At 49.2% G+C, this 60,511-nt stretch overlaps 4 protein-coding genes across 7 annotated transcripts; 1 reads left to right on the forward strand and 3 right to left on the reverse strand.

Annotated features, from left to right (window-relative positions):
- The first annotated feature begins 11,484 nt into the window (after positions 1–11,484).
- On the forward strand, positions 11,485–22,011 carry LOC136318393 (low affinity immunoglobulin epsilon Fc receptor-like). Of its 4 annotated transcripts, XM_066250716.1 has the most exons (11): positions 11,485–11,617; positions 13,269–13,382; positions 14,716–14,835; positions 15,116–15,169; positions 16,030–16,092; positions 16,295–16,357; positions 16,460–16,522; positions 16,605–16,694; positions 19,084–19,235; positions 19,355–19,461; positions 19,792–22,011. In XM_066250716.1, the coding sequence occupies exons 2-11, from the start codon at positions 13,361–13,363 to the stop codon at positions 19,928–19,930; spliced, it is 873 nt and encodes a 290-aa protein (XP_066106813.1). In that variant the 5' UTR covers positions 11,485–11,617; positions 13,269–13,360; the 3' UTR covers positions 19,931–22,011. The 4 variants fall into 4 exon arrangements, with proteins under 4 accessions (XP_066106813.1, XP_066106814.1, XP_066106811.1 ...); XM_066250717.1 differs by lacking the exon at positions 13,269–13,382 and having other exon boundaries at positions 11,503–11,617; XM_066250714.1 differs by lacking the exons at positions 11,485–11,617; positions 13,269–13,382 and adding an exon at positions 13,669–13,755.
- Positions 22,012–24,378: 2,367 nt separating this feature from the next.
- Positions 24,379–26,468, reverse strand: LOC136318392 (trafficking protein particle complex subunit 5). The gene is made up of 2 exons (XM_066250713.1): positions 26,181–26,468; positions 24,379–24,994 (listed from the first exon to the last, which is right to left on the reverse strand). The coding sequence occupies exon 2, from the start codon at positions 24,977–24,979 to the stop codon at positions 24,413–24,415; it is 567 nt and encodes a 188-aa protein (XP_066106810.1). The 5' UTR covers positions 24,980–24,994; positions 26,181–26,468; the 3' UTR covers positions 24,379–24,412.
- A 570-nt stretch (positions 26,469–27,038) lies between these two features.
- LOC136318394 (mast cell-expressed membrane protein 1-like) lies at positions 27,039–29,834 on the reverse strand. Its single transcript, XM_066250718.1, has 6 exons — positions 29,711–29,834; positions 29,320–29,409; positions 28,610–28,732; positions 28,159–28,284; positions 27,827–27,892; positions 27,039–27,727 (listed from the first exon to the last, which is right to left on the reverse strand). Exons 1-6 carry the CDS (start codon positions 29,832–29,834, stop codon positions 27,711–27,713), a joined length of 546 nt encoding a protein of 181 aa, XP_066106815.1. The 3' UTR covers positions 27,039–27,710.
- Positions 29,835–34,915: 5,081 nt separating this feature from the next.
- Positions 34,916–37,752, reverse strand: RETN (resistin). Its single transcript, XM_066250712.1, has 2 exons — positions 37,668–37,752; positions 34,916–35,052 (listed from the first exon to the last, which is right to left on the reverse strand). The coding sequence occupies exons 1-2, from the start codon at positions 37,750–37,752 to the stop codon at positions 34,916–34,918; spliced, it is 222 nt and encodes a 73-aa protein (XP_066106809.1).
- Positions 37,753–60,511: the final 22,759 nt, after the last annotated feature.

Raw genomic sequence — 60,511 nt, forward strand, 5'->3', positions numbered from 1 at the left:
AGGTAAGAAGCCTCCAGAAAGTTAGTTTCACTGAGGCAAAATGAAGGTGTCCCCAGGGCCAGGCTCTCTGGATGCTCCATGAGAGTATCTGTTTCCTTGTCTTCAGCTTTGATAGCTGTGTCCCTCACATTTTCTGACTCGTAGCTGCTTCTTCCATCTCAAAGCCAGTAGGGTAGCATCCTGCTTCAGTGGTCACATTGCTTTTTCCTCTGGGTCAATTTCCGTCTGCTCCCCTCTTATGAGGACACTCGGGATTGCACTTTAAGGCCCACCCAGATAATCCAGAATGACTTCCTGTAATCCTGCGGTGCCATTGTGGCAGTAATCACCCCAGTTAGTGCAGATACCACCCACAGATTAAGGGCACAGTTTCTCACAAGACTGCCCCAACTGCAAGTTTGAGGTTCCCTAGGCCACCCACACTTCTGGCCAGTTGAATCTGAGCAACTAATACAAATTCAGAAGATCCCACAATCCTCTCTGGTTCCATAATTTGCTAGAATGACTCATAACTCAGGAAAGCTCTCTACTTACAGTTTTGTTATAAAGAACACAAACTCAGACTAGCCAAATAAAGAGACCCTAGGGTGAGACCTGGGAGGGTCTCCAACACAGAGCTCCCATGTTATCTTCCCATAGATTCAGGACAGGTCACTCTTCTGGCACTTCACGTGTTCGCCAGCAGTGAAGCTCCTCTGATCATTGGTGTCCAGAGTTTTTATTGGGGTTTCATTATGAAGGTGTGCTTGAGTGAATTATTGGTCATGTGACTGCACTTCCTTTCCAGCCACGCTCTCCTCCTGGAGGTGGGGTGGCTGAAAGCCCCACCCCTCATGGTTGGCCTTCCTGGCATGACCAGCACCCACCCACATTGGTATAGACTCAGGTATGAGCCAAGAGGTACCCATGAAGATCAAAGACACTCCTATCACTTGGGGATACCCAAGGGTTTGGATGCTCCCTGCCAAGAACCATGGACAAAGACCAATCAAATTATTTATTACATAACACCTCCCATCTCTAAATTCTTTATCACATCTGCCAAGTCCTTGTTGCTATATGAAATAAACCAGTCACAAAAGGATAAGCACTGTGGGTTTCACTTATTTGAAGTACCTAGAGTACTCAAACTCACAGAAACAAGAAGTAGAATGGTGGGTGCCAGGATCTGGGGGGACAGAGATATGGGGAGTTGTTTAATGAGTACAGAGTTTCAGTTTTGCAAGAGAAAAACCTGGCGATTGGTTGCTCAACAATGTGAATATACTTAACCCTATGGACCTTGTCCACTTAAAAATGGTTAACATATTACGTGCATTCTATACCACAATAAAAATTTTAAACATTTTGAAGCACCCATTTCAAGCTCCAAGTGAGAGTTTTGAGAAACGTATGCGGCTGTGTAGCCACCATTATGTTGCAGATCTAAAGCTTTTCCATCGTCCCCTCCAGTCCCTTCCCCACGCCTGCCCAGGCCACTTTGATCCGCTTTCATCACTGTTGGCTACACTTGTCTTTTCTCAGATGTCGTATAAATTGAATCACACCGCATGCTGAGTCTCATGTCTAGATCCTTACTCTAGGATTAATATCTTTGAGATTCATCCATACCGTTTTGTGTATCTATAGTTTCTTCCTTTCCATTGCTGACTCATCTTCATTGTGTCTGGATCACAATCTGTGTATCCATTCCCCTGTAGACTGATGTTTGCACTGTTTCCAATGTGAGTTACTATGAGTTAAACTGCAGGAACATTCTAGTACACATCTTTTTATGGCTTTAAGTTTTCACATCTCTTGGGTAAATAATTGGCAGTGGGTCAGAGAGTAGATGTGTGTTTAATTTTTGTAAGAAACTGCCAAACTCTTTTCCTAAGTGGTTGCACCATTTTGCACCCCCGTCAGCAAAGTCTCCGGGCTCCGTTTGCTCAGAAAGGGCATTTTTGACCCAGGAGAGATTCTAGCACGTCTAGAGCCCAGTGGAGAAGAGCAGGAGAGGAGGAAGTAAAGCTGGAAGTTGAAGCAGGTAATGGGGAAGGCGCAAAGCTGGCGATAACGTGCCTGCTAACATGTGTTTTCAGGGAAGACTGGGAGACTTGGGAAGCAAGAGGTGTGTGTGGAGGTGGTGCCTCTGCTATTTGGAACTACAGTCCCCTGGAACAAGACCAAGGAAGAGGCTGATGAGAGAAGCTGGAGAGGAGTAAGAATAATTCTCCTAGGAACAAGGAGCAATTTCATTCATTTATTCATGCGATGCAATCATCTGCATTCATTCAATGCAATCATTTTCTCATGCACATTTTCTCGAGCACCAATTAGCTTATTATACATTGGGCACTGGCATTCGATGGGGAATAGAAGGTCAGCATCTCTGGATGTGGAGGATTCTGAAAATCGTTAGGCTGAGTGGAAGCAGGTATTCACAAAATAGTATAGACTCTAGGAACCCACTTATGTGAAGTTCTAGAAAGCGTGAAACTATTCTGGATAGGAAAAAATGTGGGCACAGTGGTCGTCTGAGAGGAGAGGCAGGGATTTCCCCGGAAGGGTGTGAGAGAACTTTCTGGAGTGATGGAAACATTCTGCAATCTTGATAGACATTTGAATTACAAGGTGAATGCATTTGTCAAAGCTCAGAGCAAACACGTTTGAGATTTGTGCGTTTCATTCTATGTCATTTTACTCAAAAGGAAAAGTGTAAGGAGAGCGGCATACAAATATTGGACTCTAGTTCACGTTCTGCAGGCTGGAGCGCTTCGGGGGAGGTGAGCTGGGAACCTGCAATTAAAGTTGAAATGCATAAATAATAAAATGGATCGAAGGGTGAATAGATATATAAATTTGTAACAAAGCGTGTATAGAAAATATTGATTGCAGAATCTAAGGATGAGCTTCTCACTTTAAAATTTCACTTTTCTGGCCCTGGCTGGTTGGCTCAGCCTTAGAGCATCCTCCTGGTGTGTGGAAGTCCCAGGTTCGATTCCTAGCCAGGCACAGGATGTTCGGTGTCCCCAACATCTGCCTGAGTGACCACATGACCAGAGATTCCGGGGGTGAATCAGCAGGTCAATGGTGACTTTGGAGTCCAGCCAGGGTTCCTGGACTAACTGGCCACACTCATCATCCCACTTTCCTAGGAAATGGCCTTGAGACGAGTAGCCTGTCCTTTTCAACCTCTCACCTCCCCCTCCCAATTCCAGGAAAACCCCTGGGATCCCGAGGCGCCTTACCAGGTTGGCTGAGGTGTCCGGGGAAGCCCCCAGCCTGGGACAGAACACACTCTCCTCCAAGCCTGGGCAGCCCCTGCCCCATCTTCTTCGCTGCCTCCTCAAGCCCCTCAGAGTCTCACCTCTCCCGTGTTCCCAGATCTACTCCGAGGTGGTTCAAATGGTTGGATTTGGCAGATGCTGACAGAAAGCCCAGAGCCTAGATCTTAGACTTGTGCTTGCCACTTACTATCTGAGGGAGCCTGGGCACATGACTTTGCCTCTCTGAACCTCAGTTTTTGCATCTCTCAAGTGGGGATAATAATACAACAGCATCTACCTCCTAGGACTCTGCTCCCAAAAGACACCTGCGTCCTTAACCCCCAGTACCTGTGAATATGTGGCTTTCCATGGTAAAAGAGATGTGACCGATGGAGTTAAGGTAAGGACCTGGAGATGGGAGGTGATCCTGGGTTATGAGGGTGGGGGCAATGTTGTCGCAGGGTCCTTATGAGAGGGGGGCAGTGAGGGGTCAGAGTCAGAGAAGAAGATGTGACAACAGAAGCAGAGTCACCGAGAGATGGGAAGATGTCACACTGCTGACTTTGAACATGGAACTAGGGGCACAAGCCGAGAAATGTGACTGCCCCTGGAAGCTAGGTCCTCCCCTGGAGCTTCTGGAAGGAACGAATCCTGTCCGCACCCTGACTCTACCCCAGTGAGATGGTGCTGGACTTATGACCTCCAGGTGCAGGATAATAAGCTTGTGTTGTTTAGACCGGTGGACACTCAGGTCTCTGGTAATTTCTTACAACAGTCACAGGAAACTAACTCAGATGCGATGCCCGGGAAGCACCTGCTGCGTGCCAAGCCCTGAGCCTTGAGCTGACAGCTCGGTGACGCCCATAGGCAAACCAGACTCATTCGCACATGGGGCAGGCGTCACAGAGACAGACCATCGAAGGGATGACTGAGCGGCTGGGGGCCACGTTAGCCGGGGTCACTTCCTTCAGAGAGCAGAGTCCTGAAGTTGGGGAAGGACCAGCGAAAGGGCTTACAAGTCGGACAGGCCGAGGGTGCGGCTGTAGCGTAGGGCCGACCTTGCGGGCATGAGGGTGCCAGCCAGCCACACAGCACCTTGCCGCCTGCAAGGGGCTCCGGTTTTCTTCCAGGAGCCTTGGCAGAGGGTGGGCGTTAATGAAGGGAGGGACAGCACAGCCATGTGTTTTGGGAAGTAGCATTAACAACCAGGGGCAGACTAAGGTCGGTTGAGGCCCTGGGCACAGAAGACAATATAGGACCCCTTAAAAAGAGAGAGAGAGAGACAGGTAAAATAAAAATAAATGTTAACCATATTTTTAAATAATATAAACATATTATGTACTATAAAATAGCACAGATGAGAACAAACTTGGTGTCATTAGAAAAAGTGTAAAGTTGGGGTTCTGCGGGGCCCTTCAAAAGTCGGGGCCCAGGGCGCGCCCACAATTAAATCTGCCTCTGCTAACAACCCTCCCACGCGCTGAGCACTTCTCTCCATCCATCGTGGTGCAGAAGGCTCTGTGAGAGACAACCTCTGCGGGAGAACTGTGCTTATTCCACTGAACAGCTGAGGAAACAGGCCTGTACAGGATAAAGTCACCCTGCAGGGAAGGGGGGAGAGCTGAGACTGCAACCTGCCCTTACACCCAGTGGGGGGACAGGGACTAGGTTTTTCCACCAGAGGGCAGCACCTCTATTGTCCTGGCCCACCGAATGCCCAGCTGGCAAAACAGCCCACTGGGATGGAGTGGAAGAACCAACACACAATCCTAGACAGAAGTCCCTAGGGGTTGAGGGTCTGGGTTCCTGAGGGCCTGACTGGAGTCCCGGCTTCTTGGGTCCCTGAGGAGCTGGGGGCCCTGAGATCCTGGACTTCTGGAGCCCTGAGGAATTTCTGGATGTCTGATGGGCTGAGAGCCATCCTCCAACCTGGTCCCCACACAATGCCCCATCCTCTCACTGAACCATGGGCATTATCAGAGAGAGAGATATCCAAATCTACCAGTGCATGCCTAGAGAGCTCTCGGGATTCCTGGACGAACTGCTCAGCCCTCTGGTGCCTGCGGGTGAACGGGGTCCTGGGAGCCAGAGGGAGTGGGCAGTGGCCCTTAGAGGCCACCGGAAGGAAAGCTGTGGGTAAGCCAACTTCTGAGTCCCCCTCGTCCTGAGCACCCCCGCCTCCCCTCACCCCCAACAATACAAAAACTAAACCAGCCTAGCTCCAGATTCCAAAGCTCCTGAAGGCCAAAAATGCAGAACCAGCCTCTTCCAGATGCCACCCCCTTCCCCTACTCTTTGCACGGTGAGGGTCAGGACGGAGAGCAAAGGGGGGGTCCACCTGCTGTGAACTCAAGGCCCCTCCAAGAAGGGGACCCATGTTCTGCTTTGGGGAGCACCCAGTCCTCGGAAAGGCCCATCCAGCACAGGAGCTCAGTGCTGGGGGGGGGGTACAGAGGACTGCGGAGGCTCAGAGGAGGCCTCTGACTCAGAAAGGCCTCTGTGCACACTGGTGCTGCAGACTGGCCCAGATTCCCAGCATGGGAGCCTACCCATGGTGTAAAGTCCCACGGATGCGAGAGAACACGGCATGGCAGAGTCTGTGACGTTCAGGCACTCGGGGAGTCTTGTAGGAAGTGTATGTGTGTGTGTGTGTGGGGGGGGGGACAATGTGACTAGAGAGACAGCAGTCAGCCTCTTGAACACCAGATGCGGGAGCTGGAACACTGGGCGTGTAGAGAGGGGAGCCATAGGTTGTCGGCATGTGGAAGATGTGATCAAGCAGGTGCTGTGCAGGGACGGGGCTGAAACGGTGGTGGCAGAAAGATGAGATAGGGGCTGACATCATCGTCCAAGAGAAGGACAGTGACTGAGGGTCAGGTTGTGGCAGAGGAGAGACAGGGCCAATCAAAGGAGAAATGGGGAAGGCGGGGGCCCGCAGCCGGCTGGTGGTGGCGGGCAATACTGCAACCTGCTGGGGGCAGTGGTCCCATCTGGGCTCACTCCACTCCAGGCACACTGGCCTCCTCAGAGTTCCTCCAACACACCAGCAAAGAAGAATCTACCACGCGGCAGTGGCAGCCACGCTGGGCCTGCAGGCTATTGCCCTCTGTACTTGCTGCTCCCTCTGTCGGGGATACTTCCCTCTGGTCCTTGAAGCTTGCTTCTTTCAGTTCCTTCAGGGGTTCCAGCTCAAGCATCACCCACTCAGAGAGCCATCCCTGATCACTCTTGTTAACAGCACCTGTCTCCCCATCCTACCTGCTTACTGTCTCTTCACAGCACTCGCCACCATCTGCTATTTGTCTCTCTCCCTGGATGGAGTGGCAGGTGGGAAAGGGATTTCTTTCTGGCTCATTCACTACAGTAGCCCAAATGCCTCGTACAGTGCCCAGTGTCCCACTGAATAAATGAGTGAGTGAATGAGTGAGTGACTCGAAGCGCTAACAAATGAAGCTGAGGAGCAGATGGGCAGGGCTGAACACAGAGACATGGGGAGTCAGCGAGGACCGGGGCGATGGAAGGCAAGGGGTCGTGAAGAGGCAAAGCAAGAGGTCGGAGGGAGGGAGGGAGAGCGAGGCCTGCAGTGCAGAGAGGCAGCAGAGTCGAGCAGGAGGGCCACAATTCGGAGGGCACTGCTTCTGTCCAGGCCCCTCCTTCAGCTCTGCACAAGACCAGCAGTGGGTGATGTGTCTGTCATGTGCTCGTATCCATGTTGTGTTTCTGTATGTGTGTGTACGTTTCTGGCAATCTGTATGTGTGTGTGTTTATGTGTTTGTGCATGAGATTGTGTTGTGTGAGTGTGTGCGCATTGGTTGTGTCTCTCTTGTAGTTCAATTGTGTCATGTCCACACCTGTGTGTTTATGATGTGTGTGTGCTTCTGTAGGTGACTGTGTAATTGTCTGTATCTATATTTCTATTTTTTTTAATTTTTTAATTTATTCATTTTTAGAGAGGAGAGAGAGAGAGAGAGAGAGAGAGAGAGAGAGAGGAGGAGGGAGGAGCAGGAAGCATCAACTCCCATATATGCCTTGACCAGGCAAGTACAGGGTTTTGAACCAGCGACCTCAGTGTTCCCAGGTCGACGCTTTATCCACTGCGCCACCAGAGGTCAGGCTGTATCTATATTTCTATGTGTACGTGTGAGGTGTGTGTCTGTGGTCTTACTGTGTTGTGTCTCTGTGTGTGTGGACATTCAACTGTCGTTTGGATGTGTCGTGTGGTCCGCATCCTGTGTCTGCATTGTATAGATGTCCATGAGTTGTATCTGTGGTCTTATTATTTTGTGTGTGGGGTTGATTGTGTTGTGTCTGGGTTTCTATACATTTGCCTATATCTCTGTGTGTATCTGTGTGTATGCATCATGTATATCATGTGTATGTCTTATGTAATGTGTGTGTGTGTGTGTGTGTGTGGTTTGGTTGTGTCCTATTGTCTGTATCTTTGTGTATGTTGTGTAGACATCTCTGAGTTGTGTCTTGTGTCTGTGTGTGCGGTTTTATGTCGTGTCTGTCTCTGACTGGATTGTGTTTCGTTTGTCTATATGACTGAATCTTTGCATGTGTATGGTGTGTGTGTCTGCTTGTGCTTTTCTTGTATTATACCTAAATGTACATGTTGTGTGTTTGTTGTGCATGTGTCCGTGGTTCAGTTGTGTAGTGCTTGTCAGTCTCTATGTGTGTGACTCTGAGTACTGGCGTTGCGTCACTCTGTGTATGTACCTGTGTGTCTACGTGTTGACAGCCCCCACACCCTGCATCCCTCACACTACTGAGTCATAGAAGCTGTCATTTGGGCCCAACCCCAGTTCTCCAGAATTCCCAGTTCCCCACAGCACTGGGGTTCTGCAAGAGATGATCAGATTTCCAGTCTTGCCCAGGCCAAGAATCCAGTGCCCTTCTCTGTGAGGGAAAGAGAGGCCTGAGAAGTGCAGACACTGTGTAAGCCACATGGTCAAGGTTAGGGGAGGCCAAAAGTCCACTGGCCCTGCTCCAGGACCTGGTGCCTCTGGGAGACGGCAGTGCGGATTTCCCCTGGCTGGGAGGGAGAGTGGCACCAACTCATGACTTTGAGGTTGCAAAGTCCAGGGGTGGCCTGTAACTGCATGGGACATTAAGGGTGAAAATCTAGCCACAGCTGCAGCTTCTCCCAGAGTGGCCTGCTCAGAGGTTACCTCCCGTGCCCCCGGTTTCTGCATCCCCAGTCTAAAGTAGCTCTCCCCCAAGGTACTTCCAGTCCTGCTTCCCACCACCTAAAATTGTCCTGTGGACTTATGAATTTTAGTGTTTGCTCTTATGCTACAATGTGAATGAACCCTGAGGACATTGTGCTCAGTCACAAAATGACAGGTGCTGTGTGATTCACTCACAGGAGGTCCCTAGAGGGGTCAGATCTTAGAGACAGAGAGTGGGTTGTGAGAGCTGAGGGCTGAGAGAGAGGTGTGGGAGTTAGTGTTTAACGGAGACTGTTTCAGTTTGGGAAGATGAGAAAGTTCTGGAGGTAGACGGTGGTGATGGTTGCACAACGGTGTACTCAATGCCACTGAAATTATTAAAATGCTAAATTTTATGTTATGTATATTTTACCACAATTGAAAACAAAACTCTTCCTCCCTCCCTCATGAGAGCTGGGACTTTACCTTGTTCCCAGAGCCTGGCACGTAGTAGGGGATCAATGAATGGTTGAGTGAATGAAAGGAAAGAGGTGGTCTGTTGACAGCAGATGGAGAGACAGATGAAAACAGAGACACAGTGAAAGCTGAAGCCTGAAGCCAGTACTTTCTCCTCCTCCTTAAATCATGCCTTCCAGCGGTGGTTCTCAACTGGAGTGATTCGCCCCTCTTAGGAGGCATTTGGCAATATCCGGAGACATTTTAGGTTGTCACTACTAGGTGAAAGGGAGGAGGGGAGGTGCTACTGGCAACTGATAAGTAAGGGCCAGGGATGCTGCTAAACAGCCTCCAAAGCACAGCCAGGAACCATCCAGCGCCAATATCAACAGTGCCGAGAAAGGGGAACTCAGCTTTACAGACTCCTCCTCCTGGTAGCCCTCCTGGATTCCACACACCTGTTGCCTCACACACCCTCCTCCTTTTTCCCCTGGCAACACCAGGGGAGGTTAAGCAGGTAGAGTGAGCCCAGGGCTGTGCCAGGATGGTGTTAGAGTCAGGGTGGCGAGGTTCCTGCATCACGCTTGCAGTTGGTACCATGCCTGTGCCGGGTTCTGAATTTAGCGCGGTGTTGCTCCGCGCCGCTCAGAGTGCAGGTTAGTGTCGGGGATCAGAGCATCGATGGGGGCGAGCTAGGGTTGTGCCGGTCGGGGCTGGGTTGGGGTAGGATCCATCTGGGGTCCGTGCATGGTCGTTGCAGGACCCCTGACCCGTTCCTATTGAGTCAGGATGCAGGACTGGCAATGAGCTAGGCGCAGCACCAGGCTCAAGGATCCCAAACCTAAAAGAAGAACCGAAACCCTCAGATCAGGGTCCAAATCCTCACGATTTCCTGTTTTTCCCCGTAAGTGGGTGGGAGGCTTGGGTTGGTTACCGCAGAAGAAAAGACGAGGGTTCGTCGCGTGACAGGAACCCCAGTTGAGATTTCGCTCCCAAAGCACCCTGTTGTATGAACTGAGTGTTGGCCGGGACCCAGCACAGACCAAGCCGTGGAGGCTGGAAGGACACCACAGGTCCAAGTGTGGAGTGGGGCGAGAGCACCTGGACGGAGCAGAGACCTGGAAACACCAAGATCCCATCCAGCCATCCTCCTCTACCCGGACCCCGTGCTGTGTCCTCACTGCGGCCCAACAAGACTCGTTCCTGATCTTTGTCCTCTCTTCTGTGTCCTCATCGCTAGGACAGCCTCACTGTCCACCCAGACACTGGGCTGAGACCAGCCGTTTGTAACAGCGTCTTCCCAGTACCCACTGCCCTCACGTCACCCATTACCAAGGGACAGCTCTTCAAATCAATCTGCTTCTCTCCATCCTCACAACTGCTGCTCCAGCCTCCCTCCTCTGGCGCCTGGACCAGGTGACAGCCCCTCCAGTGTGTCTCCATGCCCCGCCAGGCCCTCCCAAAACAGCCCTTCCAGGGTTCCCCCTCCTGCCTGGCCCCTAGGACAGCTCCCCAGGTCCCTGCAGGCCTCGTGCTGTCCTTTGTCCACCCAGCAGCCCCCAGTGAACTCTCTCTGACACACTCCTGACAACTCTCTCCTCCTTAAAATGGCCATCCTCTGCACTTGGCAAACCATGCAATGCGTTCAAGCCCCACAATTAGCTCAGGTCACGGTTGAGAGGGACACTTAGGAGGGCAGAATGAGTAGCCCCAGCCCCCCAGAGTCATTCATCGGTAGACATGCGCAGAGGGCTCCGCATCCCCATGCTGGGGTCACAGTGTGACGGAAAAGGCAGCACTGTCCCTACTGTCCTGGAGTGCACGACCCAGGGGGCATTCCGGCCAGGCCCCTTTCCATGTGGTGGAAGGCCAGGCTCAGTCCTGTTTGGGACAAGTGGCACCTGTGGGTGTCTTCCAGAGTGAGATCCAGGGCCTCAAGTCTGCAGTAGGGCGGAGGCCTGCCCTGCACTGAGGGGTTTGGCATTAGGCATTCCCCTATTGAGAATGGAGAGAGGGTTAAGGATCAGGGGACACGGTATCTAGAGAGAGGGCAAGTGGGTAGAGTGCCTAGGAGTCCCTGTATATACAAGGCTAGGTGGCATGATGGTTAGGGCTGTAGACTTGGGACTCACATTGCCTGAGTTCAGTCCTGCCTGTGCTGCTTATGGGCTCTGTGACCTTGGGCAAGTTACTTAACATCTCTGTGCTCCACATCCTTCCTCCATAAGGCAGCATGGCTAACAAAAGCAGCTACCAGTTAGGGTGATTATGAACATTAAACATGTTAGTGCATGTAAGGTGTTAAGTGTTAACGGTGCATGTTGCTACTAAGTTAAATTTACAACAAAGTTGCCAATATCTGACCCCAATTTTATCACGTTAATTCATGTGTCTTTCGTTTTCTTTTCTCCCTCCCTCTCCCCTCTTCCTGGCCATTCACTTTTGTTCAATTCCTGACTCTACCACTTACCTCCTTCAGCAATCTGGGAATGTGGGTTGGTGTCTCTGAACCTCAGTTCGCTCACCTGAGACATGGAGATAATAATAGTATGGGCTTTTCTCGGTTGTGGGCACACCCCATGAGACCATGCGTGTAAGGCAGCTATCAGGACGAGCCCATAGTTAGGTCTGTGAGAACAGGGCTGGTGTGGCTCTGCTTCCAGAAGAAACGGTACCTCCAGGTTCCCTTCTCACCACAACTGTGGCCTCTGCGGCCTCTCCCACTGGCCCCAACGGACCAGGACAGCGACACGCAAAACTCACGTGAGTGTGAATGTGTGCTGCTTGCGATTGTGCAAATGAGTGTCTGTGTGAGTGCTTCTGAGTGTGTGCCTGTGTGAGTATGAATGTCTGTGCACATATGTGACTCTGTGTGTGTGTGTGTGTGTGTGTGTGTGTGTATGTGAGTCAGGTCTGGGGGTGGGAAATGAGCATTGGTTTACTGGAAGAAACAATCTCTGGGCTGAGTCCTGAGGGATGACCAGAAGGAGTCTGTATTGGAAGAGCACAGTGGGCAGTGGGCAATGGGTCTTATGGACAGAATCTCCAGGTGTATGGGGACCCGGTTGGGCACAGTGAAAGTCAGCCGAAAAGATGAGTTTGGTGTGTGCACTGGGGGCTGATGGTGGAAGGCCGTGGGGAGCCATGGAAGGTCGTAAGCAGAGGCAGGAGCTCTCGTGTTAGAAAAATGGCCTGGCTGCTCTCCAGGGAACATCCACCAGGAGGCCAAGTCCCCGGGTGGTTGAGCAAACAAGCTCTGGTCACAGGTCTTGGATTCGAGCACTGGGAAGTAGGCAAATTACTTAATCTCTCAGCTCCTCAGTTTGCCCAGCACCTGACCAGTAGGTTTGCTGAGCACCTACTGCATGTGAGCACCTCACACGCCCCATTGTACTTCATCCAGTAGAGTCAGCACTGTCACTTACACCCACTCTATAGATGAGCATACTGAGTCGCTCATCCAAGGAGAAGCCAGGGGTCAGCCCCAGGGCTGGCTGACTTGACCTCAGGCATGTCCAGCCACAGAATGGTGACACTCTGGCCTTCTCCAAGGTGGCCAACTATTTGGTGTTAGCTGCCAGTAATCAGAGCCTGCCATCCCACATCTCCATTTCCCCAAGGCTCAGAGAGGGAAAGCCATTTGTCCACAGTCACACAGCAAGAGGGGTAGCCAATGACTCCCAGACTTGTCTGACCCAAAGTCCATGCTGTTCAGCATATAGTAGGTGCTTTATAGCCAAGCGACTTCAAAGATTTCTTCAGAAGGTTGACAGAATAGTTTGCTGAGAACTGGTGAGGGGGGTTCTGCATTTTCCATCAGGCACAGAGTATATGCCTGATGAAGGTTAAGTATCTAATGACCCACTGTGTTCAGCACTGTGCTACAAGCCTCACATACATTGTTATCACTTGATCCGACTATGGCCTCATGAGTTGGGTAGTATCATAGCTCCCATTTTAGTGAGGGAAAAACTTAGGCTCAGAATGGTTGAGTTCTGGGCCAGTGTTGCACAGGCAGCAAGACTAACAAGAGCTGAGGCTGTTTGGGCACTCACTAGGTGCCAGGCCTTATTCAGAGCATGTTACATGGAGCCCACCACCACCGTACAGTAGGTATTATTATCACCATTTTATAACGAGGAAATTGGTTTCAAGGTTTAGCCACTTGCAAGATCACATGGGTGCACATTTATTGAGCATCTGCTGTGCACCTTGCACATGATAGTTCTGGGCACTCACGTCTGGTCTGGATCCTGTGACCCTTCACACCAGCTGCATCTCCTAGCTGACTGCAACACTTACTCCCTCCTGGCTGTGAACTAAAGAAAATCAGCCCATGGTCACTGAGCTCCTCAACCTTCAAATGCCATCCTGCACCAGCAACTAGAGCCTGGTACCCCCCAACCCTCGTTAGAACACAGATCCCAGCCTGAGCTGTGACCTGTCCAGCGGAACGCCTTGACAGGCAGCGAACACCTGTCACTGGGAGGACCCGCTGGGACTGCCATGGAGGAAAGTGTATACGCAGGTGAGAGGGCTCTGCTGCTGACACAGCACAGGCAGGAACCCTGATATGCCTTCCACCCAGGAGAGGAGGGAGCGCCTGTGTCCCTCTCTGGGAAGCAAAGTTCTAGGAAAGGCCCACTGTGGGGGGAGCGGGTAAGCCCCGAGTGGCCTTCATAGCACAGAGCCACACAAAAAGGGAATCTGAGGGCACCTCTCTTCTCTGACTCAACACCCTGCCAACAGCCACAACAAAAACAGTTCCAGCTAGGGCACTGGGAGCCCAAAAGGGTGGGAGACCAAATTGAACAGGGACTCAGAGTAAGTGAGACTCAGCATGATGAACCCTCACAGCCAGGAAGAGGGGAGGGAGCCTGGGCCTGAAGTGGAGCAACAAGGTAGAGTTTTGAGGGGTACAGGAGGTGGGGTGAGGCCTGGGGGTAGTCTGACATCCGGGGAAAGGGCTGGGGGGAAATGGGGAAGAACTGAGACCCTATAACCTGTGTTGAAGGAGTGGCCACAATGGGAGACAGGCATGAGGGCAAGGGCTGTGGTCAGAAGGAAAGGAGGACCCAGTCTCCTAGAGGTGAGGCAGGGGGCACAACTTAGTGGTAGGGAGTAGTTGAACCTATAAAAGGGAGGAGGGCCTAACCAGGCAGTGGCACAGTGGATAGAGCGTCGGACTGGGATGCAGAGGACCCAGGTTCGAGACCCCGAGGTCGCCAGCTTGAGCACGGGCTCATCTGGTTTGAGCAAAGCTCACTAGCTTGAACCCAAGGTCGCTGGCTCGAGCAAGGGGTTACTCGGTCTGCTGAAGGCCCACGGTCAAGGCATGTATGAGAAAGCAGTCAATGAACAACTAAGGTGTCACAACAAAAAACTGATGACTGATGCTTCTCATCTCTCTCTGTTCCTGTCTGTCTGTCCCTGTCTATCCCTCTCTCTGACTCTCTCTCTGTCTCTGAAAAAAAAAAAGAAAAAAAAAGGGAGGAGGGGCACAGGTGAGAGCTCGTTGAGGGTCAGCCACCTAAGGAGGGGTTTCATCTCCTAATCCCAGGCATGTCACTCTGTACAGTGACCTGGCCCTGAGTCAGGATCATTGACAGCTGGAGTTTGGACAGGGACAGCAGATATTGGGCTGGATGGGCAGAAGGACAGACTCAGAGATGCACAGATGCAGAGATGGACATGAAAGATAGAGTAAGGAGGGAAAGGTGTACAAAGAGGGCTGGGGGTCCACTAAGACCCTATGTTTCAGTGTGGGCTCTGGACAGGCTCCCAGGACTTTGAGGCTCTGAGCAATGGGCAAAAGGGCGGAGCTGAAGCCCAGCTTCACCCTGTGCCCCCATCCTTGGCAGATGTGATGATGCTTCACAGAAGGCAGCGGCAGTGCAGCAGGCAGGCGGTGCAGATTGCTGTGTCGGCGCTGGTGACAGCCGCACTGTGGGCTGGGCTGCTGACCCTGATACTCCTATGGCGTGAGGACATCCCCAGCCCCATCTGGTCCACCTCTTATGTTCCCTCCCAGACCCCCACTCTAAGGTCCTGGGGAGTCCATCCCCCATCATGTCTCCCATCTTGTCCCTACCAGCCCTGTCTCACGTCTCTTCCTCCACTCTTGCTCAGCACTCCGCCCCGCCCTTTGGGCACCTCCCATGTAATGTACCCAAGGCCTCCATCTTCAGCTGGCAGGTGGGGGATGGGTGGGTGGGGGCACCTAAAAAGCTCTTCATCTCCTCTCCTCTTTTCTCCTGCCAGACTGGGAGACTATGCAGGACCTGAAACAACTGGGAGACACTGCTGTCCTGAACAGTATGGAGGGCCGGGGGGGGGCTAGGACACCAGGCTCTGGTCCTGAGACTGGGAGACTATGCAGGACCTGAAACAACTGGGAGACACTGCTGTCCTGAACAGTATGGAGGGCCGGGGGGGGGCTAGGACACCAGGCTCTGGTCCTGAGACTGGGAGACTATGCAGGACCTGAAACAACTGGGAGACACTGCTGTCCTGAACAGTATGGAGGGCCGGGGGGGGGCTAGGACACCAGGCTCTGGTCCTGAGACTGGGAGACTATGCAGGACCTGAAACAACTGGGAGACACTGCTGTCCTGAACAGTATGGAGGGCCGGGGGGGGGCTAGGACACCAGGCTCTGGTCCTGCTTCTGCCACCAACCACTGTGGGATGTGGGAGAAGGACAGGGATCCACTGTCCCCTCCAGGAAACTGAGGGTCAGCTTGTGTTCCTACCTCCCCCTGTGGAGGGTAAACCCAATGACTCCCGCAGGGAAGGGCTCTGAGAAGTGACTGATGAAATGTTATGTAATAGCTCCTTGCCTCAGCCTAGTCACCTGTATAATTGGCATCATTTCAGTGTTATGAGGTGGACATAAGCTAAGACTTGCAAAGCACTTAGAAGGCACCTGGCATCCAGTGAGTTTCAGTAAATGCCTGCTGCTTTTGTATTAAATTCTGGGTGAGGAAGGTACACAAATTCATTCTATTGCCTGAACTTTCCTGAGTACGTTTGCCACCAAAATAAAAAACAAAAAGCTGCAGCCATTGTGACTATGTGAGGGGAGGTCCCTGCACTTGGGGCTGGGGGAAGAAGTGGGGGTTTTAAGGACCTGCCTGTCTGGCTCCTGAGGACGTGTCTTGCCTCCCCCTCCCCCAGTCTCTCAGGTTTCCAAGGACTTGGAAAGACATAAAGCTGACCAGATGGCCCAGAAATCTCAGGGTGAGTGACTTCAGCTGGGGCTCTGGGAGGAGAGAATGGGTACTTGGATGAATATGTGGATACACTTCTCCAGACCACCTGTGAACTGAAGAATGAGCAGGTGGCCCCACAGCCCCAGGATAAGAGCCAAGGGGGCTGGTGTGAGGAATGGGGGTGAGCCTGACAGACTTGCTTACAACTGAGGCCCCTCCCCTATAACCAGCTTCCCAGATGTTGCAGAACATGGAGAAAATCCAAGCAGAACAGAAGAGAATGAAAACTCAGGGTGAGAGACTGGGGTGGATGGGTGGGGTCCTAGAGCCATGGGGATCTCAAGATCCACAGGCATCGCCTTGACACTCGTCCTGTACTCTCCCCCCTCCATCAGACTCTGAGCTCTCCCGGAACCTGGATGGACTTCAAGAGGACCTGAGCAACCTCAAGTCCCAGGGTGAGGCTGGGGAGGGTCTGCAGGTGGGGAGGGACCAAGAGAAGCCAAGTTTGTGATCACTGCCCCCATTCAACCACCCAAGGCTTAAATGAAAGACGCACAGCCTTGGATTCACTGGAAAGACTCCAGGAGGAGGTGGCAAAGCTGTGGATAGAGCTTCGAATATCCAATGGTGAGTGTGTGTGTCTGTGCCCCCAGGTGTGTTAGTGTATGCCTGTGACAATACAGGTGTGTGGTGGTATGTGTTCAAATGTGAAGGATAGGTGTGTGTGTATGAGTGTGCAGGGTCAATGAGGGCACATGAGAAAGCCATTCCTGAGTGCTGCTGTTCCCTCCACCGTCTTAGGGGCCTGGGCTCCCACATGTACCCTCCAAGTAAAAGCAACCCTGGGTTTACTGTCACTGGGTCCTCTTTCCTGATGGCTCAGCAGGGGCTCAGCAGATGCGCTCAGCTACAGCCCCCAACAGACGACTGTTTGACCCAGCCAGAGGGTTGTAGGGGGACCACCTCTTCAGTGATGGGGATGACAGGCATCATGGCATTCTTCCCAGAGGTGGCAGTGAGGGAGGCAATGCTGAAAGTTATAAGGGTCATGAGGGTGGCCCCAGCAGGCCACAGGCTGCAGAGAGAGAAGACATTCAATTGGTGTGCCTTTAATCTGAAGTCCCACTCCACTTGCCACCCACCCTTGGCTTTTGGTCTTCCACCCCTGGGAAGCCCCAGCTGCCCCCATCAGGTGCAAGAAGAGGAAGGATCTGTGCTTGGTGGAAAGGAGTGCTGTCCCCTGGGACGTGGTGTTGCTGTGGAAATTCCAACAGAAAACCCCATGTGTCCCCCTAGGGAGACTGAAAGGAAGGACAGACCACGCTCACTCTGAAGGGTCACCTCTGAGAGATCACCAGCTCCAGGGCTCTCTCTCGATAACCATGTGACACATAGTCACACTTTCCCCAGATTCTTCTTGAAGGGACCAGAGAGGTTCTCTTCCTGCTTTAGGGCAACACCCCCAGAGGGCTGCATACTGGCTGCCATTGCATGAGTGAGAAGCACACCCAGTTCTGTCTTGGCCTGGGGCCTCACAGACTTCTGTGAACTCCTCCCAAATGGCACTCTAGGAAAATATTGATTGATTGATTGATTTTAGATTTTACCATTTATATTTGCATCACACACTACAACTGTTGAAGAGCTTTATGCCACCCTGGAAAAGTCTCCCTTAAGAAAAGCTTTTATTTTTATTATTTTATTTTATTTTGTTTTGTTTTAAGTGAGAGGAGGGGAGATAGTGAGACAGACTCCTGCATGTGCCCAGACCGGGATCCACCTGGCAACCCCTGTAGAGACCAATGCTCAAATCAACCAAGCTGTCCTCAGAGCCCAGCGCCAATGCTTGAACCAATCAAGCCACTAGCTGTGGAAGGGAAAGAGGGAGTGAAGGGAGAGGGGGAAGCAGATGGTCATTTCTCTTGTGTGCCCTGACCAGGAATCGAACCCATGATGTCCATACACTGGGCCAACACTCTATCCACTGAGCAAATAAGCCAGAACCAGAAAATCTACTTTAAATCACAAGTGAGTGGACTCAGTAACAGTGGGTTCAACCCCCTACCTGGGAATACTGGTGGCAGTGACAGTGTCTGAGACTTTCCCTGAGGTGGGAGCAAGGGGAAGGAGAGACCAAGGCGGCCCTAGGTCAAGGCCATGGGGACTCAGCCCTTCAGCTCCCTACCCTTCCCGCAGCCTCTCCTGGCCAATGAGAAGAAAATCAATTCAACAGCTCAGAAAGTGGCCAAGAGTGCCAGTTTGGAGGGTGCTGGTAGCAAATGTGGCCAGGGCTGTTACTAGAGTAGTTGGTGGGTACAGTGCAGGGGAAAGTAACGCTGGCAGTCCTGGTCTCAGCATTGCTGTCAGCATTCGTGATTGACATGGCTGCTAAGGTGTTGGTGAAGGTGATGTTGGCCATAGTGTTGGTGTTGGATAGATGTTGCTGGCAATTGTGGATGATGATATTGGTGATTAAAATGTTGCTGACAGCATTGGTGTTTAGGATCATGGTGTTGGCAGTTAAGATACTGTTGACTATAGAGGCATTTGTGGTAATGGTGTTGGCAGCGATCAAGCACTTCTGACTGAAAATGCTTGTGGTGAGGACATTGGTGATTGAAATGTTGCTGACCATAGATATCGTTATGGTGTCATTGATGGTTGACGTGCTGGTAGCCGAGAGCTGTATGGCAATGGAGTCAGTGGCTGACATTCTGCTCACAGTGAAGGCCGTTTATGGCTATGGCATTGGCCCTGACATGCGTAGGAGGGCTTGTCTTGGATGTCAGCATCAGAGCTCCAGGAAAGGGGACATTTAAGACTCTGTTAGGCTCTGGGGTGGGTCTGCTTTCAGCCTAGACTCCAAGAGTGACTCCAGGAGAGATGCTGCCATCCACTCTGCCCACTGGATCCATGGTGCCCATGGTGCCTGCCACAGTGCCCACCACAGCACCAGCCAAGGCGCCCACTATGGTGTCTACCACAGCTGCCCCCCTGAGCCTCTCCTCCATCCCAGGCTCCATGTGTAACACGTGCCCTGAGAAGTGGGTCAATTTTCAATGGAAGTGCTACTACTTTGGTGAGAGTGCCAAGAAGTGGATCCAGGCACGGTATACCTGCAGCAGTCTCCAGGGGCGGCTGGTCAGCATTCATAACCAGGAGGAGCAGGTGGGCTGGGCTCTGCAGAGGGTGCGGCAGTATGGTGGTTGGGGGGGGGCAACACAGTCTCGGATGGTGGAGGCACCCGAGCACATCTCCCCAGCCCTCCAGCCCTGTCCTGCTCTCAGGACTTCCTGGCCAAACACATCAATGAGAAGGGTTCCTGGATTGGCCTTCGGGACCTGAACATAGAGGGTGAATTTGTCTGGATGGATGAGAACCCCCTTGACTATAGGTGAGAAGGGGGGATGTAGAGGAGATGACTCCAGGCCTGGACTAGGAGAGGGGACCGTCTCTGTGATGAGAGGGGAGGGTATCTGGAGGAACGTGCCCCAGGCTCAAACTTGGAGAAGCTTCTGAATTGTAATGGCAGGAGACAGTTAAGGTTTGGAAGGAGGCCTAGACTGGGAGGAGGGAAGGCAAGGCATGTCTCCGGGCTGCACTGAGATGGCGTGGGGATCCAGGGATAGAGTGAGGAGGACCCAGGCTCAGAGGGGTGTGTCTAGGTTGAAGGCAGTGGGGCCCCTTCCCACTACCCATCCTGACCTAAAGCCTTCCACTCCAGCAACTGGCAGACAGGGGAACCCAACAATGGGGGCGAGGGTGAAGACTGTGTGATGATGCTGGGCTCCGGGAAGTGGAATGATGCCTTCTGCAACAGCTATCTCGATGGCTGGATATGTGACCAGCTGGCTACATGCTGACTGCTTGCCTGCTGCCTTGGCCCCCAGCCATGGACCCCGAAAGCCCCCTGTCCCCCCCGGTGTACCTCTCTTTGTGACTCTCCCACCTCAAATATGGAAACAGCGAGGCCCAGAGTGGGATCCTGAGGACCCCCAACCAAGGCCTAGGTGCCTCTTTTATGGCTGAAGAGTCCTGGTGACATTTCCTTCTGCTCAAAAGAGGGAAGCTGACCCATCCCTGGCTCCTCCCAACTCCCAGAGGGCCTGTCCCTTGCCCCTCAGCCCAACTGGCTGTCACCACCTCCCTGCCGTCAAGTGCTCAGAGCTGCCACATCAAGAAGCCCTACACACCAGCCTGAATGCTGGGAATTCCCTCCCTGATGGGACACAAGGCCTAGCAGCCCAGCTTTCCAGGGAGCAGGGGAGGCCACCCCAGACCCCGAAGTGATCCCTCCATCCTCCCACCTCACCATCCACTGTAGTCAGGAGTAGACTCCACCCCTGACCTCCCCAGATGCAGCCCGTGCCTGGCACAGGACAGAATCGCAGCTCAGGCAGCCAAGCCTCTCACCCTGCCTACATCAATAAAATGGGGTGACAACAGCCCCTCACACATGCCCCTCCTTGGGGCCTCATTAGCTCTGGTCTCCAAGTGTGGAAGGTGGAAGCTGGGAATTCCAGAGCTTGATGCCTGAGGCCACCTCTGAGTGCCACCCCCAGCACTCCGAGTATCAGGAAAAACTGAAGTGGCATTTGTACCTCTCCACCCCCCCCCCACTTCATTACAAGAAGCACTTACTAAGCAGGGCTGGAGATTAAGACTCTGGGGTCCATTGGGGCATAGAACGCCCCTAGTTCTCCAGGAATATTGCAGGGTGAAGCAGTGGACCACCCTGAGCCCAGTCCTCTTGCCCAGGCTGCAGGAGAAAATGCCTGAGCCAACACAAGGCCCAGTACACAGAAGGTGCTCAGTGCCAGCTGGCTGGAGACTAAGGGGAGATGGCCTGGTTGCACAGCAGCCAGGGAGGTCGAGTTCCAGCCTTGCACCCCCTCAGTGGCTGAGGCAGCACCAGGCCCAGGCTTGGCCAAGGTCAGCCTGGCCCCGAAGGTAGGAGGAAGGCAGGCTAGGATCCTTCCATGTTAAACTCCTTGTTACCCTACCCCATCCTCAGTTCCTGGCCTAGAGAAGAGCCAGACATTCTGATGTGATTCTCAGGCCCACTCAAGAAGGAAGAATCCATGGGCAGACGCCTACACTGAACCACCTAGGACCCTGGGAGTCAAGGACCAGACCATGGTCTGGCCACAACCCAGGGAGCTGGGGAAGGACCTGGGAGTCCTGGGGCACAGGACGATGCAGGGAGAGAGCTGGACCCTTGAAGTGAAATATGAGTTAGAATCCCAGATCACCTTTATCTCTGCCTGCTGCCCACCCCTGGATCTGTCTCCCCCGATCCCCTCCTCAGAACTCTGCACACGGGAAGCTCATGACTCCACTCTACCAGTCCCTCAAGCCAATGTCCTCACCATCTCCGTCCCTCACCAGCCCCACCAAACCTCTAGGAAAGCCATGGGCTCTGCCACCAGGACATGTTCAGAATCCACCCATTTCTCACCCCTCCAGTAGCCGCCTTGGCCCCAGCCTCACTTACCGAACTGGTCTGGTCTCACTTTTCACTGTCCCAAACTTTCCAGAAATTTCCCTCCAGCTCATAAAAATAGCCAGTCCTACCAGGTCCTTTGCCATCACAGAACCCTCCATATGCCACACCTCCCCAGCTTCATCTCCCTCTGCCCACCACCCCAGCCTCCTCACTGTTCCTGAAATATTTAGGCTCACTCCAGCCTCAAGGACTTTGCACGTTGCCACACCCTCCCCAGCCCTCAGCAAGGCTTATCCTGGGCACCCCTCCCTCATTTAAAATGACACCCCAACTTTGATTTTTTCCCCACTGTTCTTTCTTACCACAGTACTCAACAAAATGTTGAATTTCCTGATTTGTTGCCATCTCTGCTGGCTAGAACACGAGCTTCAGTGCCTTTGTTTTGTTCTCAGCTGTGTCACCAGTGCAGGGCAAATAGTAGTTACTCAATAAATGTTTGTCAAGTTGTATGACCATGGAAAAATGACCTCTTCTCTAGGAACCTGCTTTGAGACCTGTTAAACGAGGGGTTGCTGCCTGCCCGAGTCCCCAGAGGGCTGGTGCTGGGTTCCTCCTCCTCACCCGACCCGAACTCAAAGCCACCTGGATGGGAACCACAACCACCTGCTCTTTCTCCCCATCCTCCCTTGCCCCAAATGGGTACCCGGCCTCACAATCCTAGAGTCTGTTCCAAACCTGTTCCTTTCCCCACAAGCCCCTTTCTCATCAGCAGGGATAAAGAGACCCTGGGCCTTCCTCTCCTGGCTTACAAGTCCTGTACCCACTTCCCTTGGGGGCCAGCCCTATCTCCTCCCCTCCCTCCCTATTTCTCCTGCATCCCTCACTACTAGGCCTCTGGACAGAGCTGGTTGTGTCATCCTTGCCTCCTGCCCCTCTTCTAAAATCTGGCCCCAAATCCCCCAGCAGGTCCTGAAAGCCACTCCCAATGAGGGTCCCTGAGGACCTCAGGCTGCTAAACCCAAAGATGGCCCCTGCAGTTCCCTCTAAAATGTGGCTACCCACCACACCCTCTGGCTCTCCTTTCTCTGGGCCTGTGGCTTCCATCTCTGCCAGATCCCCAGACCTCTCTTGCACTTCAGACCTCAAATCCCTGTTGGCCTGCTAGACACTGCCCTCTACACCAGATTCAGGCGGCCACCCTAACCAGCCCTTCTCCAGCTCCTTTGGGTTCCCTCCCCTCCCTGAGCCAACAGCTATTTCCTGATCACCTTATGCTACAGCACTGAGTGCCAAGTAATTTTATTTATCCTGCAGACACACTCACTGCCTTCTTCACAATGTGCTGAAACCCATCAGCTCATGACCACTCGCTGGGACAACTGAAATTGCCCCGATCTAGCCAGTGCCTCAGGTCTTCCTCTCAATGCCACCCTGCCCAAGGAGGATGGACACAGCACATGGAAGAGTTGCACCCATTCCAGCCTTAAAGCCTCCATAAGTGGGGGGCAACCAAAAGCACCTGAGATTCCCTTTCAAAAGAGACTTATACAGGTCCTGTGGGGGCAAGGGAGCAGGGAAAACTTGAACAAGTCTCCCCAAGAATGGCAGGATTCACCTCGGGGAGAAGTTATCAGTCTTAGGTTAGTAGGCAAAAGGGAAAGGGCTGCCTGAGATGTATTTTTTAAACAAGGGATGTGTATTTGAATACTAATTGTATATTTAGAAATTTAACTTTAAACTATTTTAAGCATCCAGATTCTGAAGTGAGCCCACCCACTTCCCCTTAAGAGCCAGGTGTCTAGGGCCATAGTTCTCAAAGGGTAGCCCCTGGGGCATCAGCAATTCCTAGGAACTTGTTAAACAGGCAAATCTTCTAGCCCACCAAAATCTGCAAAATCTGAATCTCAGGAGGGGAGGGAGGTGGGTCCCAGTCACTCAAGTTTTAATATTCTATGCCCTAACAGTTTCCCAAACCAAGGTACACAGCAACCCCCTAGAGGTCTACTTAAAATGCAGACTCTGAGGCAGTAGGTCTGAGAGTATGTATTACCCACAAGCTCCCCAGAGATGCTGCCTCTGCTGATTGCTGAACCATACTTTGAGTAACAAGTCTAAAACAGTGGTTGGCCTATTTTCAGGCACACTACCACACCCAATCCTCAACCTACTGCTGGGCACAAGCTATTTACTATCTGGTCCTTTGCAGAAAGTGTGCTAGCCTCAGCCTGACCAGGCGGTTGCACAGGAGACAGGGTGTCAGCCTGGGACACTGTGGACCCAGGTTCAAAACCCTAAGGTCATGGGCTTGAGCGTGGGTTCATAGACATGACACCACGGTCACTGGCATGAGCCCAAAGGTTGCTGGCTTGAGCAAGGGGTCACTGGCTCAGCTGGAGCCCCCTGGTCAAGGCACATATTTGAGAAAGTAATCAATGAATAACTAAGGTACAGCAACTATGAGTTGAGTTGATGCTTCTTATCTCTCTCCCTTCCTGTCTGTCCCTGTCTCTCTCTCACACACAAAGAAGTGTATAGCCCCAATCTAAAGGAGTCTATGAGACTAATCTCTCTCCCTCTCTCCTCCATCTTTCCTGCCTGTAGTCAGCCTCCAATCGTTATTGCCTGCATCTCCCTATTCCAGCAGCTCTTTCTGTCTGGTCTATCTCCCAACTGCCTACCCCTGGACTCCCCAAAACCTATCTGAAAGCCCACCTACCTGAAAGTCCAAGTTGGGTACAACCTGGCCCTCCCCATAGCATGGATAGTCTGGACCTTGGCTCTCTCATCAGCCTGGAGCAGGGATCTGGGTAGTGTTTAGTGGATCTCTGAGACCCCCACACAAGAAAGACACAAGACACACATGGGAAGAGGTCTCTCTTATCCTTTATTTCTAGCAGGGTCAGCGGCCTTCAAGAGCTCGGTCTCGGGCGATGACAGCCTCCTCAAACTTGATCATGAGTGTGGTACCCTTGTGCCAGTGTGCTGTGACCTTGGCGGGGAAGCCACTGTGCGTGAGCACTGCCTCCACGATGCCCGCCGTGAAGCTAGCACAGTTCAGTGTGCTGTTTTCCTTGGGCACAGAGATGTAAGTGTTGATGAGCGGTTCCCGCTCGATGATATAGAAGGTACGCACATCATCGTTGGCCTGCTCCAGCTTGTCGGCCTCCTTGCCGAAGAGCGCCTTCCACACGGCGCCCTTGACGAAGAGTAGGGCACCCAGCACCTTGGTCTCACGCCGGGCACCCTTTTCCCGAGACACCAGCGCATCTAGAACGCGCGCACCCACCTGGCGGCCCAGCGCGGCCAGGCGTGCCTGCAGCTCGGCCACGGAGAAGACACGGCTCTGGCAGTGCTGCACGAGCTCCGAGAACAGCAGCGCGAAGGCACTCAGGCTCACCTCCGTGCGTGGCCGTGTCAGAGCGCGCTCCAGAAGTGCTGACTTCCCCCGTGTGAAGCGTGCCTCCATGTCGTCGCCACTGCTCTGTGGAGAGACCCGGCAATACCAGTGTCAGGGACAGGAGAAAGAATCCTGGGACTCCTCATCCCACCCACGTGCTCTATCGCTGACTTCTGACTTTCCACATGGGAAGAGATGAATGGAAGGGAAAGGGGCATTCACTTGGGCGTTAACCTTGACTCTATTATGCCTAGCCAGCAAAGAACAGAAGGGAGAAGAGGACTTAAAAGGGAAGGTGGGAGGAGAGACAAGAGTGGGACAAGAGGCATGGGAAACTCCAAACCACAGGTGATTCCTGGTACATGAAAAACACCTTCGGGCCCCCTCCAATACCTGTGGCAGCAACTAGAAAACTAATTAGGGAGGTGGGAACATCAGACTAGAGCTGGATGAGGACAGGAAGGGTGAAGGCCATGAGAGGACTGCCGTTTGCTCCAGCACTGACTTCCTGAGTGTGAAGCTATCTCCCCTGTATCCCTTCTTCCTTTCTCCACTCCCTTGCAGAAAGCAAGACACTTATGGTTGAAGAGGGGAGGGGGTCGAAACCAATGGCCAGGATTGGAGGCTTGAAGAAACAAGATACACAGGGCAAGCCAGGAAGGGATCTGGGAATCCTTCCAAACCCTGCGCCGGCAGCGCCAACTTGTCACAACTTGTCATGCACAAAGCGTGCCTTCTTAGGACAGGGATGGCTCTGCATTGTAAGCAAGATTGGGTGGGGAGGAGGTGAAGACGTTGGGAGCCCCTCGCCCCGGTGCTCTCCTGAAAGGTGGCAGGACGAGAGAGAGGGGGCTGATCAACAGACCCGGGTTAAAGTTTAAGGGGGCGCTGTGATCCTCCATCCCAGTGCTAGAAGCCACAGCAGTCGGTGGGAGAGAGACCCGTTAGGGGGCTGTAGGAGAAAAGCCCCAAAGGGGTACTGAGACCTCCATACTGTGGCTCTGCAGTGGGGGGGGGCAGCGAAAGGGGGGATCCCAAGGGCGCTGAGACATCCTCTTCTCCTGCACCCTCGCCCACTCAGGTGTGAGGCCGCGCCTAGGGTAGGGTCGGGAAAGGGAACTGAGAATCCAGCGCCCACCAGGGGACGAGGCCAGGGGCCCGAGGGGTCTGAGGATGCTGAGACGGCCCCCAAGAAGTCTGAGAGGGATGGACAGACCAATAGGATGCCAGGGGCTCCCGGGCGCCCCCGCCTGGGTGAGCAGCCACCTACGTGGGGAGGGCCCAGCGCGCGAGACGGGAGGGGTGTGTTGAGACCCCTCTATTGGGCTGCGATGGCGGCAGTGAGCCGAATCGCGGGAAGGCCGGGGTCCCTAGACCCCCGGCGCGGAGCGGCAGAGGGGCCGAGGAATCCACCCTCTTTGCGTTTCCCCTGGGTGGGACGGAGCGGACGGTCCGGGAATCACGCACGCCGAGACCGTGGCTTAGGACCCACAGGCCGGTAGGGAGGGGTCGGGAGAAGAAGAGACCCGGCACGGACATAGGGCGCGGGCAGGCAAGAGCTCACCGGGAACCGCGGCCGTCGACTCGGCCGAGCTGCTTTACGACGTCGTAAAAGACCCCATGTGCGCACGCACTGCAGTGGGCAGGCATTTGGGCGGGGCGCGCGCCCTGTGATTCCCGAGACCTGCCGCTAGGTGGCACGCGTGTCCGCGCAACCTGACCCAGGGTTGAGGTTCCGCGTCTTGGGTCCTCGCTGGCCTTGGTTGGCCCACGTTCAGGGGAACAGTGGCATGGATGGTCACATGGTCGGGCACATGTTTGACGATGGACATTGTCTCTCAGTGGCACATGTGTACACATGTACATCTCAGGCCACAAACCCTCGTGGACCCAAGTTCAAGGGCACAGGGACTCAGTTACTTCTTGGATACAGGTTCGTGGACACAGGGACCCACCCAGGACATCATTCTCACACATCTTCGTGTCCCCAGAGTTTCTGGCATAACGTCCACCTGCTCACTGTGTGGCTTTCCCCATCCCCCAAGTCAAACACTTATAGACCCTCCCCAAAGCTCCTTAGTCACCTCGATAATAGATCTGAAAGCCACAGGTTTTCTTTGGCCTTTATTTTCATGAATCACAAACTATGAGTGCAGAAACACACATGTGTGTACATGCTTTGACACTCAGTGACATAATCAAGCACACTCACATTGACACACAGTTGTCCACATGAGCACAGGGAGTGACAGGACACACACCAAGATACCAGTTACAATGATAGGTTTCCACATTATGCTCCACATGCACATCTGCCATGGCACATTTATACAAACAACATACTGCAGGACATTCATGCATATTCACACCAACAGTGAAACATGCAAGGGTAACACGTATCACCAACACCCACACACACTGTGACACACCTTTGTGGTTCCTACTGACACAGTCACCCACTATGACATACATGACATTCAAAACATGCCATAACACATATGTATCACATGACCAGTGACACAGATGTGCATACCACATCCTCTGTGACTCCCACATTCAACATTCACCCAATACATATTCCTATGGGGCACACTGAAATACCCATCCTCTACCCATGAAATGCTTACCCCACACACACATGCACACGTGCAACCCCACAACACTCGTTAGCCATGACACATGATTTTCTATATGTGGGGATGATGAACAGGTTCAGAGCAGGCTGGAGCCCCATATTTTTATCTTTACTGAGAGGTACCCTGTCCTCCAAGCTGCAGCCAGGGCCTCCATGTCTTCTTGTTTACTGAGGTGTGGACTCTGCGGAGGAGGGAGGTAGAAAGAGCCAAGATCAGCAGATCTGTCCTGGGAGAAGTTAGGGCCAACTCCAGAGCTCTGCCTCTCCTGGCCTCAACTTACGTTGATTTGACAGTTTCTCCAGCATGTCGGAGATTATCTGTACCTGAGTTTTGATTTTTCCTACATCTGGGGTGGGGAGAAACAGGAAAAATGAGGGTGGGGTCTTGTCTGAGGTCTTTTTTGGAAGTCCCCTCCTTGCCCAAACCCCCAGGCTGGGGTGCTGCATAGCCCTGCACTTGGGGTTCCCGGCAGCACTTAAATACCCCCAAGTTACTGGAAGGTGACATCCATCACCCCTCCAAACCCTACACTCTGGGAGAGCGAAACCTCTGCTGTACCCTCCTCAGATTCCCCAACACCACAGTCCATGCAGTAAAAGTTCATAAGGGCACCTGCTGACAGCCTCTTCAGTTTGTCATTGACCGTAGTAATGCTCTGTTTGACATCGCTGACGTTCTTCTGGATATTGCTCCAGCCCTGCTCTTGCCCTTCCTGGCACTCACGCGCCGAGATGTAGACTGAGGGTGTAGGTGGGGATATATGTCACGGCTGCTCTCTCTACCCCCACCCTGACCCCTTGGGCCATCACCAGGTCCATTCCAGAGTTCCCTTTGCAAGACCAGCAGCTCCTGGGACATCTCAGAATCTGTTCTGGATGCAGGAGGCAGCACGTGTAGGAAACCCTTGAAATGCCCTAGTTCTGCAGCCTAGGAGCACAAGTGGGGGAGGGAGAGGAACTGGTGGGAAAGGGAATGGTGAAAATGCTGGGCTTCCCCAGCCCCTGAGAACCTGCCACATTATTCCAGTCCCCTCCCCCACCAGCAAAACCAAAAGCCCACTCACTTTTCACCAGGACCCAAGCCAACAAAATGATGGAAAACAGGGCAAGAAGAAAATACAAGCTCACGATGGCTCTCTGCAACCAATGGGGGGCTTGAGCAATGTCCAAGGATGGTCTTGACCAGGCTAGGATGGAGCAGAGGCAGGGCAGGTGACCTTCAGGGTTCAACACCACAACTTAGGCTATCAGTACTGACTCCAACAGCATCGGTAGCTCTGTCACCTACACCTACTCTTCCCAATACCACTAGTAGGTGTGACCATCAGTAACACTGCCACCAATATGAACCCTGACCTGCACTACCAGCACTTGTTTCTAACACTTCACTGTCATGTTCCCCTATTGGCCTCACCACCAGCAATCATCAGTGTCAGCAATAGCTGTCACCAACAGCCACCAACATCAGTGCTCGTTATTGCCTGCATTGTCCCCATCCACAGCACCCTCATTAACTCTGTCTAAGTAATTCCTTCCCAATCCACTACAATGTCACCTACTCACCATCACCATCACCCAAACCTTCACCAACACTTCCACTTCACCACCACCACATCACCACCTACAAAGCTACTCCCATCACAGTCACACCTTGATGCCACCATACTCCACACCACTGCCCCTGACCTCTACATGCTGCCCACTATCTCTGAGATGCCCTCCCACAGAGCCTCTCTGAAGGCTGTGGGATGTGGGCTGGCAGGTGGCTGCTTACCCTCACTCTTGGGAGGTGAATGACTGTCTTTTGGTTGGTCCCGGTTTCTGAAGGTCAAGATGATATTCTCATAGGCAGGGTCATCTACACCTATGGGTAGGTAGTGAGAAGGGTTTGGAGACCTGCCTGGAGCTCTGGAGTGGATTGGGGGCTCAGAAATCTTGGTTCACTGAACCACTGCACACATTTCTGGGGATAAAAGTTAAGGAGTGGTACCTAAGATCTGCTTCTTAGTTAAGACAAGTGGGTGGGGGATAGGCATAAACACAGAACTTTTTGGGGAGGGGAAGAAGCCCTATGCATCCCCCCACTCTCAGCTCCTTAGCTCCCTCATCCCAACCTCTCCCTCTTGACCTGCCCCACCCCTGCACCAGATGCCAAGGTAACTAACCTTTTTTATTGGCTGGGGCCCCCCGTTGCTTGTCTTTGAAGGCTGCTGCCTGCATCCTGACCTCCTTGTTTATGTAGATTTCCTCAGCTTCCGTGGTCCCCAGTCTGCCAATTTGTCCACACATCCTCAACCCACCGGAAGATGCTTCACAGATGAGGAAATCTCCGGGTTGGGGTGTGGGGGAGGAAGGAGAGGTCAGCCTCTTCTTTTCAGGGATCCAAACCCCCCCCACCCTGGGGCATCTTCACACCCTTAGATCCAGAAGTGTCTTAGGAGACCAGAGGTCTCAGAGAGGACCAAAAAAAGAAGTCAGTAGGCCTAGAGACAGAACAGAATGGTCAGGAACTTGTGATAGAGGTGTTAGCTAATGCTAGTCATCGTTTTGAAATATATAAATGTATCAAATCACCATGTTATACATCTTTTTTTTAATTTATTCATTTTTAGAGAGGGAGAGAGCGAGACAGAGAGAGGAGAGAGAGACAGAGAGAGAGAAGGGGGGAGGAGCTGGAAGCATCAACTCCCATATGTGCCTTGACCAGGCAAACCCAGGGTTTCAAACCGACGACCTCAGCATTTCCAGGTCAACGCTTTATCCACTGCTGCACCACAGGTCAGGCCCATGTTATACATCTTAAAAGTATATAATGCTTTATGTCAATTATATTCAATAAAAATAATTTTTAAAAAATGATCAGAAACTTTACAGGAAGCTGTGTATATATGTGTGAGCACATGCACATGTATGTCTATCTGGATGAACCCCAGTCTCCTATATCCTCTCTCTTAAGAGAGAAGCTGTGACACCTCAGTGTTACCTTTTAAGGTAGGGGCAGCCATCCTTAGAGACAGAATTCCTGGGTCCCCCAAACCTTTCTTCCTCCTGCCATAATCCCAGCCCTCACTCCACTTCAAGAAATTCTGCTTCTTCAAGGCCCCATAGAAGAAAGGATGTGAGGTAACAGTGCTAACCACTGGAACTCCACACCCACATCTGGTACTGAGGTCAGACCCATGCCTTGACCTTCCCTGAAACTACTTTTCCCTCAAGCTGAAGACCCCAATCAAAGAAACACTCAGAAGCAGCAGAGTCACTCTCAATCACACATCTGCTCACATATACACATAGCACACCTATTCATATGCTTCCACATATGCTTACCCAGAGAAATATACAAATTCATGCATTCACATGCCTACACTCTGTCTAGGTCTCTTAAAACCTTCTTTGTGACTATCTGAGAACTGGGGGTAAAAATGAGACAATATGTATAGGAAACTTTCTCTGTAAGTCTAGAGAAATTTCTCTGTGCAAGTCTAGAATTTTCTCTGTAAGTCTAGTGCCTTCCAAGAGAAATATAATACCAACCACGTTTAATTTAAAATTCTCTAACAGCCATATTAAAAAGATAAAAGAAACAGGCCCTGGCCGGTTGGCTCAGTGGTAGAGCGTCAGCCTGGCATGCAGAAGTCTCGGGTTCGATTCCCAGCCAGGGCACACAGGAGAAGTGCTCATCTGCTTCTCCACCCTTCCCCCTCTCCTTCCTCTCTGTCTCTCTCTTCCCCTCCTGCAGCCAAGGCTCCATTGGAGCAAAAAGTTGGCCCTGGCGCTGAGGATGGCTGCATGGCCTCTGCCTCAGGTGCTAGAATGGCTCTGGTTGCAACAGAGCAACGCCCCAGATGGGCAGAGCATTGGCCCCTGGTGGGCATACCGGGTGGATCCTGGTTGGGCGCATGCGGGAGTCTGACTGCCTCCCTGTTTTCAACTTCAGAAAAATACAAAAAAAAAAAAGAAAAGAAAAAAAAAGAAACAAGCTAAATTGATTTTAATAACGTATTTTATTTAGCATAATATACCCAAGATATTATTACTTTTGCATGTAGATTATATTTTAAAATTATAGATTAAGTTTAACTTTTGGGAGGTACTAAGTCTTCCGAATCAAATGTGTATTTATGCTTAAGGTGCGTTTCAATTTGGTTGACCAGTGTTGAACAGTCCTGGTCTAGAGTGTTATAGTTTTCTCTGTTTGGAAAAGTAAGTACGATTTTCTGACAATGTGCAGGAGGTGTTACGTTCTAGGTTTAAACTATGTGATTAAATTCAAGGTAGCTTTGCAATGGTCCCCCAAGATCTGGTGAGGATAATGTTCTCTTTCCTAAACTATTGCCAACTTTGCTCCAGTAAGATCGTCTTAGCAGTAGTAGATGCAGCTCCTTTTTCCGATGGTAGAAAGCAGTCAGCCATTGAGCAATTCGCCACTTATGATGTAACAGCCACAGAGGAGATGGACAAATGAAAAGCTGGTTCTGCTCTGATGGACAGGTGTATGAGGCAGGGCCACAGACATATATTTCCCTGGTTCAGATGGGGCAATGACTGGTCTCCAGCCCTCTGAAAGTTGAGAAAAAGGCAGTGATGACAGAGACCCACAGAAAGACATGTAATAGTGGCCTGAGAGGGCTCCATGTGCTTGCCTGCCTAGCCCCTTTCATGGGGTAAACAGTTTTTTTTTTAAGAAAGAAAATGTGTCCTAATCAGCGATTGGCTTGCAGTGGGCACATGATCCAAGGCCCAGCAAATCAGTGTTTAAGATTTGGCACAGGGCAGGGAAATGAGCGAGACTAGACCAATGAAACTTAGGCCTGGGATTTATGTTGGGTTAACCTAGAAAAGTTATTCTTTCTTTTTTTCCCCCCTCCACTGGGGCTCTCACATTTGGGAGAATGTAAAGCCTAGAGCTGTGACAGGGAGAACCTGCTTGAGTGAAACCAACACTGAGGAATGAAGACCTTAGAGTTGAGTTCTGGAGACATCATTTGAGACCCTGGATTCAGCTATACCAAGGTGACCAATCATCCTCCTTTAGAGAGGACAGTCCTTCTTTTGTAAGTTCCGTCCTCCCTCGAAAAGTGTCCTCCTACATGTCCTCCTTTTTGATATTGGAAGACTAATCTGTAAATATCTGTATTTGATCAATGCAGAGTCGATCCATTGCGTGTGATATGACTTATCTGTATCTAAATAAGTACTTTTTTCTTACAATTATTATTAAAAATTACTAGGCATATAAGCATGATTATAATATAAAATTTTACAAATGTTTTTATTATGCATTTATATTATAGTGTATTATCATTGCAATGAATAAAATGTTTTTTATTTACAATATTGTTTTCTTCAATTTATTTTTGTCCTTTTCATTGTAAAAAAGTTGGTCACCTTAGCTACACCTAAATCTGTTGTTCTAAATCTAGGCCTCTTGGTTACATAATTCAGAATCTTCCTTTTACTTTTGCTCAAGCTAGTTTGAAGTGGGGTCTGTGGAACTTGCAACTGGAAGAATCTTGGCTACCAAAAAGGGAGGCTCAAAAATGGGGCTTCTGTGTCCTAGGTCACATAAGCAGTGAGATGTAATCTCCAAGTCTGTGTGCTGGGACAGAATGATGCCTATGTTGGAATTGAGGGCTCTGAAGGGACCTTCCTAGGGGGCCAGTTATGGAGGGAAGGGAGACTTGGAAACAGGGGTATACACATTGGGCCTGGGTATAAGGGAATGCTACACACACACACACACACACACACAAATCATTGAGGGAGAGGGCAAGGCACAAAATTCACCTCATCTGGCCTTAGACACACTTTTGACTCAGTGGTCTCATTCTGACCCTAGTATCACAGTTGGATTAGAAGGAAGAAACTGAGAGGGAAGTCCCTAGGTTGGGGTCTGGTAGGCTGGCTTTATAGGCATCAGTAGTATTTGTGATCTCACCTATGGCCCCCAGGATCAGATGGGGGGGGCTAGGGGGAGGCTGTGCCACCATAGAGGGTGAGTGGCAGTGGAAAGAGTCCAAGACATCCTGAAAAACAGGATCCCACCTTATTACCCATTCTCCAACCCTTGGCACATGCTGCTGGGGACTTTGACTTTTGAGTTTGGGGCCCCTTTCAAGACTGGCCACCAAGTGTTCTGAAGTCTGCATTTCTCAGGGGCTTGAGTTTAAGATCCCAGGTTAGGATTCTAAGGAAACTGGACCCTGGATCACCTGGATTTGTGCTCCCAGGAATGCTGGGGTTTTCCTTATAGGGCACTGAGTCCAGACCAGGACAAGTGTCATCTAGGCTGGGGTGGGGACCTGACATTGGAAGGATGAGGGTCTGTGCAGTGTATATGTGTCTGTGTGTCCCTATGTCCCCACCCCCGTGGGCATGTCTATATACCTCAGAGGTGTCTTCCTATTTCCATGTGTGTCTCCGGGCATAGCGTCTCTGAGTGAGGGTGGCAACTGGGTTTTGGTGTGTGTACTGTGTGCGCACATGACCACGTGTATATATAGTGTGTATGACTGTGTGTGTGCCTAATTTATTCAACAGACATTTCCTGAGTGCCTACTATGTGCCATGATCTCCTTTAACAGCCAGGGATACACCAAAGAGCAAAAAAGTCCCTGCCCTGTGTCTTCATATTTGGATCTTCATGAAGGCCTATGTGCCCCTGTGGACTCGGGATTGCAACTATTCGAATCTGCGCCTGCCCGAGTGAAAAGTTAAACTGTGGTGCGCAGCCTCAGGTAGCAGCTCTCAGCAGGCCCCTGTGAAGACTCTTCACATCACCTGGCTTTGCCTGTACCTTTGGGGTTCTTTCAACGGGGTGGCGAGTGACGATAGAGGCTGAGTTCCACTGACCCTGGAGCTAGCTGAGGCCCTGGACTGTATGTGCGTTGGGAGCAGGACTCTGTCTCAGCCAGACCCAGACCTCGGATGAAGCCTCACTGTGGGATGTGAGGAGGAATGACCCAGCAACTTTCTAGGAAGCTCAAGACCCGAGGGTGACTGTCAAGGTTGCCTCAAAGGTAACAATTTCTTCCCCTCCTGAAGTAGGCCATGCTTAGGTATGGCAGTCATTAGAGGAAGCTGAGGCTCCATTCTCGGAGCTAAAGGTGGGGCCAACATGGGAGGGGGAGATGAGACAGAAGAAGGTGTCAGTCGCGCTCCCCCCCTCCACCCCCCACCCACGTCCCTCTCCAGTGTCTAAGCGACCGCTCTTTTCTGAAACCCAAGCTCAGTCGCGCCGCACCGCACAAAACACAGCACCGCGGCCACACCCTCCTCGTCATCCTCTCAGGGTTTATTTCCAGCCGTGCCGCTCCAAGGCCAAGACCCGCCCCCCGAGGCCTAGACACGCCCCCCAGGCCGGGGTGACTTCAGAAGGTGGCGGGCACACTACGACAGAGGGCCCCCGGCCAGTCCGTGGCCGCGCACTGGTAGTGGCAGGTGGTCTCGGCACGCACGTCCCATGAGCCACAGGTAGAGTCACGTGTGTAGCCGGTGACAGCGAAGCCTAACAGCGGTAGCGGACAGAGCTTGGGCCCGAACCCCGAGGCTTAAGAGGTTGGAGGTCTAGGACCTGGAGGCTCCCACACCAGGTAATTGGAACCAGATGCGTGAGCTGTATGGAAGCTGGAGGCTGGCTGGGGCCTAGATACCAGTGTCCTAAGGAAATAAGGTCCCTCCACTGGGGCAGACAGAGGCTGGGAATGCAGACCAGGACCCTAGGAAATAGAGGCAGGGACTCTATGGTCTTAGAGAAATGGAGACGGCTGGACATGAGAAACGGGCTTCAGTGCACTGGGGACAGAACCGAGAGCGTGGGGAACGGACTTCTGTCCTCATCTGTGGAGCAGGTGCCTAAGTAAGTAGGTTCCCCAGAGGTGACACTCCTGCATCCAGATCAATGTTTCTTATTACCTCAAGGACTGCAAGAGGAGCTTGACCGGTGCTGGCGCAGTGGATAAAGGCGGACTTGGGATGATTAGATCCCAGGTTTGAGTGCAGCCTCACCAGTTTGAGCTGCTAGGTCGCCGGCTTGAGAATGGGATTATCAACATAATCCTATAGTCGCTGGCTTGAGCAAAGGGTCATGGGCTCAGCTTGAACCCCCTCCCCCAGCCCCAGGCTTAATGAGAAGCAATCAATGAACTAAAGTGATGCAACTATAAGTTGATGCCTCTCATCTCCCATTATTCTTCTCTCTGTGTCTCTGTCTCTGTCTCTGTCTCTCTCTCTTTCCCTCTCACTAAAAAACAAAGAAAAAACTGCAAGAGGAAAGCCCTGGCCAGGTCACTAGTTGGTTAGAGCATCATCCCTATATGGTTGCAGGTTAGATTTCTGGTCAGGGCACATACTAGAAACAACCAATGAATGCATAAATAAATGGAGCAAATTAATGTTTCTCTCCTCTAAACTAATTTTTTAAAAATTTTAACTGCAGGAGGTCCCTAGCCAGGTGGCTCAATGAATAAAGTGTTGTACAGGCGCTCCAAGGTCACAGATTCAACCCTGTCAGGTCATGTAAGAGAGGCAATTAATAAGTGTACAACTAAATGGAACTAAGTAGAACAACAGTTGATGCTTCTCTATCCCTTTCCCACTCTCTCTTTCCTCCTCCTGCAGCCATGGCTTGATTGGAGCAAGTTGGCCTCAGGCGCTGAGGGTGGCTTCATGGCCTCCGCCTTAGGCACTAGGAAGAGTTTGGTTGCAGAGCAACAGACAATGCCCCAGATGGGCAGAGCATCGCCCCCTAGTGGGCTTGCCAGGTGGATCCCAGTAGGGTGCATGCAGAATCTGTCTCTCAGCCTCCCCTCATGTCACTGAATTTAAATATGTATATACAGTGTGTCCGTAAAGTCATGGTGCACTTTTGACCGTCACAGGAAAGCAACAAAAGACGATAGAAATGTGAAATCTGCACCAAATAAAAGGAAAACTCTCCCAGTTTCATACCTATTCAGTGCAATTCAATGTGGGCTCACGCACAGATTTTTTAGGCTCCTTAGCTATCCCGTATAGCCTCTACAGACTCGTCACTGACTGATGGCCTACCAGAACGGGGTTTCTCCACCAAACTGCTGGTTTCCTTCAACTGCTTATCCCACCAAGTAATGTTATTCCTATGTGGTGGCGCTTCATTATAAACGCACCGATATTCCTGTTGCACTTTGGTTACAGATTTGAATTTTGCGAGCCACAGAACACACTGAACTTTCCTCTGTACTGTCCACATCTCGACTGGCATGGCCGTGGGCTGCTCCGCTGTATACACGGTGTTACGTCATCATCTGTGCATGCGCACATGCTGCCACATCATCCTACAGAAACTGGGAGGGTTTTCCTTTTATTTGGTGCAGATTTCACATTTCTATTGTCTTTTGTTGCTTTCCTGTGACCGGTCAAAAGTGCACCATGACTTTACGGACACACTGTGTGTGTGTGTGTGTGTATAAATTTATTCATTTTAGAGAGGAGAGATGGGGGGGCAGGAAGCATCAACTCCCATATGTGCCTTGACCAGGCAAGCCCAGGGTTTCAAACTGGTGACCTCAGCATTCCAGGTCAGCACTTTATCCACTGTGCCACCACAGGTCAGGCCAGAAAAAAATTTTTTTAGCTGCAGAAGAGAGAAGGGGGAAGCTGTCTGTGAGACCAAGCTGCCCCTCCCCCATCCTCATGTTGCCTAAGCCATGGTGACTTAGAGATAGGCAGGGCATCAAGACAGCTCCCCTGGGGAAGGCCTGAGTGGTCCATGCCCTTGTAGAGAGTCCAGATGATGCAGAGCTCACCTGGAGTCTGTCTTGAGGTGGGTATTTTAGAGGAAGGAGGGTTTGGAGCTCTAGTTAAAGCTGGAGCTGATGGGGTTGGGTTGGGTTTAAGAGCTCAGGTTTGCTTAAAGGTTGGGTTTGAATTTGAAGTTTAGTTGGAGTTGGGCTCAAGGTTGAGGCTTGGTTGCAGTTGGGGTTGGGTCTGGTTAGGTTGGGTTGGGCTTGAGCTTTGGTTGGGATTGGGGTTGGGGCTGGATTGACCTTTGCTCCAGGATAGGAATCAGAGGGGCCTCTGAGGCCCCTACTGGAGTCGAATGTGAAAGCCCTCACTTAGGCAGCTGAGAACATTATTCTCATTGAATGGCTTTATCCACAGGACACAGTGACTTGCTACACACCAGCAGCCCCATGATGGGGAGGAGGGGTAGGGATGGAGCCTTCATCACGAAGGGGCTGAAAGAACCAAGAGACCCACAGCTGAGTCAGCCCCTGCCCATCCTGGGGAGGGTCAGGCCCACAGAGCATGTGAGATCTGGAACCTTGGATCCCTATGGAGGACAGGCTGGAGGCCCTGATTTGCCCCGAGGCCTCCCACCAGGGCTCTGGACAGAAATAAAAACAGCTGTCACTTACCATTTTGGCAGACTCAGCAGGCCCAATCTTGGGCACGAATTTCATGCTGCTGCAGTCTCTCTCTCTTTAAGGCCTTTAGGTGTGGGTTTTTCTGTCTTGGGTGATATGTCCCTTGGTCCCGTACACCTCCTTGCCCACATCCAGGGCCAAGAGGAAGCCCCTGGAGCAGACTGCAGGGGCCCAGGGGTGGAAGCTCTGTCCCCCTCCCTGCCACAGCCTCTCCCTTCAAGAGCTCTCTCATCCCACAACCAGCTGGGACTGGTCCAGGAGGTAGTGCCCAGGGCATGATTCCAGAAGCCCTATTCCGAGGGACAGGTAGAGGAACAAGCGAGCACGTAGGGGTAGGATTGCAAAAATGACCACAGTGATGCCCCTGTGTGAGAATTGCAGGCTATGTTCATACCCAAATCTCTATTGGCAATAGAAGGAAGAAATAAAACCTCGGTTTATTTTCTCAGTGGAACAATCTACAATGGCCTGTGGGCCCAATCCAGCCCATCATCTGTAGTATTTATATGCCCCGTGAGCTAAGAATGGTTTTTACTTTTTTTGTTTCCAATATATGTAAATGAATTTTTTATTATGGTAAAAGACACATAATTTTTACCATTTTAACCATTTTTACACGCCCAGTTCCATAACATTAAGTTCATTCACAATGTTATGCAACCATCACTTGTCTTTATTTCTAGAATGTTCTCATTTTCCCAAAATGAAACTGTTTTCATTAAACACTAATTCCCTATCCCCCTCCCCTGGCTCATGTCCCCCACCATGCTACTTTCTGCCTATTCTGTTGTTGTGAGTCGGGGGCGCAGAGAGAGAGATCAGCAGACGGAATCATCAAGGACTAGCAAAGGACTACCGCTCGCTCAGGCAAATGGCCCTGAGTTCATGCAGTGTCCTAATTTTATTCACAAGACTTCAAAAAGCTAGTTTACTGAGAAATTGGCATAACATCAAGAGTAACTTTTACTTAAAGATACATAGAGTGCACCTGCAAGATAGCTTAGTAACAACATAATATCAGAAGGCATTAATTGCTATTGCTTCTATGGATCCCACAACATTCCTCTCCTTATCTTTTTTTTTTTTTTTTTTAATCTTTTTTTTTTATTTTTCCTACAGAGACAGAGAGTCAGAGAGAGTGATAGACAGGGACAGACAGCCAGGAATGGAGAGATGAGAAGCATCCATCATTAGTTTTTCGTTGAGCATTGCAACACCTTAATTGTTCATTGATTGCCTTCTCATACGTGCCTTGACCGTGGGCCTTCAGCAGACCGAGTAAACCCTTGATCGAGCCAGTGACCTTGGGCTCAAGCTGGTGAGCTTTTGCTCAAACCAGATGAGCTCTTGCTGAGGCTGGCGACCTCGGGGTCTCAAACCTGGGTCTTCTGCATCCCAGTCCGACACTCTATCCACTGTGCCACTGCCTGGTCAGGCTCCTCTCCTTATCTTAAGGGATAACCTTGGAAAGTACAGAAATCTTATGAGAATATTTTACTGAGAAAAGCCCAGCAACTGCCTTCAGTCATATAGACCTGTTTCAGTGACCCGCCTTCAAGTCACAAAACAATTCTCTTAGTGAAACATTCTTTTCTTGTTGGCTGTGTTCCCATCCAAGGCCATGCAATGGGTTATTCCACTACACTATTCATATCTCAAATAAGTGAAATCATACAAGATTTATCCTTTTTCATCGATTTATTTCACTTAGCAAAATGTTTTTAAGATTTATCCATGTTGTAGCATATGTCAGGACTTTGTTTCTTTTTAATGTTATTATTCCATTACATATTACATTTTGGTAAACTATTCATCCATTGATGGACAGTCTGGTTGTTTCCATCTGTTGGCTATTATGAACGATGTTGCCATGAACATTAGTGTACAAATATCTCTTGGAGTCCCTGATTTTTAAATTTCTATTTTTTATTACTTTTTAAATTTTATTTAGAAACTATTGATTTTTTTGAGAGAGAGAAAAAGGAAGAAAGAGAGAAATATCAATTTGTTGTTCCCCTTATTTATGCATTCATTGGTTGGTTCTTGTATGTGCCCTGATCAGCTACTGAACTCACAACTCTGGCATATCAGGACAATGCTCTAACCAAGGGAACAGCCATCCAGGGCTGGAGTTCCTGCTTTTCATTCTCTTGGGTATGTATCTAGGAGTGGAGTTGGTAGATTGTACGGTAATTCTATGTTGGACTTTTTCAGGAATGATGAACAGTTTCTACATTTTTAAATCATTGAAAAAATATTTACTACTTAGTGACAGATAAAAAGTATATGACATTCAAATCCCAGTCTTTATAAACAAAGTTTTCTTGGAACACAGCCATGCCCACTTTTTAATATAGCATCTGTGGCTGCTTTATATTTTATTTTTAATTTTAAATTTTATTTATTGATTTTTGGGGGGGAAAAAGAAACATTGACTTGTTGTTCCACCCACCTATTCACTCATTGGTTGATTCCTGCATATGCCCGACCAGGGATGAAACCCTCAGCCTTAATGTATTGAGAAAATGTTCCAACCAACTGAGTTACTGGCCAAGCCTGTGGCTGCTTGAGCCTGTCAATGGCATTAGCTGTGACAGAGACTATCTGACCTACAAAACCAAACAGGTTTTATATCTGGCCCTTAACAGAAAAAACTTCTGCCCCACCTGGTCAATAGCAATGAATATGACAGTGAGATCAAGGTATGAATTGCAGCTCCATGCAACAATCTGAATGATACTCACCAACTTAATGGTGAGCAAAAGAGCCCAGACACAAAAGAGAACATACCATAACTGGGAATAAATATGCTATATTACTGATTTACTAGTCTAACTAGCCATAAATAGTGGTAAGAATGTACTAACATGATAAACTTATAAAAGAATTTCTGTAAAATGTTAAATCCATTTTGTTGCTCTTATAACCATGATTCAATATTACTAGTTCAGTGATCACAGTTATGTATTCTGTTAAAAATCAAAGGTATATAATTTCACCTCTGGCCAAGCACTCGTTACAGTTAAAAGGCCTGCTCTGCTCCAGCTGATACACATCAAGGCTTATTTAACACTGAGCCAGAAGAATAAGCATAAGCGGGAGCTCCACCTCTGGCTCCACCTCCTTCTACACCTCCCCCCAGGCTGAGACTGCAGTTCTGATTCTCACTCAAGTCCAAGAGAACCTGATTCTGGGACTCTGTGGACACTTGTTACATGAAACAAGAAACCTAATTTATAAGTTACTTGCTAGCTTCAGTTCCTGTGACAACTGACAGAACAGACTTTGACCTTCAGATGTGCCAGCTCTGAGCGATGTGTGGCCTTCACTTCTGAAGTTGTTAGCTGGACACTTAGAGCTAGTTTTCACTACTGCCCCCTCAGCAAAGAACTCTCAGCCCCTTCCTTGTGAGTCCTTTGTTCTAGTTTTACTTACTTCCCTTCCTTCTCCCTCTTTATAAAAACCCCAGCCTGCACCAAGAGAGGAAGATGGGTGTTTGAGGATAGAAGTCCCTCCATCTTCTCAGGTGGCCGGCACTTGAATCAACCTCTTTCCTTCTCACCAGCACTTCTGTCATGTAATTGGTTTCATAGCAACAGGCAGCCAGACCTGTGGGTCATTTTTCTGGTTTCAATACCACACAAATTCTTTATAATATCTGCACACTCTTCTTTACGCATACTTCAATAAAAGTGATACATGTGTGTGAAATCTCTGTGTGATACAATGATGTACACAGGACCAAATATAGGCAATATTTATTGAGCATCTACTATGTGCCAGATGTTGTACTAAGTATTGTGCATACAGTAGGGAGAAAAGGGGCACTCCTGCCCTCATGCAGAGTTTGCCCTCGTCTGTCGGGAAAGACAGACACCAAGAGAACACTCAATCAGCCTCCAATTCCACCTGTCATCTGTGCCCTGAAGGAGAGAAACCCCATTCTAGGAGAACTTCTGACAGAGGTTCCCCAAATTCAAGAACTCATGAAGGTTTTGGGGAGGAAGAGGTGTCTAAGCAGAAGTTGGGAAATAAGCAAATGTAAACCTGGAGGACAAGCTAGGGAGGGCAATATGGGCAGAGGGAACTGCATGTCCCAGGCCCTAGGTCAGGATAAGAGGGCATTGTAAGGTCGGTGGATAATGAGGGATGGTCACGTGGGGAAACCAGACCCGTGAACTTTAGCTAGGACCGCCCACAATCAAGCACGCAAAAGGAAGCTTCCCAGGAACCATTTGGAAAGAAGCGGTCGTCTGCCAGCCAGTGAAATTTCACCACGTCATAGTAGCTCCACTTCCCTAGAGGGACCCTTTAAATATCTCCATGCGGTTTAATCTTTGCAACTTCCCTAGCCTCCATCTTTCTTTCCTCAGGGCCAGGGAACCTTGCCAGGCAGGATGCGTGCTCTGTACTCAATAAAGCCATTTGTTATTCCACACTTTGCGGCTCCGAGCCCCGTTCCTTCCTTCTCGTCGGGGAAAAATACCTTACAGGCATCAGTTTTGAAAAAATGAAAAAACAAACAAAAACTAGTAGGGCAGAAAGGCAGAGGGTTTGGTTGAGATAAATGAATTCCATAGACCCCCTTCTTTGAAGTCCCTATCAACCACAAAAATGTTTTAAGCTGTAATAAAAAATAAAGAGCATTTATTTGAAAGCAGGATTTGTAAAGGCAAAAACCACAAAGTGCAATTTTGTTGCAAATGAAGGATGCTGGTTAAGTTACCAGGGTTTGGTTATTTGGGGGGGGGGAGTTGGTTATTTTTAATATACAAACTACAAGTTGAAAACTAGGAGGAAAGTGCCCAGGTTGTTCCAGGATATTTTTGGCTCGGCCTTGAGCTGAGTTTAGCAGCCGGTTAGTGTAACGTCCACTGGGTACAAGAACAAATGTCGGAGACTTTCAGGAGTATAGATGTAACTTTATTGGCCAGTTTTACCTGCGCAGGGGCAAATTCCCGAGGTGTCCAGAGACACTGTGCTCACAAGGAGCTGCAGATGGGAATCGCACCTAGCGCTCACAGCTAAATCTTTTTATAAGCTAAGTAAGCAAGCATATACAGAAGCAGATGTGGCAGTAATCTATTTGCTAAGGGGGCTGCACATAGCATAGCAACAGGGGCTGGAGTCTAGCTCATTGGCGAATTCCAAACATAAACTTCTGATAAGGGTCTTTTAACCAATAGAATGCAAACGTTTGTCTTTTCTTTTTCTCTTTTTTTTTCTCTCAGCCTCACAGGGTCCCTATCTGTCTCTGCTTCTTGAACGACCTTGGGCATGTTATTCCTAACAGAACAGGAGCAGAACCTGCCTGTAACCCTTAAGTTCCCTGTTCCATTAGTGCCCTGCTTATTTTCTGATCTTCTCTTGGTCCTTACATTCCCTACTCCTGTTAGGGCATAAATAAAACCCTTGATTCTTCATCAGTGGGAAGAATGGTATAAGTAGGTTGAGATAGGACCATTACCTTTACAGTTTCAATTCTTTCCTTTATAAATGCAAGGAGTTTATTAAGAACTATAGGCCCAACAGTGAGAACTAACAAAAGTATCAGTAATGGCCCAGTAGTTGTAGATATAAGAGTAGTGAACCAAGGGGAAGTTCTGAACATAGAGGCATACCAACCTGGGTTATCCTCTTCATCTAACTTCCTATCCTTTAATCTATTTGCTAACACTTTAATATTTTCTCTAATTACTCTAGAATTATTAGCATAGAAACAGCATTCTTCTCCTAAGGCTGCACATAGTCCTCCTTGCTTGAGGAAAAGGAGGTTTAGTCCTCTCCTATTCTGTAGGGCTACTTCCGCTAGGGAATCTATTTGCTTTTCTAAGAAAATTACCTGGTTCTGGAGTATGGCAATGTCCTTTGAGAAAGTATGAGACAATTGCTTCAAATTTAAGTCTCCCTGTATTAGAGCGGCAGCTCCTACTGATGCCGATCCGATAACACCTATAGTAGCTATAATAGGTATTAGAACGGGAGCTCTCTCTTCCCTTACAGGTGGGACAAGAAGGAACTTAGGGTTGCCTCCGTACAGATACACTTGTGGGATGATGTACGCACTGACACAGAGTTCAGGGTTTGTAGGAACAATACACTTGAATATACCTTGGGTGCACACAAACTATAACCCTTCCGGTGCTTTTATTACCTTAGGCCTTTCTGGATTACTGGACAGAGTTTCTTGATTAAGACAATAGTCACTGTAATTAGAATTAGTTAAAGTGAAATTTGCTAAGGAATAACAAGTTCCTTTTCCGTGGAACTCAGCAATGGTGAGAGATCCTTCAGAAAAACAGTCTTCTATTTGGTCTTGTTTCCCCGTGGTGGGAGGGATTACAGTGCTAGGAACTAAGTCCCCTCCTTTTGATGTATTAACCCCTATTCCAATGTAGAAAAGTGGCTTAGGACTAAGGCACAGCCAACAAGACTCAGTGATGTTGGGCTGTGTGTTGTTAAAGTAAGTAAACACCTTGTCTAATAAACCTAATTCTTCCAGTTGTCCATCCAGTGACGGATGGAGAGTGTGATAAGGTACCTTCTGATTTGCCCTTTCTGGTACACTATATGAAGTTGGACTAACTAAGTTTATCTTGCTTATGGAAGGACTAGTCGAAGATGTGGTTGGTAGCCTGGGTGCTCTCGGGGCTAGCTTATTCTTTCCTCCCTCAAAGAGAAGCTTATTCTTTGTTGGTAGCTTTCTAATAGTAAAGAAGGTTCCTGGATCCGCACCTGCAGTATAAAGTCTTAGTCCCCATGTTTTTCCCTTACTCCAATTTAGGTCTTGAGGCCTCTTGATAGTGACAATGGTAGGGTTACAACTGTTTATAAAACATTGGTAATCTATACCTTCATTAGGCCTTTCTCCTCCATACTTAGTTCCTAGGCGGAGGAGATCTATGTCGGGGTCTGGTCGTGGCGGCTTCCATTTCCATTGACTAGTAGGGGTTTCACAACCCCATGCTTTACAATAAAATTCAGTGGTAGAACCACAAGTGTAGCATTGCCCTGGAAGAGGCTCAGGACACGCATAATGTGGAGTATACCACAATGCCCTATTGTGGCGTAAGGGCGAACACACTTCAATATTCTCCTATTCTGGTAAGCATAAAGGTGCCCGAGGCATCTACTTTACAGACCTGTGTGCTGCGGGAGAGTCACAGAATTCATCACCAAAAACCTTTGAAAAATCTACACTAAAAGTTACTTGGTTGCCCCATGTATTGTTTTGTGCTATTGTAATGCTATCTGCTGTTCTAATCAATACCCATTCATTTAATTCTAGTTCCCTACTGGGTAAAATACAGAAAATCATTAGTCCTAAGTGGAGGAGAAGGTGAGCTTTAAAGGCTCTCCAGGGGTCTGCTTGACTTGCCATCTCCGGGATCCTTCCTAGGGTGGTTGGGCTGGTTTCACGTGGGAGAGATGGATCCAATAGGGCTTTTCTACTACCCGGACTGCAGAAGGGGTGCTGAGCAATACCTGGAACGGTCCTTGCCATCGCGACTCTAGGTTCCCTCGACGGTGGTTAAGGACCCAAACCCACTGTCCAGGGTCCAGTGGCAACAGCCTCTGGGCGTTGTCTTCTAATGCTGCAGTCCTCTGTTCTCACAGCTCCCTTACTTCTCTCCGAATCTGCTGCAATGCCTGTAGGGACTTGAGGAAATTATGATTAGACATCTCTATTTCCTCTCTGGTGAGCTGGGGAACCAGTGGAATGGGTTGTCCAAACATGAGCTTATAGGGGGTCCATTTATTAGTGTTAGGTGTACATCTAACCCGGAACAGGGCAAAAGGGAGTAACTCTACCCAGTTTTCACCAGTCTTCTCTCTTAACTTAATTAGAGTTTCCTTTAATGTCCTATTCATTCTTTCTACTTGTCCTGAACTCTGAGGCCTGTAAATACAATGCAATTTCCAATCAATTCCTAGCCTCGTAGCTAATTCCTGGGAAATCTTAGAGATGAAAGCTGGTCCATTGTCAGATCCTATGGCTATGGGAATTCCATATCTAGGGATGATTTCTCTTAGCAGGATCTTGCAAACTGTGGAAGCAGTTTCACCTTTGGTGGGAAAGGCTTCTGTCCATCCTGTAAAAGTATCTATTAGCACAAGTAGATACTTAAATCCTGCCTTTCCTGGAGTCATTTCTGTGAAATATATTTCCTATAACTCTCCTGGGCACTTTCCCCTATATCTAACTAAAGGGGGAAGCTTCTTGTTTATAGCATTGACCTTAGCACAAGACTTACATCTAGAAACTATAGATTGTACTATATTTCTAATCTGAGGTCCCCCATAGTACTTCTTAATTAGTTGTTCCATCTTATTTTGCCCTAAGTGGAAACTTGCGTGGATTTCCTTTGCAATTTCTCCTATTATTCCTTGGGGTAGGTAGAGTCTGGTGTCAGGAAGTTCTATCCACCCCTGCTTATTTCTTTTACCCCCTAATTGCTTTCCCTCCTGCTCTTCCTCAGGAGTATACTTAGGGTTTGGAGGCAGCAAGGGTTGAGGCAAGAGCGATAGAATGTCTGCAGTTCCTTCTTTTGCAGCTTCTCTGGCAGCGATGTCAGCAAAACGATTTCCTTGAACAAGTGGAGAGTCCCCCTTTTGATGTCCTTTGCAATTATGGCTACTTTAGAGGGAAGCCAAATGGCATCAAGCAGGGCTAAGATCTCAGTCTTATTCTTAATTTCTTTTCCTCCTGCCGTTAGCAAGCCTCTTTCTTTGTAAATGGCACCGTGAATGTGAGCAGTGGCAAAGGTGTATCTGCTGTCCGTGTAAATGTTGGCCACTTTGCCCTCAGCTATCTGGAGGGCCTTGTGTAAGTCCAATTAGCTCTGCTCGCTGTGCAGATGTACCTTTTGGTAATGCCCTCTGCCATAAGACACTGTCCTGGGTAGTTACAGCTGCTCCTGCATATCTTTGTCCATCTCGGACATAACTGCTTCCATCAGTGAACAGCGTGAGGTCTGCCTTCTCATAGGCCTGGTCCCTAAGGTCCAGTCTGGCCCCTGTGACAGTGTCCAATATCTGTCTGCAGTCAAGGACCACTGATGGGTCTGGCAACAGTAGCAAGGTGGCAGGATTTAAGACTGCCGTCTTCAAGAACTGAACTGCCGGGGGATTCAATAACTGTGCTTGGTACTGTGTCAGTCGGGCATTGGAGAGCCACCTATCTGGTAGGGCATGCAGCACTTGTTCTAGATAGTGTTCTCCAATAACCTGGATGTCCTGACCCAATGTCAGTTTGTTGGCCTCCTTAACTAGGATTGAGGTAGCAGCAATGCCCTCAAACAGGTTGGCCAGCCAGACGCTACGGAGTCTAGCTTCCTGGATAGGTATGCTACAGGCCTCTTCCATGGCCCAAGCTCTTGGCTGAGGATTCCCAAGGCTACCCCTTCCTTCTCAGCAATGTACAGTGGAAAGGTTTGGCCATATCTGGTAGCGCCAATGCCGGGGCAGCTACTAGGGCTTCCTTCAGTGCCTGGAAAGCCTTCCTTTCCTTGTCTGTCCAAATAAACTGTTCTTTGCCCCGCATCAATTCATGGAGGGGCCTGGCCCAGCTCTGCAAATCCTAATATCTAGAGTCTGCAATATCCAAGAAATTGCTCCCAGAAATTCCCGCACTTGCCTTTTGTTAGTGGGTTCTGGGATCTGCAACACAGTTTGAACCCTTTGACTGGATAATGTCCCTTTGTCCCCTTGTAAGTTATATCCCAAGTAACTTACAGTTTGGGTGACAATCTGGGCCTTCTTGGCAGAGGACTCGATAACCCCATCTGCTGGAGATCCTGGAGTAGGTCTAAGGTGGCCGTCTTACATTGCTCTTCTCTTCTGCTGCAGCGATGAAGAGGTCATCCACATATGGAGCAACACAGTTAAAGGGTGGGCAGCTCGAACCCCTGCAAGTCCTTACATAAAGCTTCATTAAAGATAGTGGGAGAATTCTTAACCCTTGAGGAAGCCTGGTCCATGTATACTGTCCCACTAGTCCATTTTCCGGATCATTCCATCAAAAGCAAATATTCTCCTGGCTCTTGGGGCCAATGGAATGCAAAAAGAAAGCATCCTTCAAATCTAGTACTGAATAATATGTACAAGTAGGGGGTAACGAACTTAGCAAAGTGTAGGGATTTGGCACTGTTGGGTGAATAGTCTCTACCCGGGGTATTTACTTCTCGTAGATCTTGCACTGGGCGATAGTTCCTGGGTCCCCAGGCTTCTGGACTGGGGAGCAAAGGTGTGTTCCAGGCTGAACTGGCATTCCTGGAGGATACCCACCACTGGTAAAGCGCTTCAGATCGCTGTGTTATGCCCTGCTTAGCTCGTGCTGGTATGGGATATTTCCTTACCCGCACGGGGCTAGCAGTGCTCAGCAACTGCACTATGACAGGTGGCTGATGAGCGCTAAGCCTGGTGGGTTGGTTTCTGCCCACACCCCTGGCACCTTTTCCCGTATTTCCTCTGGGACCCCGATGACTTCGTCCTTACCTTCCTGTAGGACTGCTATCAAGTATTCTTCAGATATGGGCACCGTTACCTCGAGACTGATTTTTTCCTTTCCCTCTTGGGAACTGCTGTTCTCTTCCTTAAAGGTTATCGTGGCTTGAAGTTTCTGCAAGAGATCTCGGCCCATGAGAGGATAAGGACAACCTGGAATGACTAGAAATGAGTGAGTAATAGTGCCTTGGCCTAAATTTGTGATTCTTGCGGTGGTCCGTGGATAAGCTACTGCTTTTCCCGTTACCCCTATTATTTTTGTAGTTTCTTTTTGTATGTGTCCTTGTGGCTTCTTTAAAACTGAATAGGTGGCTCCCGTGTCAACCAGGAAGTCTATTGGCTTTCCTTCAACTGTTAGGGTGACCATGGGCTGGGAGCCGACAGAAATGGAGCCCTGGCCCCGTCAGTCTAAGGTTTGGAGCAAGACCTCTGGATCTTGCTTTAGCTTCTGACTGTTAACCCGTAACTTTGGGCAATCTCTCCTCCAGTGTCCTTTCTCCTTGCAATAGGCACACTGGTCCTTGCCTATTTGCTTCCGTGGTTGACCTTTCTGTTTTCCTTTTTGCTGCTCTCCTTTTCCCTTCTTCTCTGACTTATGAGCTGCAATGAGGATCTTGACAGCTGCTTCCCTAGTTCTGAGTCATTCCTATTTATATATACTTTCTGAGCTATTTCAATTAGCTCACTTCTATTTTTCCCTTCAAATCCTTTTAATTTCTGAAGCTTCTTCCTAATGTCTGATGCAGCTTGCACCTATATTTACTAACCTGCGATTCTCCTCAGCTTCTGGATCTATAGGGGTATAAACCCAGTAGGCCTCCATCAGCCTCTCTAAAAATGCGGCAGGGGATTCTTCCCTTCCCTGGATAACCTCACTTACCTTACTGAAATTAGTGGGTCTCCTGGCTGCTGCTTTTAAACCCTGCAACAGAGCCCGGAGATACTGGAAGAGTGCTTCCCTTCCCCCTGAGGTATTCGGGTCCCAGGTCAGGGGCTGTTTGGGAAGGACATTCTCGACTTCCCCATCTGTTCCCCCATCCTCTAAAACTGCCTTTGCTGCTTCTCTCATTATTCTATTTCTTTCTTCTGTAGTAAAAAGAGTTTGTAAGACCTGTTGGCAGTCATCCCACGTTGGCTGGTGGGTCCTAAAAACTGTCTCAAGCAAGGATATTAGTCCCTGCGGTTTCTCAGAAAAAGGAGGATTTTCCCGCTTCCAATTGTACAAATCACTGGTGGAAAAAGGCACATAGATGAAGCGAGGGGGCACTTGTGGACCAGCATCTGGTGCCAGCGGCGCTTCCCGGAGCGGTAAAATGGCCATACTCCCCTTGGCGCCTCCCACCAGAGGAGACAAAGGCAAAATGGCGGCGCCTCCTGCAGGAGACAAAGGCAAGATGGTGATGCCTCCCACCGAAGGAGAAGGCGAATATATCGCCCCTCCTCGGGTGTGTGGTCGACTCAAAAATCCACTCACATCCTGCTGCGTGGAATCAGGTTCTCCCTGCCGCCGATAGGGAGGAGGGAAATTTACTGGGTCTAAGGGATCCTCCAGTGGTTCAGGCAAGACAGGGTAAATTCTAGATGACGGTACAGTGGACCGTACCGGGGAATTGGTCTTCTCCTTTTCCTTCCTACTGCCTTTCCCTGCCCTCTGGTTACTTGCAGTAACACATACTGCCCTTCTCTCTCTCTTGCCATTCTTTATGTACTTTCTGATATACCCTGGCTTCTCTGTGGCAATATCAACCCACACATCTATATACAAATATTGGTCTGGATGGGGCACCTGGTAGATAATAGCTCAGACAGCAAACACAATAGGAAGATCAAAACTTCCCTCAGTGGGCCACCCTACGTTGAAGGTGGGCCATTCTAACTGACTCAAGGTCCAGAGGGTCTCTCGGTCCAGAGGTGGCCCTCCGTACCCCTGGGCTCTTTTCTGAAAATCAGAAAAGTTGTTTAGTAGGCACTCAAGTGGAGAACCGGGTACAGACTCTTGTTGTCCCATTCCTCTGTATCCTGCTTTGTCTGCTTCTAAACATTCAAGAATTAACAAAACAATTATCAAAATACCCCAATCAATAAGCAAAAAGGCTAGAGTAAAAGATTGTCTCACACTCAATTCAGGCATTCGCACACAGACAAAACGCAGCACAGCACGGCGCAGAAATTTCTAATGTGACCGGTCACTTCTAATGTTAACTCCTAGAGTTAACAATTCCTTTCAGAAAACGGCGTCCCGTTTTGAAAGCCCTGGGTAGGTTACCAGCGGCGTCCCACCTTCTACCTCAGGTTTATATGCTCCGGAGCTCAAAACCAAAACCAAATGAGGATCCTCGAAGAGTACTTACTCAGCTCGAGCTGTCCCTCTGGTCTCCAACCAAAAACTCCACCAAGGGAAATCCCGGACGAGCCCCAGAGATGTAACATCCACCGGGTACAAGAACAAATGTTGGAGACTTTCAGGAGTATAGATGTAACTTTATTGGCCAGTTTTACCTGCGCAGGGGCAAATTCCCGAGGTGTCCAGAGACACTGTGCTCACAAGGATCTGCAGATGGGAGCCGCACCTAGTGCTCACAGCTAAATCTTTTTATAAGCTAAGCAAGCAAGTACATAATACTGAAGCAAATGTGGTGGTAACCTATTTGCTCAGGGGTTGCACATAGCATAGCAACAGGGGCTGGGGTCTAGCTCATTGGCGAATCCCAAACATAAACTTCTGATAAGGGCCTTTTAACCAATAGAATGCAAACATTTGTCTTTTCTTTTCTTTTTTTTTCTTTCTCAGACTCACAGGGTCCCTATCTGTCTCTGCTTCTTGAACGACCTTGGGCATGTTATTCCTAACAGAACAGGAGCAGGACCTGCCTGTAACCCTTAAGTTCCCTGTTCCATTAGTGCCCTGCCTATTTTCTGATCTTCTCTTGGTCCTTACAGTTAGCAACTTAATAGCAGCTCTGAGAGCTGAGGCACAAGATGTATAGAGACCCCACTTCCCTAAACACCTCCTGACTCTGTTTCAGTGAATCTCTTAACAATGCTTGTTCCATTTTATTTTTTCCATTATCAATCCCACAGTTTGGACACAGGCTACCTGGGGGGGCCAAGAAGGAAAGGCAAAAATAATTTTTTTCTTTTAAAAATTACATTTAAATTGGTGATATTGGTCATGCACCCCCAAAAATCATTATTTGAGAGCTCTTATTTTTCAAACTTTATAATATCAGAAGTTTTGAGATAAAAGCTTCTAAGGAATGCAGAAGAAGAGGGCAGCTCTGCTACAGGTTCGGTAATAAGCAGGATTAATACCTGGCCCACGGTGGTGCAGTGGATGGAGACTCCAGGCTCTGGGCTTGCCTGGTCAAGGCACATACAACAAGCAAGAAGCCAGCAATGAACAACTAAAGTAAAGCAACTATGAGTTGATACTTCTTGCTTCCTCGATCCTCGTAAAATCAATAAATAAATCTTTAAAAAAAGTAGTATATGGAATCTTTAGGATTCCCTGGGACTCAATTTGAAAACCATTGGATCAGTAGTAGAAAAAATTCATATGCCCCTTAATTTTTTAAAATGACTTTATTTGTTGATTTTAGAGAGGAGGGAGAAAGAGAGAGAAATACCGGGATATAGGGGAGGAGCAGGAAGCATCAACTTGTAGTTTCTTTCTCGTGTGTGCCTTGACCGGGTAAGCTGGAGCTTTGAACTGGCTACATTCACTCACTGAACCACCGCAGGTCAGGATCCCCTTAATGCTTTTCATTAAAAAACCCTTCCATTCTACCTGAGTCCTACCTGACTCTGAGCTCTACTGGCCTTAATTTTGCATCTAGTACTATCTAAAAATTTTCAGATCCAGGTCTTTAAAAAGTACAATAGGACAATCACATACTTGTAATTTTTTTGAAGATTTTATTTATTGATTTTAAAGCGAGGCAAGAGAGAGAAGGGGGAGAAGTGGGAAGTATCCTCTCATAGTAGTTGCTTCTTGTATGTGCCTTGACCAGGCAAGTCCAGAGTTTTGAACTAGCGACTTCAGCATTCCAGTTTGATGCTTTATGTGCCACCACAGGTCAGGCATATACTTGTAATTTTTCAAAATTAATTTGGCCCTAGCCAGTTGGCTCAGTGGTAGAGTGTCAACCTGGCATGTGGCTGTCCTGGATTTTAATTCCTGGTCAGGGCACACAGATGTGCCTGTCTTCTTCTCTACCCCACCCCCTCTCACTTCTCTCTCTCTCTCTCTCTCTCTCTCTCTCTCTCCTCCTCCTCCTCCTCCTGCAGCCATGGCTCAATTGGAGCGAGTTGGCCCTGGGTGCTGAGGATGGCTCCATGGCCTCCATCTCAGGTGCTAGGAAGAGCTCAGTTCCTCAGCAATGGAACAACGCCCCAGATAGGTAGAACATCACCCCCCAGTGGGCTTGCCGGGTGGATCCCGGTCAGGGCACATGTGAGAGTCTGTCTCTGCCTCCCCTCCTCTCACTGAATAATTTTTTAAAATTAATTTTACTGAGGTATAATTTCCATACAGTCAAACTCACCTATCTTAAGTGTTCAACTGGATGCATTTTATACCTCCATGCTGCATGAATGTTTTGTTTTTTCCCAAGTATTGTGTTTAATCAGTGCAATTTATATACAGCAACATTCACACTTTTTAGGGAGTTCTATGAGATTCAACAAATGTAATTGTATGACCATTGCCACCAAGTAATAATTTAAATTATAATTAGGGGGAAATAAGTAGTTTCCTAAAGATCTGAAGAAAATCTGTGTCCTCAAGCCACAGAAATATTTTTCTGCTTCATACAACTGTTTATCCTGTGTGTTGAAGACCTTGTAGTATTCATAACTGTTACAAGCTCCTTCTCTCTCTGTTAATATACATCTGTCCTTGAAGGGTTATTTTGCACAAAGGGGCCCTGTATCACTGGGACACCAGAAACTGTTGCCACATTCTGTGAAACTGACCATCAGAAACAATGTGCACTTCTGATTGGTTGCTTTGCTAGATAACTTGCCTGATGACAATGTTGTGGTGACCTGTGGTTCTGCCAAATCAGAAAAGAACATTGACACTTGCTTCCTGTCTCTCCCACATGAATGACCAGAAAAAAAGGAAAGGCTTGAAATATTGCCAGATTTTTTTTTAATTATTTTTATTTTTCTGAAGTTGGAAACAGGGAGGCAGTCAGACAGACTCCCGCATGCGCCCGACCGGGATCCACCCAGCATGCCCACCAGGGGGCGATGCTCTGCCCATCTAGGCCGTTGCTCTGTTGCAACCAGAGTCATTCTAGCGCCTGAGGCAGAGGCCAAGGAACCATCCTCAGCGCCCGGGCCAACTTTGCTCCAATGGAGCCTTGGCTGCAGGAGGGGAAGAGAGAGGCAGAGAGGAAGGAGAGGGGGAGGGGTAGAGAAGCAGATGGGCGCTTCTCCTGTGTGCCCTGGCCAGGAATCGAACCCGGGACTCCTGCACACCAGGCCGACGCTCTACCACTGAGCCAACCAGCCAGGGCACTGCCACATTTCTTTAGCAAAGAGCTGGAGAGCTTTGCCTCATTTATATAAACACTTGGGAGTGGGGTATGGATCTGCCTTGAAGACTGGGAAAGGACTGGCAAGGGGCTCTGGCAGGACCACTGGGGCCAGATTGTGCCTTGGGGCAGGGAAGACTGAGAGCCTTGAGGGTGAGTGGTGAAGTCATGGCAGTTTCCAGTGTTACTTGCCTGAGGTTTTCCTTTGCAGGAACCCACCACCACTGCTCAGTGTTTCCCAGGCTCTTCCCTCCTTATAGAATATAATCAATATTTCACTTCCAGGTCCTCCGATGAGTTCTAAGGTAATTACATCTATATTTGTTGAACACTTATCCCTTTGTTGAGCAATTTACACATAGCACCCCATTTAATCACCACCACCACCCAGTCAGCTAGATATGATTATTCTTTTCAATTCACAAAAGGGGATGCTGAGGCCCAGAGAAGTTGTGACTTGCCTGTTGCTGGAGGAGCTGGGATTTGAACTTGGACAGTCTGGCTTCTGCACATTTCATCCCCAAGAAGTATGTGTGGGGTGTGGGGTTAGGTGGGATGCTCAGGTGCTCGCTGGCTGGCCAGAGCTGCTATCCCAGCTTTTCTTTAAAAAAGAAAGTAAGAGAAAAAGAAAAAAATGTTATTTTGAGAATATTCCTTACATCTTTTTTTTTTCAAGAAATGACAGAAATAGCCTGACCAGGCAGTGGCACAGTGGATAGAGTGTTGGCCTGGGAGGCTAAGGCCTCAGGTTCAAAACCCTGAAATCACTAGCTTGAGCGTGGGCTCATCTGGCTTGAGCACAGCCTCACCAGCTTGAGTACAGGGTTGCTGGCTTGATCGTGGGATCATAGACATGACCCTATGGTCACTGGCTTGAGCCCAAGGTCACTGCCTTGAAACCCAAGGGTGCTGGCTTGAAGCTCAAGGTCACTGGCTTGAGCTAGGGGTCACTGGCTCAGCTGAAGACCCTGGGGTCAAGGCACATATAAGAAAGCAATCAATGAACAACTAAGGTGGCACAACTAAGAGTTGATGCTTCTCATCTCTCTCCCTTCCTGTCTGTCTGTCCCTATCTGTCTCTCTCTCTCTGTCTCAGAAAAAGAAAAAAAAGAAATGACAAGTAAAATGTCCCTGTTTTAAAAAGGAATTCAAAGAATTCTGAAGCTCATAAAAGTTCCCCCATATTCCTACTCCCTAACCAAAAAATGAGATTCGGGGGTGGTTTTGAAGTAAAACCCTTCCTGCAATTGAGGAACTGTGAATGAAAGGAATGGGAAGGGGTAGAAAGAGGGAGCTTGGGACCACAGTTCCTGGAATAAAACTGAGCCACAGACCCCTGACTCCTCAGCTTCCACCCAGTCCTCCAGTGTCTCCCATTTGCGACCTCCCCAGATTCTCCCAACAGCCATGTGCAGTTTTACAGAGAAAAAACTTGATGCTGGGTAAAGTTGAGTCTCTCTCAAAGCAGAAATTTCAGATCTAGATTTGTGAAATTCCAAAGTCCTTACTTTCAATCAAAGTATTATCCCACCTACATGATGGGGTAGAGGGTACATGAGGCAGGGGTGAGGAGAATAAGGGGGAGCAAGAACAGTTTTGTGGAACTCCAACACGCAGCCCAACTCTTGGAATCCTGCCCACCAATAAGCTGTCTCTCTAGCCCCTGCTCAGTGCACCAAAGCAACAAAAGCAGACATTCAAGGAGGTTCAAGGCTGCTGAGGAGGCTGCAGTGACCTTCCTTTGCCTTCCTAGGATGGCATCCCAACCCAGCCACTTACCAGCTGTGCAGCTTTGAGCAAGTGACCAAGCACTTCTGGGCCTCAGTTTCTCCATCTGTAAAATGGGAGTATTATTAGGGACTATGGTGCAGGGTGAGGATTAAGGAGTAGTTTACTGTAGCTTTTAAAAAAGAATTTATTTTTCAATTACAGTTGATAGTCAATATTTTGTATTAGTTTCAGATATACAGCATAGTGGTTAGATAATCATATACTTTACAAAGTGCTCCCTCAATAAGTCTAGTACCCCCCTGGCACCATGCCTATAATACTGGAGAGGTGAGTCCCTATTGGGGACTCCTGAGCCAAAAGGGCTCTTGGCTTCACGCAAGAAAGAATTCAAGACTGAGCCTTGGAGTGAAGTGGAAAAGCAGGTTTTATAGAGCAGAGAGGACAAGCAAGAAAAGCCACTCTATAATCAGTAAACAACTAAAGTGACACAACTATGAATTGATGTTTCTCCTCTCTCTCTCTCTCTCTCTCTCTCATACATGAAAAAAAGAAAGAACTGGAAAATATATGAAGTGATGGAGGAGTGGACTCTCCTAACAAGAGAAGGAGGAGAGATCCCAAACATCTCTAGAGGCTGAGCTTATATCTGTTTGTAGTTTCTATGGAAAATTACTGGTATGGGGAACTAGAAAGTGGGGGAAAATTTGAATTAACTTTAACCTTTACAAGGTATATTTTGTGGTCTGTTTTTCTTTCATGGTATGAGTAAACACTTGTGGTATGGGCAAGCTATTAATAGTAAGCTTATCTCATGACTGATTAGCCAAGTTTCCTACCTGGTGGGATATAGCCAGCTCTGAGTCTAGCATGGCTTCAGTTTGGTCTATTTGTTTCATTCTCGTGCTCCTTTCCTATATTACATAATTATTACAATATAGTAATCAGAGGTGGAATAAGGTCGGTTGAGGCCCCAGGCACATAAGAAAATATTGGGCCCCTTAAAGAAAAGAGAGAAAATAAAAATACATATTAACTATATTTTTAAATAAATAAAAATATTATATACTATTAATGTTAAAATTGCACATATGAAAACAAACGGTGTCATTAGAAAAAAGTATAAAGTTGGGGTTTTGCAGGGCCCTTCAGAAGTTGGGGCCCAGGGCACATGCCTGGCGTGCCTGCCCTTAAATCCACCTCTGACTATAACTGACTATATTCCCCATGCTGTCCTTTACATCCCTGTGACTATTCTGTAATTACCAATCCATACTGCTTAATCCTTTCACCTTTTTTGACCCAGCCCTCCAAAACCCCCTCCCCTCTGGCAATCATAGGTCTGTTCTCTGTATCTAAGAGTCGGTTTCCACTTTGTTCATTTGTTTATTTTGTTCTTTAGATTCTCCATATAAGTAAAATCATATGATATTTATCTTTCACTCAGTATAGCATAATACATACCCTCTAGGTCCATTCATGTTGTCATGAATGGTAAGATTTCATTCTGTCTAATGGCTGATTTCCCAGCTTTGTTGAGATAGAACTGACATTTAACATCATGTAGGTTTAAGCTGTACAATGTGATGATGTGGTACACTTATATATTGTGAAAGGATTACCACGTAAGTTTAGTTAACACATTCATCACCTCACATATTTACCAGTTCTTTCTTTTTTCTTGTGTGAGAGAGAGAGATCAAGAGCATCAACTCACAGTTGTATCACTTTAGTTAACTGTTCATTGATTGCTCTTATATGTGCCTTGACCAGGGGGACTCTCTCTCTAGATACCAATAAGTAAATAAAATAGTTTTAAGTTGCTAACAGTAGATTTTAAAAGTTCTCACTACACATTTGGGCCCTAGCCGGTTGCTCAATGGTAGAGCATCAGCCTGGTGTGCAGGAGTCCCGGTTCGATTCCCGGCCAGGGCACACAGGAGAAGCACCCATCTGCTTCTCCACTCTTCCCCCTCTCCTTCCTCTCTGTCTCTCTCTTCCCCTCCTGCAGCCAAGGCTCCATTGGAGCAAAGTTGGCCCGGGCGCTGAGGATGGCTCTGTGGCCACTGCCTCAGGCACTAGAATGGCTCTGGCTGCAGCAGAGCAACGGCCCAGATGGGCAAAGCATCGCCCCCTGGTGGGCATGCCAGGTGGATCCCAGTTGGGCGCATGCGGGAGTTTGTCTGCCTCCCTGTTTCCAACTTCAGAAAAATACCAAAAGAAAAAAAAAATCAGGAAAAAAAAAGGTAACTAAGAGGTGGCAAGATGACGATGGAGTATGTGGACGTACCAACTTCCACTTCCCAGAACCAAAGTGGATTACAATTTAATTTTAAGAACCATCATCTGGAATAAGTGCTGGCGAGGATGTGGAGAAAAGGGGACCCTCCTGCACTGCTGGTGGGAATGCAGACTGGTGCAGCCACTGTGGAAAACAGTATGGAGATTCCTCAAAAAACTGAAAATCGAACTGCCTTTTGACCGAGCTATCCCACTTTTAGGAATATACCCCAAGGACACCATAGAACGGCTCGAAAAGGAGAAATGCACCCGCATGTTTGTGGCAGCATTGTTCACAATAGCGAAGATCTGGAAACAGCCCAAGTGTCCGTCAGAGGACGAGTGGATTAAAAAACTTTGGTACATATATACTATGGAATACTACTCAGCCATAAGAAATGATGACATCGGATCATTTACAATAACATGGATGGACCTTGATAACATTATACGGAGTGAAATAAGTAAATCAGAAAAAAAACTGAGATGAATCCATACATAGAAGGGACATAAAAAAGAGACTCAGAGACATGAACAAGAATGTGATGGCAACAGGGGTGGGGGGGTTGGGGGAGGGGGGAGGGGGTGAAGAAGGAGAGAGGGGTTAGGGGAGGGGTGGGGCACAAAGAAAACCAGATAGAAGGTTACAGAAGACAATTTAACTTTGTGGGAGGGGTATACAGCACAATCAAATGTCAAAATAATCTAGAGATATTTTCTCTCAACATATGTACCCTGATTTATCAATGTCACTGCATTAAATTTAATAAAAAATATTAATATTAAAAAAAAAAAAAGAACCATCATCTGGAAAAACCAATTTGAGACTGGTAGAAAAAGCAGAAACGCGGAGAGGGCTGCCCAGCTCCCTGGAGTGAACTGCAGCCCATCACAACCACTTACCCAGGGCTCCGAGGGACAGGGAGAGAGGAGAGTACCGGAGTGGCAAGAGAGTGTAATCTAGGAGGCACAGGGAGAAACACTTTGAGGGACAGCCACCCTAACCCCTGGGACGAGTCACTCCCCAAATCTGAAGTGAATATTTCCCCTGGAAACAGCAATACCAACAAAGGAAAATAGGACACCAGCCAAATAAGCTCTCCTGCAGCACTCAGCAGAGCGGCTTAGAAAGAGGAAGCTTTTGGACTACAGTACCGAGTGTTAGGGTCTGAACAGCAGCGTCCTCAACCACACAGCTGAGGGCTTGCTGGAGGGCGGAAGGCGGTGGGACAAGGAAGTGCAGTTCCATCAGCAGAGGGCGGAAGCCCACTAGCCATGACTGAAGCCCCAGTGTGAGCTCAGTCTTACCCGGCAGGGATGGAGAAGACCCACGAAAGTGGTCAGACCCAGTTGCGGGTCAGCCTGCAACCCCGCCTGCGGAGGAAGGTGGGAGCCTGGGAAGAGACAGAGACCTGCCTCTGAGCAAGGGCGTTCAGGTGCACAGCCTCCCCCAGCCCGCAGAACCCAGGCTTGCAGCAGATATGCGAGCCAGCTCCTCCTGCAGGGATGGGAGAAAGCCGAGAACAAACAGAGTCCCAAGACTGAGCACAAGCAGACCTGCCCTGGCCCACAGAGCTGAGGCTTGGCCTACCCCAGCAGGCTCCTCCGATTGGGGCAGGGCGAAAGCCCAGAACAGGCAGAGAACCATGATTGATCGCGGGTGCGCAGCCCCACCTGGCCTGCAAACAGAGGCTTGCAGCCAACCCACCAGCAGGCTCCTCCTGGGGGGAGCCGGAAACAGGCTGAGACCCCAGCTAAGCAGAGGTCTCACTCCTGCTTGCTGTGCCAAGGGTTGGGGCAGGGGCATGGCAATAACCCCACCCGCTGGGCAAGGGGGGGGAAAGGCCGAGGCCACTGAGGCTTGTAGACCTGGGCACATGATCACAACCCCTCCTGTGGAGGGAGGCAGAAGCCTCAGCGACAAACCCAGCAGGATAGCACCATATCGGAGCACCCTAGGCAGAGGGGATGGTGGGCCTGCACACAGACCATGCCTAGGGAACACAGAGGCCACACCCATTGGACTCCAGTGGCCAAAACCTTCTTATACACAGACAAATGTGAAGGCAGAGAAATGTAACACAAATGAATGAATATAATCTGCAGAAAAGGACCTGAATGAGTCAGATATAACCAAATTACCAGATGCAGAGTCTAAAATAACGATTTTTTAGGATGTTCAAAGATCTTAGAACAACAATAGATGGTCATTAGGAACACCTAAATAAAGACATAGCAAATATAAAAGGGACATTGAAATAATAAAAAGAATAAGTGGAAATGACAAATACAATATCAGAAATGAAGGCCACAATGGAAGGAATTAAAAGCAGCATGGATGAAGCTGAAGATCGAATCAGCAAGTTAGAGAACAAGATAAATGAAGGCACGGAAGTAGAGCAGAAAAAAGAAAAGCGACTGGGAAAGTCTGAGGAAACAGACACAGAGAGCTCTGTGACAACATGAAGAGAAATAACATCTGCATCGTAGGGGTTCCTGAGAAGAG

The sequence above is a fragment of the Saccopteryx bilineata genome, unplaced genomic scaffold, assembly GCF_036850765.1.
Source record: "Saccopteryx bilineata isolate mSacBil1 unplaced genomic scaffold, mSacBil1_pri_phased_curated manual_scaffold_117, whole genome shotgun sequence".
NCBI classification, from domain to species: Eukaryota; Metazoa; Chordata; class Mammalia; order Chiroptera; family Emballonuridae; genus Saccopteryx; species Saccopteryx bilineata.

What these genes read in the sequence shown, in the direction of transcription:
- RETN (XM_066250712.1), bottom strand. Translation starts at nt 37,752, where the DNA reads ATGAAGGCTCCATCCCTACCCCTCCTCCCCATCATGGGGCTGCTGGTG. An exon ending in TCCTGTGGATAAAGCCATTC is followed by an intron (nt 35,053 to 37,667) that starts AATGAGAATAAT and finishes TACCGCTGTTAG; the next exon opens with GCTTCGCTGTCACCGGCTAC.
- LOC136318393 (XM_066250714.1), top strand. Translation starts at nt 13,695, where the DNA reads ATGATGAACCCTCACAGCCAGGAAGAGGGGAGGGAGCCTGGGCCTGAA. An exon ending in AGACACTGCTGTCCTGAACA is followed by an intron (nt 15,170 to 16,029) that starts GTATGGAGGGCC and finishes CCCCTCCCCCAG; the next exon opens with TCTCTCAGGTTTCCAAGGAC. An exon ending in AGAGCTTCGAATATCCAATG is followed by an intron (nt 16,695 to 19,083) that starts GTGAGTGTGTGT and finishes CCTCCATCCCAG; the next exon opens with GCTCCATGTGTAACACGTGC.
- LOC136318392 (XM_066250713.1), bottom strand. Translation starts at nt 24,979, where the DNA reads ATGGAGGCACGCTTCACACGGGGGAAGTCAGCACTTCTGGAGCGCGCT.
- LOC136318394 (XM_066250718.1), bottom strand. Translation starts at nt 29,834, where the DNA reads ATGTGTGGACAAATTGGCAGACTGGGGACCACGGAAGCTGAGGAAATC. An exon ending in GGCCCCAGCCAATAAAAAAG is followed by an intron (nt 29,410 to 29,710) that starts GTTAGTTACCTT and finishes ACCTACCCATAG; the next exon opens with GTGTAGATGACCCTGCCTAT. An exon ending in GGCTTGGGTCCTGGTGAAAA is followed by an intron (nt 28,285 to 28,609) that starts GTGAGTGGGCTT and finishes CTACACCCTCAG; the next exon opens with TCTACATCTCGGCGCGTGAG.